Below are 72089 nucleotides of genomic sequence, written 5' to 3'. Positions count from 1 at the left end.
TGTTACTTTTAAATGACAATACAATATAAAAACCGGCTATAGATTGCCAACAACTGAAGGTAGATCACTATACTAGGGACCATGGGGACTTACAGTACATTTGCTTTCTGCATGGACCCTAGCTGGATTTACACCATCACTTCAGCCGTTAGCAATTTAGCAAATCTAGCCATACATTAAAAGAACAGGTTTTCTACGATTAAAGAAGTGGAACGTTTTAATTTACTTCGAATGTTTTGGGACTTACATACCCTCTCATGAGGACAATAATTTTACAGTACTTTAACCCCCCTCGAGGATTCAGCCACTAACAATCTTAGTTACTAATTCAAACTTCCAATCTTAAAATATTTATGTATTTACAAATCATTTAACAAATCAAATCCTTTTAAAAATGCAATAATTAAATGAGAACTGATGTTAATAAAAAGATCCTTCATAGTTCGTGATTTAAAATATTTATCCCTTGTGATGGAATACTCAACACAGTCAAGCAAGACATGCTTGACCGTTGTTCTTTCATCACAGGGGATACAAAATGGAGGATCCTCATCTTTCAATAGGTATTCCTGAGTATATCTTGTGTGGCCAATACGACATCGTGGTATGATGACCTCTTTAAATCTGGACCGACAACCCAAGTAAGTGTAACCGATAGTTGGTTTTATTTCATGTAATTTATTGATACCTACTTGGGTGTCCCACTTCTTCTGCATCAGATCACGGATGTAGGTTCGAATGCAAGCTTTGTAATCAGAGTAAGGAATAAGAAGTGGTGTCACAGATTTGTTGAGTGCTGCCTTAGCAGCAACATCAGCCAGTGTATTCCCAGAAATGCCAACGTGGCTTGGTAACCAACATAAGACGATGTCGCATTGGCCAGTTGCAAGATCATTATATAATTCTATAATTTCTAATAAAAGTGGATGTTTACAAGAAATATTTTTTATCGCCTGAAGGCAAGAAAGAGAGTCAGAAAATATTATATATTGTTTATATTTAGGGTGTCTCTTTATATATTTAAGAGCTGTTAGTATTGCGTTTGCTTCTGCTGTGAAAATGGAACTGTCATTGGGTAATCTGGAAGATATTGTTTTGGGCCCAATGACAGTGGCACAAGCAACCGCGCCACCATCCTTGGACCCATCTGTAAATATGGATTTATATGTAGTATATGTACTTTTTAATTGATTATATTCTTGTTTATATAATAAGTCATTAGTTACTGATTTTTTTAAAATTTAATGAGTGTAAGGTCGACTTGTGACCTAACCAATTGCCAAGCAGGAGAAGATTGAGTGAGTGAGTTAAGATTTTAAGTCACATCGGCAATATTTCAGCCATATCGTGACTAAAGCAAGTTATAAATATATCAACAATTTAAGTGAAATTATAAAATTCTGCCGACGAAGGACAGTAAAATAACTAGATTATCACAGATATAGATATAAAACTAGTAACTAAATCTAAAACATTTGAACTATACAAGACGATACAATATAAAAAACAGGCTATTGATCGCCAACAACTGAAGGTAGATCCATACTAGGGACCATGGGGACTTACAGTACTAAGCAGGAGAAGAAAGAAGACGGGAAGGAGATATATTTTCCAGCTCAGTGCCGGCAGCAGTAATGAATGGCCTAATCCTGAGCCCACGAGGCGGAACAAGAGAAGATTTTTTGTTCTACAAATCCTCATAAAGAGGTTTAAAGACACAGTGAAATGCAGGATGAGACTCGTTAGAATATACTTTTGTAATATATTGTAAAGATAATTTTATACGGCGTTGTGTAAGAGGAGGCTCGTCTGCCTCGACGTAAAGACTGTCAACAGGAGAAGTTCTAAAGGACCCAAGACAAAGTCTCAGACCTTGATGGTGGACTGAATCTAAGAGTTTGAGGTTGATTTTACAGGCTCCACCTTATACGATGGAGCCATAATCAAGCTTTGAGTGGACAAGTGATCTGTAAAGGTGTAGGACCGTAGCTTTATCCCCTCCCCATTTTGAATTAGACACGACTTTCAATAAATCGAGTGCCTTCAGGCATTTAGTTTTTAGAGATTTGATATGCGGAAGAAAAGTTAAATGGGAGTCGAAAATGAGACCTAAGAACTTGGCCTCTTTTACAACCTTGATGGGAGTGCCATTTAAAAACGGTTCTGGGTCTTTATGTGGTTTATATTTACGTCAGAAATGTATGCAATTAGTTTTTGATTTAGAAAATTTAAAGCCGTTTTCAAGACACCATTTATGTATTTTATTTAAAGGTCACATGCAACGTAAAACACAACTTTGCAGATTCTGATACCTTTCGGTATGGACTTACCGAAACAAATCGTCAAAAATGCAAATTCAAGTTATAAAGTTAAAAAATAACCCGATGAAAAAAAACGCGCGAAATCGGTGTTCAAACGTTTCACTAATTTTCCCCCGACCTTTCTGGGGAAAACGGGTTTCAACAGCTGGGCTGCGCTCATAGCACGTGCGCAGTAAAATAGGTTCGTGCAGCTTGGAAGCGGGTTGTCGGGTGAATACTCGGTGAAGGCTTTGGTGTGAGCTATTTTTCTAATGTTTTGTTGATATCTCGCAGGCGCGAGCTTTTTATATGTTATGACAGTAAATTAACTGTTTATATAATTTCTTTTGTCTATTTCACCACACGTTCTTCTTACCGAGTCACTTTCTCAGTTCGATACTTAAAAGCAATGTCATTATTTAGCGTTGTACAGAATTTTTAACTGTGATATAGATGTGTCGTTGTCACAGACAAAACTCAATGTCTTGTTTCATTGACACCCGTGTGTCTGCCTGCCTGTCTGACAATATTCAGTACACAGCTGCTATCACTGACCACATGCAATTTGAACTTAACACCAATCAGGCTATACACCATAAACAAAATGCATTTATTTATGGCCCGAGTTCGGTCTCTGTCACATTATGTAATTACACAGACAGCAGGTGTGATACTTGAACACATGACATGTTATGATGTCTGTTGATTGCAAAATGTTATACACAAAAGGAATGAGCATGTATTTACAAAACCCAACATCTCTATATATACACACACAATGAGCCGTGAAGGCATCTGCATATGAACCAGCCGTTACACTGGAGTGCACACCCACCCGCTCTGACTGGGTTCGGTATCCCGGCTGCTTCGTTTCTTGGAAAGTAAACCGAAGTTCACAATTTTGCACTTTTGATTTACGATTGTACGCTTATAATTTTGTTTATATGTTTTTTCATTACCAGCAATGTATATTATATGTCATGAATAAGTGATAATTGTGTTTTAATTATGTTTGATTTTTTGGTTGCATGTGACCTTTAAACACAACTGTAGTTGCCGTTCTATAGTATGCATATTCTAACCGCGACAAGAAATGTTAAAATCATCCACAAAAAGTGATCCATCAATTGAATCATTTAAAACCTTGGATAAGCTGTTGATCTTAATGCTAAATAAAGTGACAGACAAAATACTTCCTTGGGGGACACCCTGATCCTGATTATAATGGTCAGAGGGGGGTTGAACCCACTCGGACTTGAAATTGCCTGTCTGTTAAAAACTGTGATATAAAAAGAGGTAAACGACCCCTTAAACCAAAATCATGTAAATCCTTTAAAATGCCATGCTTCCAGGTGGTATCGTATGCTTTCTCAAGATCAAAGAATATCGATACTGCATGTTGTTTATTTACTATTGCATTTTTGACAAAGGATTCTAAACGTACCAAATGATCAATGGTACTTCGATCTTTCCTGAAACCACATTGAATATTTGTTATGAGATTATTGGTTTCAAGATACCATGTTAATCGATTATTTTCCATACCCTGGACATGGGCGTTCGAGAATTTATTTTGGATACATAATCTTGCCAAGATCGGCGTTTATTCTGTTTAAAGGTACGCTGCGCTTTAGCATTTAACATTTTAAATTTATTTAGATTATGCACCATAGGATGGCGAAGGAAATAATGTTCTGCTTTTTTCCTTGCCTTCCTAGCTTGTTTGCACTCATTGTTGAACCATCGTTGTCAGATATGTGGATTTGCAGATGACTATGGTATACATTCATCAGCTATGGTATTCAGTTCATCAGAAAAACAGTTGATAGCATCAGGAACGTCAATAAAAAGTTCAGGTTTCAGTTTTGTAGCACACAGTGTTTCATATAAAGCTCAGTTAGCCTTCTTAAAATTCCGCCTTGATGATGGAGGTTCATCAGATGGAGTTACAGGTTTTAGTAAAGTAGGAAAATGGTCACTTCCACAGAGGTCATCGTGGACTGACCATTCAAATTCATATAGTAGTTCTGAATTTGTGACTGACAAGTCGAGAGCAGAATAGGTTCCTGTACCAGGGTGTAAATATGTGTTGGAACCATCATTATAAATACATAAATCATTATCTGATCAAAACTCCTCCAGTAATTTACCTTTAGCGTTTGTATTTGCACTACCCCAGAGTGGATTGTGTCCATTTAAATCTCCCATAATAATACAGGGCTGAAAGTTGGTCATATAGATCTTGAAGATCAGTTTTGTGAAACGTTGAAGACGGAGATATATAAAGAGAGCATAATGTAAACGCAACGTGCAAAGTTAGTCGCACTGCGATTAGTAGTGAGTGCCTGAAGATTAGTAGTGAGTGCAACAGGGCTATGGATAACGTTCTGTTTGACTAGGATGGAAGATCCTCCAGTGGCCCTGTCACCCAGAGGTGAAAAACAATGGTATGCATTGAAAGAACGCAGGGTAAAAGCACCTGTCTGTTCTAAATAGGTCTCCTGCAGACAGAACGCTGATGGTGTTAAATCCTGGACTAAAAGTTGTAATTCACTGAAAAAGTCGTCAGTCCTCTACAATTCCACTGTATAATATGATTGTGATAAACTGTCTTTTGGGGGGGATTTATTGGGGATCTTCCCCGTACGTTTCTGTTGGGCGATAAGCTGTGCACCCTAGAACGGACAGTTTTGGACACATCCATGTCCTGAAGGGAACCATATTTGTAGTATAAGTTGATTTAATTTGTGACCATTTTGGGGCTCTGCCACTGAGTTTGTTGAAATAATCTGGCTTCTTACCTTTGCTTTTAAGGGGCTGTGTAGACTTTGATGTCGACTGAGACGATGCGTCAAGATCAGAGGATGTTTCACATTGGCTTTGAGACGTACTAAGAACTGATTTTGTTGTTTTGATCGATATTGCAGGTGAGAATATCAGAGGAGATACGGATTTAACCCAGGTCAGGTTTGTCTGACAGCATGCAGATGACTTTGTTATTCTAGTGGTTGCTTCTGACGGTGTTCTGGTGATAGAAGCATAGCTCTCCTTATGCTCTGAGCTTTGAACTAGTTTTTTGGCATCGGCAAAACTAATGTTTTGGGTAAATCTTATTCTATTTATCTCCATTTGATGTTTCCAAACAGGACAGTTTTTAGAGTAAGATGGATGATCCCCTTCACAGTTGATACATTTTTTGACATTACTGTCACAATTTTCTGTTGTATGTGTCTTTTCACCACAGTGAGCACATACAACAGACAATGTGCAAGTATTTACGCCATGACCGAACTTTTGACATTTGAAGCACCTTAGAGGGTTCGGAATGTACGTGTCAACATTGATGTTACAATATCCTGCCTTTAGAGATTTTGGAGCATTTGGTGACGAAAATGAAAACAGGTAGGTATTTGTTTTATAACAGTATCGTTTTTCCTGGTTGTGAAACGTTTGACAGAGTACGCCTTGATCTTTCATCTCAGAGACGATGTCAGGTTCCGACATATCTGCAAACAATAGATCATGGTCTCTGATGATTCCCTTGCTTGTGTTTAATGTTTTATGAGCCGTGACGGTGACCAGAACGCTGACAAACGATTCTGTACTCATAAGGTTGGTGGCTTGTTGCCTTTTCCCACACTCAACCAACAAAGCACCGGAACGTAAACGTTTGATATTCTTGACATCACCAGCAATGCCCTGGATACCCTTAGATATGGCAAAAGGATTCAACTTCAATGGAGTCTTGTCAACAGTTTCAATAACAAGAAACTTGCTTTAGTCACGAAATGGCTGAAATATTGCCGATGTGACTAAAAATCTTAACTCACTCACTCACTCACTCAATAACAAAAAATCGTGGCCAGTATTCAATGGACGTGGACAGTCTTTGATCAGTATCAACTGGATCAGTGTCTAGTGGACGTTTGGTTTTTTTTATGGGGGTTTCGTAAGCCATGGTTAATTGTTCAAGGTTCGTCATCCGAGCTCCCCACCCACCACGGAGTATCACAATGACAATGCTAAAAAACAAGCGAAAATTCCGACTTGCAGCACCAAGGATACCCGGATGATATACTCCAGCAGAAACATTAAAAGGTTAATGATTCCACCAGATTGGCCCATGAGCCACTGCCTTCTGGACATAAGACTTAAAAATACCATGGAATAATTCTCAGAAAATTTGAAGTCAGGGGCGAAGTGGTGTGTTTGGCAAAGGAACACTGTTCCTGGAACCAGTGCCCTCAACCACCAGACTCCCTTCCTCCACCGACACAGGGGCGCAACCAACGGCAAACGGGTTGGTGGACCAAATATACCCCCGGGTCCTCAACGGGGGGTCGAAGAGCGCTTAGCGTTACCCAGGACCGACCACGAGTAGGTGGCTCTGCACGGGTGCGTCATGTGTTAAGAGATATATATCTCTTGCATAAGTAACATAATCACCAAAGTATGATGGATAAAGCGCTCAACTGCCTTCCTATACATTTCATCGTCCGGGTTTTTAATCGCTGTATACATGTTCGTTTAAAGTGTGGCTAATTTGCTAATAAGTCCTCATGGTCCCCAGTATACCTTCAGTTGGTAAAGATCTAAAGTTTGATGGTGCCTCGGTCCTTAGTATTTCATATCTTAAATTTGTTTCAACTATGGACAATCCCGTGGGTGCGGAAATACGTTTCAGCCTTCATCCTAGCTTTTCTAGCTTGTCGACTGTCCTCAGTTTATCATGGATTACGAATATGTCCTTGGAGAGAAATCCGGAACATATTAATCGGCAATTCTAAGTAAAATTCCTCTTAAACAATTTGAAGTTCGTCAGAGGTATGGAAACTATAATTCAGGTGTTCAAACAAAGATCTATGACCTTTGTAAAATTATATCCCGATGAAGGTGGGGCAGGATGAACTGGTGGAAGTAAATAAAGTTGTAAACTCATCACTTTAACGAAGATCATAATGAACTGAACAGTCAAGTTCTTTGAGAGGCAAGATTTACTTCATGACGAGCGTGCTCCTGAACAGTTCTGATGTTGTTGGTATTTTCACATCACTGTTACAATATTCTGTGACGTGGGAAGTTGGACTACAGTTTGCTAAAGAAATTTTATTTTCCTTGGAACTTACCCCAATGATCCCAATGGGCAAGTGATGTGCATGTCAACACGCATGTTACAATGTGCAACTTTAAGTGATATGTATGGGTTTGAGTGACTTTGGGTGATATTACTCGCGACGTTTCATTACCTTGCCGCGCCGTAAATCCTTTTACCCAAAATATGAAACCCCGTTAAAAGTACGTTTTATACACAGCATAATATCACTTGTGCATGCGAAGTTCTTGTAAATCCCAATACTAAGAAATGTGGAGACAATGAGGCGCTGTATAAATGCATAATCAACAATTGGGATCAAACACCATACGCCGGTTTCATTTAAGTCACCTGAAAATGTACATCCGAATACCACCCAAACAGTAACAACATACATCCTACGTATATGTAATTTATGTGCCAAATTTAATCGCAAGTTACGGGTACTTGTAACCAGTGATTTGAATCTAAAGGCTATATATTTCCATGAATATAAATGATTTAAACACAACTCAAAACATGCCATTTAAACATATTTCAACTTGATCATAACTCATAACCCCATTCAGCTATTAAAGGTCAACAAGATGCTTCTATGTAGGTCAATGTGTACATTTATTACCAACGAGGGAGAAAATATCGGGTTCATAATTTCCATACGATGCCCTCGGGCAAAATATCACTGTGTAATGGTGACGTGACGTCATGAACAATGCTATGACGTTACGTTTCTTACATGATATTGCGTTCTACATGCAGCGAGGGCGTGTAGCCAGCCTGCTTGAAAGTAGACTTGGGTTTATTTTCCTCAATTTGACGACTTCGGTAATAAGTAGAATACTATATTCGTGCCCACATCATACTATGTTTACGACACTCGTGCCTAAATATCAGTGTATCCCTTGCTCTCGCGAAGAAATGCCAACATTTAGGCACTCGTGTCGTAAACGTAGAATGACATGTACCCTCATATAATATCCTCCATATATTCAGCGAGTATTTAAAATTTTCTCAATATATTCTTAATTCTACCAATGAACAGAAGCAAGAAAGAAGGGTTTCCGCTATAATAGCTTGTGATTGATATTAACATGTTATTCATCATGAATACCTGTTGTAAAACTGATGTTATTTGTATGTTAATAAACTGATAGTTGTAAACAAGTCATTACACACTGATATTTCAGACGTCTTGTTCTTTTTCATGGGAAGTGACAAAACCCATTTTGGGTCCCTCTGCATTGAAATCACGACCTCAGATCATTTAAAAAATAGCTTTTTTATGCAAAGCTATCTTGTCTCTAAACAAATAACATGTGTTCAGCCAAATCTGTCTGTGGGCCAAAAGCCAACCTTTACATACCTTGTCCTTTAAGAGCCCGGGCTCGTGACCACAAACAACAAATAAAGTGTCCTGAAACCCGATGCATCCCACTGAGTGAACATCTAGATGTATGTGCGAAAGGAAACGATGTTTCAATTATATCAAGTTCAAATTTCGGACAAAGTAAAACGAATGTTAAAAGAACACTGCTTCAGAGATAAGTTCAAACCAATGTTAAACCATTGCAAGCTTTGACTTTGTCGCTCTAGAATGTTGTCCCTATTGTGACGTCACACTATATATGTAATGATGTAATATAACTGCTACAATCTCCCAGAAGATTAAAGAAGGAAACATGTTGGAGAAAAAGGCACTCTGTTTTTATTTATCTATCTGATATTTATGACTGAACACCTGTACTATTTTGGACATTTTGTGTGCGCGCGCGCACACACACACACACACACACACAAATGTCAAGCTTATCACAATATAATGATGAATCATAATTAAAGCACATAATACAATAACCACTCGTGCCACATCATTGATTTCACTATTACAATTTTGGAATAAGATTTAAAAGTTTTACGCTGTATGAGATTTTGAAACGGCGGTCAGAAGGCAGAAAATCATAAGTTTTTCATTTGAAAAGTGCGATGGATCCGATTGAATGGCTAGAGCTTTCTCTTTAACTCTTGATTCATACTGAAAAGGAAGAGGTTCGAAATTGAAGCAGCAAATTTTGCTGGATATGTTTAGAATATTTTGTCAAGTTTGTATTCCTGTGTAAGAGGCAGATTGCCATACCATGCATGGAAGCAGAAAGTTAAAATACTATTGATGAATGTTTGGTAGAATTTCAAGATAGTAGAGTCTACTTTAAATTTTCGCAGAAAGAAAAGCCTCTGTTGTGTTTCCCTATGTACACGTTGTGAATTTGATTTCTATGGACGTTTATTATCAATGATAGTGCCCAGGTACTTATACTCTTCTGCTGTTTCTACTTCATGTCCGTCAATACAAATAGGTTCCAATGTGTCCTTTTTGCTTCGGAAGTCAGGGGGCAGGACACAGCCTTGATGAGCATCGGTACTCACAAAATTCATGTCAGAAAGCGTTGAACTGACCCGAACACGGTGAGGTCGGTTAATCAAGAAGGCCTCAACCACTTGATGATGCTACTATTTACTTCCATGTTGAATAATTTCCTTATTATCAAATGTGGATGGATTGTATTGAAAGCAGAGCGGAAGTCGGCAAATAGGGTTCTAATATACGATTTTGAATTCTAAAAGGCTGGGGCGCAAATTTCCAAATTACCTCCCACTGGCAACTCCACGTTATCTGCTCATGAGTAAAGACGTTATCTGCTCATGAGTGACAGGATTGTAACGACTATGGGTGCCTGGTGGGAGTCTGGGGATGTTAAAGGTTAAGCTTGGAATTTACTATTAGAACTAACATGTGCCTGATAGTAAATGTCCAACAACCCTACCCTTCATTTCATATAGACAAAACTGACAGCCTCATTTGATAATCTATATGATAATTTACTCATTCATAAAAATTAACTTTTTCTCAAAAGTCATTTCTAGAACAAACAAATAATATTTACAACAAAACACAATCATATTACTTCAGTTATACTCTATGTAAACAATTTATGTCCTTATAGCAATATGATATTTACAATTCGTTTTGCTGTAAAATAATTTTCTAAATTAAATACATAATATTTATAACATATTTTAATTATGGTATATTACCTTCATAACATAATAATACATTCCACTTGAAAACAGCATCTGGAATAGGAGACAGCACAGAATATAGCAATGATAACATATACATAACGTTCTTACAAAATCAGTTCCAGGTATGTCCCATATATGGCTTATTTGCAGGATTGGGGAGCCATGTCCGAACTAACATTATGATGCACGTTGGTGTATGGTTCCAGACTACACCAAGTAATGTCTGTTGAAGTCTCTCTGTAATGCCTGTCTCTTTCTTTCTTGATATCGAGCATCCCTCCTTACACCTCGGTGAAGAAGCATGGTCCAAAATCGCTTATAATGTCCCTTTCTAAGTTCAGAATTTCTTGCGTTTTCTTGAAGGATATCTTCTTCCCATCACATGTGCCTGTTCACTCGGTCTGTTATGCATGGTTTGCACAAACAGTGGGGACACTCATCTGCATCAGGTCTCTGTTGTATGAGAAACTCGGGGTCACCATCAGGTTCATTCATACCCGGAACTGTGGTCACTGTTGCCTCGGAATGGGGAACTTATATTATATCCTAGCTATGATGATGAAATAGATTATATATAGTTTCTCTCTGAAGAGGCGTAACCATCAATGTGAGAGAGACTCTTTCTTCTTCAACTTCCATGATCGCTGTTTCTCGAGGTTATACTATTTTTCACAGCTTTCTCAAGACTGTATCTAAGAAGTAACACTGTAGAGATAATTAGTAGTGACAGTAAAGATAAACCATTCAGCAAATTAGAGGGTCAGCAATGAAAAATGAATTATCTGATGGCAAGATATAATTGTTTCGGGTCAAAATAGTCTCCCAAGACATCTGTTCCATACATTGCGCCTGTAATTGTAGGAGACAGGTTTGTAAATCCTCTTCCTGCGACATCTCTGTACACCAGGATTCCTTGAACGCCACTCAGAAGTATAGCTTCTATTCACATTTTCATTCCAGTGGCAAACAGCTAGTTGAGATTTCATATTGTAAATACTGCCAGAAAATGAGATTTCTTTGTCTTGAAAAAATTTCATAACATTATTGAAACTTTCAACACAGAGTGTATCTTTAGCCAAACTGAAGCTGTCTGCATATTTGAATATAATGGAATTTGCGATAACACCTTTCAACAATGACACAGCTTTCTCGCTTGTGAGCACTATAGGTGAAGGTTCATAGTTTGGATCTTGCACTATACATGATGGTTCATAGTTCGGTTCTTCCTTGCACCTAGACGATGGGCTGCAATCAGAATGATTGTTCTTATAATGTTCGATCACATTTATGAGGGAAGATCTCAGATTCTTGCTGTCACCGTTACAATTCCGAATTGTATGATGGAAGTGTTGAGCAACAGGTTGCACTTTGTCTGACAGCTGTTCATGCCAGGTACTGCCATGCCTGGCCCCGTGGATACATCAGAAAGGGATTTGGCTACTGATTTTACGCCATGCCATATGTCATTTTGGTTAATTGTTCCACTGTCCCGAATGGGTTTATTTACAGACAGGTTTCTGTCGTGGGTGTGCACATTAACATGGACATTTCTCTCATGGATGTAATTGTAAATCTCCACGGTTCCAATCATTTCGTGCCACTGTGAAACAGGATCATTCTCAGAATGATTATCATTCTGTTTGGTTATACATATGTATGTTGGCATGTTATCACCTTATGTGTGTAGTCACCAATCGCCACCACTCTAATATCCTTGGCATTTTTCCTTCAACCATGACGAGCGTCTGTCATGATGTTGATGCCTTCCAAATCTTCATAACCAGCAACATCTCTAACAATGAAGTTTCACACCAGTCAGTATATACAGCCTGAACACAAGCCTTATAGGTGGTAAGTTGTTCTCTATATTTCCGTGACAGATTACCAATCCCTGTAGCTGAACATAACCTTTGGTACTGAACTGGTAACATACCACAGCTGTAAAATGTATGTCCAACCTTCTCATTCACAAGAAATGTGTTGTCTGGTACGTAGGGTGATGGCGTCAGACGATACTGGTGTGACTTGCGGCAACGAACCTTCATCTTCATTACATGGCCACCATAACTGACTTATTGGAAGCACTCGTCCATGCTTCTCTTCTACATCCAGACACATTTTCATGGATGATTTAGATATAATGACAAAATTGTCAACAGAGTCATCTGGTCTGGCTGTCAGACCATGATGCTGGAGATGATAGCACCCGGTCCAGAACCTCAGCATTATTAGCAGGCTTGTTTGTCTCTGCTCTCAGGTGTGCTTTCACTTGTTTCAGCTTTTGGAGGATACCTTCCTTGACTTCTTTATCACCAGGTATTTCGATTGTAAAACGACCACATCGCTTACTTGGATCCATCTTGTGAGGAAATCAGTATGGTCAGCCAGAGCATGAAAGATGTCAAGTTTATTCCGATAGTAGGAGTCAATGAAGTGTGATCTGAGCCACAAGTCATGATACTAAAACTAAGCAAGATTCACTTGAGGCTTTAGGGGTTTGGGTTTGGAGAAGTCCAGACTGTTATATAATTACTGCGTTATAGAGAAACCTATGTTGTTACAAAGAATTTAAGACATCAGAAGTTTAGTAATTTAGAAGATAATTAAATTTGCCTCCATGGTGTGTTGGTAATAATAAGGAGATCAAGCCAATATCACCCCTTTTTGGGAATCAAGTGTTCCACTCTGTGTCAAGAGTCAAATCTGTACAACCCGCACAGCGGGGGGTGGGGGGTCAGGAGTGTGGAGGAGGGCATCAGTTTCACTGACTGCCTGGGAAGAATATGAAATATGAAACCATGAATGAAGCTTTAACTTCCACTCAGAGGCCTGTTTCTAGGGAGACGCACCTCCTCTGGCCTCATGACTGATACAGTTGCAAATTCAAATCTGGATTTCAATAAGGATTATATATTTTTAAAAATGCAGGTTTTGTACACTGCCTGCATCAACATTTTTTTGCAGTGACTCTATCACAACATACTTCGATACACTATGGCTTAATTTTAAAATGAACCGGTAAGTCATTTTTTTTATATTTCATGGAATGTACTTGAATACTGCACAGCTTTGCATTGAAAGACAGCTTTGGCAAGGCAAGGAGCCCAAACCCCATCTGTGTATGGGTTTGAACCCGGCCTTTAAGATGAATACAGATCTTATGCAAAAGTGATATGAGTGCATCTTCCACAGGCTCCCGGCCCTGTAAGCAAATTGTAAAGAATCCAATAGATGACCAGTATTTTGCTTAATTGAGTTCAAGATAATTCGTTCAAAGGATTTCATGATTATTGGAGTAAGAGCCACTTGGCGGCAGTCATCACGTTTTGACGGTTTTGACTTTTTGGGAACGGGGATTATATGTGAGGTTTTCCAGATTGTTAGTATATGATGGGCGTCGATAGACATCTGAAACGGTTATGGCCGGGAAAGCGAAAGTTGGACCAAATCTCATCAATTTAGGTATCGCTTTCGCGGGAAGTGTCAAGCTACAGTAAACACTGAACTTAGCGTTCCTGGTACTCTCAATGCACAAGAAAAAAAGTAATGTGAATCGTCGTGTGACACCGAAGTCATGGTAGAAATTTAATAAATAAATAACAATAAATGTTTTAGCCACAGACTGTAACCGATAAGTCATATTGATGGATTATGTATAGGTGGATCAGGTCAGCGACGTAATCAGTGTATTCCAGTGGATCAAACACTGTATCTGCTGCACATAGGCGCTCAATGTTCTTGTTTGTAGTGAAGATGATGATGTTGTCGTCGATGCGATGGAGGAAAGGGTTCTCCTGCTTCGGTCAAGGCCCACTGTCCCTCAAGCTGAATCTCACGTCGGGTGGCTGGGAGTCTAGGAATGGTCGTGTGCCGCTGTCTGTAGAGACTGGTCTTGAGTGATGCGAAGGAAGGTATTTCCTTCAGCAGGTCGTCTGGAACAACGTTGTGGTGGCGTCACAGTCGGGATATCCCATCTCCATAGATATGTTGGAATCGGCGTTTTCTCCGTCTTTGCACGGTGGATTAGCGTCGATTTGAATTTCAAGGCCTCCGATTCCATCTTGAATTGCACTGGTTGGTGGGTGTGGTGCCACTGTAATTAAATACAATAGTCAAATAAGTCAAACAACAAACACATTTAAGTCAAACTATTTTAAGTTAAATCGGATATACATTTAATATTATAATAATTCATGATAATATTTTCTTACCTGCACGACCGCTTGAAGGATGCCATTCTGGGTAATCACTGACGCTTTCCATCCGGCGACTACACAGCTTCAATACTTCTTTTTTCGGAGGGTTTTCCTACACTGATACTTAAACTTGTCATAGATCAAGTGCTGAAACTTGAAACAATTGAAATTTCATCTCAGTTAAGAGGCTCAGATCGAGTATTGGGGTCGCGCGCTAATCTGAAGTACGGTAATCTGATGTTTTCATAGCAGTGATTCGCTTGCGCGGAACTTCCAGCACAATTTTGGTTTTCGCTTTCCGGGAATAGGGAATATTGAAATTTCGCTTTCCCAGGCCGACACCCACCTGAAACATCACTCTATATATCCCGCACATCTTTTTCCAACAATCTCGTAGTGCAATGCCAGGTATTCCATCGGGGCCGATTAGGTTTCCGAAAGTTAATCTTCCTGAATGTTAGCATCACATCAATATCGGTGATTACTAAATTATCATCTTCGTAGGCTTTGAATGAAGGCATTACTTTTCTGAAAGAAGTCATGTACCTCCAATTTTGAGTCGAAGTGACTGATATCTTTTGCAAATAAGACATCGTTTGGAGTGTTCAGAACTTTACATTTACTGTCGTTGCCAGTCAAGGATTTAATTCAACTCCACGCTGTTTTCAAATTTTACTTCCAAATTCCTTTTCTATTTTCTTTTTGTAATCAAGTTTATATTTGTAACCACATGTTTGACACCTCGTTGTATCTCTCGAATTATGTCTCCTGCGCAGAAAGCACACTTCTTGTCACTGAGAAGTCTTTTCAATTCAGGGCTAATCCAAGGTTTGTTGTTAGGGAAAGTTTTATGGTTATTGAAGGAACAATACAATTGTTTGCGATATTTGTACGTATTAAAATGCATGGAATATTCTTTCAATTTCAAGGAATCGAATTCGACTCGATCAGATTCAACCATTCAGAATAAAGAACACAGTGACTTTCGGTTTACAATATAACATAATATGCAAGAGAAGAACAGAGTTTTGTCGCAATACAATTGATATTATCCACATTTCATTGAAAGGTACAGACAACCTTGCCAAATGAATGAAACAACGAGCGCTGAAGACATCACTCTGATGCAAGACAAGAGTGCAGGTAACACCATGTCAAACTGGAAAAGAAAGGTAATATATTTTCAACGTCTTTATAACTGTTTGGTTATTTCTAGATGCGTCGTGTTAACCTGTGCCCGTTTATGAGTATTGTAGTGGGTAGATTCGGTGGTGTGAATGTCTTCACTTCTTCCCTACTTCCTTCAATAATATTCTAAGAAAAAGCATTAACGTCCTAAAGTAAGACTCCAAAGCCATTCAATGGCTTCATCATTCGTCAATGTGACCTTCTGGGATGGAAGAGCGCCGGATCAATTTGAACATGACTTTTTATCGGTATTTTCAGCTCCGAAATGGCATGAAAACCAACATGCTCTTGATAGCCACCATCATGTCAGTTTGTCTTGGAGTGATTCTGGGAATGTTGACTCGTCGGCTGAAACCCACCCCTGAGACAGTCAGTCTTATTGGTGTCCCGGGGGAAGTGCTTATGCGCATGTTCAAGCTATTATTGCTGCCTCTCGTTACCTCCAGCATGGTCTCAGGTCAGTACTACCTTTAGGCAATTCAGTGAGAGGTATATTACACGTCCCATATTAATTCTGAAAACCCCAAAGTCCAGGAACTTTCCGCACTGTGTTCACTTTCTGACAAAGGATTTGACAAAATTTAGCATGCAGTTATGATGAATATATGATGAATTTATTTTTTACAAATTTAAAAACATGTTTTCGGAAACTGAAAGTTTTAACTCGCTCGCCCAAAATACTTTTTGTCGTGTTTCGGAGGTTTCAAAGAAATGAGAGTGTGCTCATAAATGTCTTGACACAAAAATTAAGCCATTCTGGATTAATTCGACTACTTTGGAGCGTTAATAAAGAAATGTTGCCCTTGGGCGAATACACTTGGCTACAATAAAAAAATGGCTCATTGTCTATATAGTGTAGAGTAGACCAATGCTCTGTACAGTTGGAGCAGGGTTTTCTGATTGCTTCCTTATTTTGAAACCCTTCAGCAAATCGAGCGCATTGGGGCATTTATACTATAACATATTTATGAGGACCCAAAAAAAAAATAAAACGTAGAATTTCGCTTATTCTGTAGCATTAATAGAAGTGTTATCAAAAAGTAATTCTTTGACTTTATAGGCCAGTAGAATTGTCGAAGAACCCGGACATTTGCGATAACAAGCAAGTTTTATGTTCAAAAGGCTCCAACAGTAATGCGTATTCACCATAAAACACCCAAGCCAAATCACCCTTGGGGAAATTGTCATTTTGAGGCAAAAAGCATCAATAATGAGAGAAAATTGTAAAAAATTTTCTATGAAATATGTATATATTTAATTCATCATTAAGATGATTGTATTTGGTTACTCCATTAGCATGCTGTATTATAAGATTGAACCAGATAATGAAACTACCTATTAAGGTTTATTTCTGTGAGAAAAGGCTAAAAAATGAAAGAAAATCGTTGAAGATTTCTTGAGGAGCTATTCCCTTATACACCGCATATTTATTTCATAATTTTACTATTGAAGTATTATTTTAAAGTTTTCATACAATTTACCAAATATTTTTCTTTAACTGGGAATTTTCTTTTGGATTAAAATTACTGAGAAAACTGACAAAATCCAAGATGGCTGCCATACTAAATTCAAAACAGCATATCTATTGATGTTTTTTCAGAACAAAAAATGTCTGCATCAAAGTAGAAAACATTTTGTCTTTTGATATCTTCGTCTCATCTAACGTCCTTCAAGAGTTCTTCTGGGGCTGGAGCTATGTCGGTGATGACAGCTACCACTTCTCCATCCACTGTCCTGAATCCATTCTTGTCACTGTCAAGCACAGTATGAAGTTCCGGCCAAGTACTCACTTGATGATGTACCCTCAGTGAATGAAACTAACATGCTCTGCTGGTTGGAGGGATCCTTTCTATTGGTACATATTTTAGTGGAAACAATGTTCAAATATGTCAGTTCATCCAGTGATCGTTCTTGAACTCCATCATTGAAAAGACCTGTCATGTATGTGTCTCCTGCTTGTGCAATAATCTCTTTCAATGATGCTGTTTGATTACCAACAATGCCAACCTTCCCCCTGAAGTTCTGATGAGGATGACCTTTCTATGAGATGTTTCACTTTCCCAAACCCAAACAGAAAAGATGTGGTATCACATCCTGACATGGCATGGAGGGAAGGCAGAAGGCGGCATAATGAGAGTCCAAAAGAAAGTTGTGCTGTTTCACTAAGATGGTATTTGCTCTGGTCTTCATGTGCATGTTGGAGTTCTGATCAACATGGTGCATTAGCAACACTAGTACATCTGTATCGTCTTATATGACAAACACTGGATCATGAGTAGGGGCAAGCTTTAATGCCTCTCTTACAATAACAACATCTGCATCACCTTCATAACCAGCATGTACAACTTGAATACAAACATCTGCCGAGTAACTGGAGATCAGATTGATAATTTGTTGTTTGTTGTTTTTGTTAGCAAGGAAACTATGTGAATCTGATGGCACTGGTGTTATATTTCAATAACTACATCAGCAGTGGTGGCTCTCATGATTCTACTACCTTTTTGCTCTGGACTCTTTGTACTGTGTTTCTGGTAACTGTCCAAGACAACTAGAAGTGGGTGTCAATCTCTTGATTTCTGTTCAATGAGGTGAGTGTAGGCCAGACAAACATCATGTAAGTTTCCAACTTTTGGCCGCTTCAGTTGTGCAGGGCTGCACATCCATCTCTGACTGAAACTCCAGGACCAGGAGCAGTCTCATTACAGACTATTGCTGGTAAGTCTAGGTTTATGACATGCCTGGCAAGTTGAGATTTCTGAGATGTTTGCATGCTACCATCATCGTTAAACAGTGAAGGGGATACAGATGCAAGTTCATATTTAAAGACAGATGCTGAAGGTGGCCCTGACAGAAAGGCAATAGCAAGGAGGGGTTGGTACAGTTCAGCAGAAGAAATGTCAAATTTTTCTCCATCTTTTACAGTGATTGCTTTTTTCATCACTGCAAATGTGACAACTTGATTGCTCTTCTTCATTGAAACATCACCAAATTTCTTCCCAGTGAGGGACTCTTGAATATCTGTTCCGATGGTGATCAGATTTTCAATGTTAACACGATCATCGGCTATGAGACCAGTAGCAATGTCACGCAGATGTGAAACTTCTTCACTCTGGAATGGATTGTGACTCCTTAGGTACTTGAGAATAGTATTCATGTCCTCATAGTCCTGTTTGAGTCTTCCTGCATTCAGTTCTCTGTGCCCCATTGAAGATGAACTTGCTGAAGTCATGGTCAAGAGTGTCAGAGCTTCACTGTACTGGGCCATCACATGAGCTAACAGTAGCCTCTTTGTCCTTGCTGTATCTCTATGTGTGATATTTATAAGCCCTCCTTGTGTCTTTCCAGATCTCATGAGTGTCTGCTCAATAATCATGTGACTCCATGTACCATTCCAGAATTGCTCGTTTCAGCGAACGGTGAAAAACCCATCATTAAGAAACTTTTGAAGACAGAGGCATTGATTTTTCAAATCCTGAAGATAAGCCCACAATACTTGGCATAATTGTTGTGGCCAGTGGCAGCAAACCATGGCAGCATATCGTTGGAAGCCTTTAAATGCAGATGCCAGTTTCCAGTCCTTTCAGCTCTTATGAACATACAGATTACTGAGACAAAGTCCATGAAAAGCAGCCAAAGCTTTGCTGTTCTTGATTTGCATAGCCTCTTTGCCAGTTCAATTTGTTTCATCATTTCTGACAAACAGATTTCATCTTCTTCGTCTGTTGTCGTGTTCTTTTGTGTTATGAAGTCTTACTAGGTCCTTCCATCCTAGAACACAGCTCCTCTGGAACATCTTCACACATGCTTGTTTCATCATTTGTTTCATCCACAGGTAGAAATAGTAAGATGTGCAATGCAGCACTTGTCAGCAAGCGTGTTCGTGTAAGTCTTGCCATCAAACATCTTGGGGAGTGAGTTCCTAGCATACACATTTGCCCATACTTCATCCACCCCACTGCCTTCCATAGCTTTGCAAGTCAGCCCCCAAAAATGACACAATTTGGTGAAAACCACCAAGCCGCAGTTGGAAATGTCTGAACTCGAGAGGGTAGTCTGCCTTGATCTTGTATGCCTTAGCATAGAGTGCTTGATCAAATTTGAGCAGGCCACAGCACTGTCCCACTTTCTGTCTCTGTCTGTCAACAAACAACATGGTACTATAAACTGCTTCATTTGTCTGAGGAGGGTTCCAAGGAATCATTGGATGGTGCACAATGGCAGAACATAATGATTCACCATGAGTCACTTCTGCCAAAAAGCTCTGCCAGCTTTGTTGTACTTGCAAACGTGCATTTGAAAGCATCCACAGGGTGTCCTGTTTCATGTATTTCTCAAAGAAAGACACACATATAGGTTCAATTTTCTCAAATACAACTTTCGACATCATGTTTTCCTTAGATGGTAGGTATGGCCTGAAAATGTCCCCAAAATCACCAGCACTAGCATTATCGATTTAATTACCAATCTATGCTCTGAAGGTGGGGTTTGGCATGCAATAACGCCCATGACATGTGTTGATCCTTGTTCTGTGATCTGCAATCCATTGACAAAATCCGCCACCTGTGTCATTGGAGGAGATTCCAGCCGGAAGGTCATCTATTATGTCACTGGAAACAGCTGACTTTTCAAAATCCATAACATGGTCATAGGATACGGAGAGTCCAAGAGCAGATGGGACATCCAGTAGGATCTTTGACCTTGTAATCTGATAAGCAAAAAGACCAGTAGAAAGAAGTAAGGGCAACAAATAAGGCTTTGGAGCTGAAGCTTGCATAAGCACATGACAAAGTGAAACAATTGCAAGGTGTTGTTTTTCTGCGGCCGAATTTGAGTTTGGTTTTCCCATCATACTTTTTACAAAATTGAACAGGACTGTAGGGATGTCTTTTTCAAGTTCAGTTATGTTTATGTCTTGCGGGGATGGATAAAACACATCTGATGATGTAATGTTTTCTATTGAAGTCCTGACATGACGCCCGAAACTTTGCGCCTGCTTGATCTCATCAACCAGGGTATTATCTTCCAAACTATATGAATCCTGTAAGATAGATGATGCATTTTTCACAAATGTCACAACATTAGCTTTGCCATCTGTTTCTGATATTGTCAGATCTCCACCATAATATTCAAGAAGTCGACGCTTGAGATGTTTGACACTGTAAGGCTGAACATCATCAGGATGATACAAACTCATTTTCTCCTGCAGATCATATATTGTGAACTGACTTTGAGGATTCATTGACAACCAGTCACATAAAAGCTGGAATGCATTGCATTTACTGTGTCATTACTTTTAGTACTGTACTCTCCTCCACCTCTGCCTGTGAGAAACCGCTGCATACAGTGTCTGTGATACTTGGCTTCAACAGCCGGGAGATCACCTGCACAAACGATTCTTGCCTTAATTTGCAATGCATGTTCATCAAGTATCTTTTCGCAGGTTTGAATTATTGCTTTTTGAAGTTTGCTCTTTTTCTCAACAAAGCTTACTATCTCAATACAGATTATCGCAGAACATCTATCAGGGTGGCGTTTCAATCCATCATAGTCAATTTGCTCAGCACAAATTAAGCAGTGGGTTTTATAGTCAAAGTTAGAGTGCAGAGTCCTCAAAACACGTGAGGTTGAATGAGTCACATTTTTACAAACAGCATATTTGATGTTTTTTGAAGCAGTATACCCTTTCCAACATTTCTCATGCACAAAATATAATTTGTCCTGCAATAACCTTTCATGTAAATCATCTTCCCAGAAGCAGCAATTAGAGATGAAAAAAATTGTGGGAGGTTGACATTCCCTTTCTCCTGGTTACAGATCACACAAGATGTGTCTTTGCTTTCTGAAAAACAAGAATAAAGAATGAAATGTTTTGATGATACATCAGTTATATTTTTTTATTTTTAATAAAAAACATTCTGATTTATTTAGTATGAGATACTTCAGAAAATTAAATGAAGATAACAAAGCAAAAGAAAACTTCACTATTGAATGTCTACATATTGTTAAAAAAAATAAATGCATTTGTGACAGGTCTCACCCTATTTAAATTGTACGATTATTAACTTAAAAATTTTACTGCCTAAAAATAACTGCTAAAAATCAGTGATTTCTGTGGCATTAAATATTTTTGGCAGGAGTTTAAAAATATTCATTACAGATATTTGCTATGTTTACTTTACATTAGTTCAGAACAAAATATGATTTTTATAAAAGTCCCATTTTATATACATATGAAAGAGATAAATTACAACAACAACAAAATAACAAGGCTAATTTACATCTAAAATGTTTATTTAAATTGTTTGATAAAGTTATGTATATTTCTGAAGATTTCAGCATAGGGTCTTTGACACATGTAATTTGCCTGTGGGAAAGTAGTATATGACACTACCTCTAGCATACGATGTAGTGAAAATATTTTTGATAATAAAATCAAAATAAAAGAAAAATAATGTATTATTAAGTGAGCAGATCATATTATTATGTTTCTCACTTTCAAATAGCATCAACAAGATTATGCTTAGTTAAACAGTTCCTACTAGATTGAAAACATTGTCATCACATGTACGTATGTAGTCTAATCGTGCCCCAAGAACCACGTTGTTCTAACTCCAGAAACACACTTTTCGAGTTATAGGCATTTGAAAGTTTGAACCTTACTATATTTAATGATTGTCTATGTATTCAGATAATATTTCGCATGGATATACTTACATGATTGTAGAAGCCATATATTCTTTCATATGTTTAAGAAAACGCATATATTTTCCGAAAAATCACTTTTTTTGTTTGGAGTTAGAACAAATATGTTAAAAGTTTTCAAAAAGTTGTAGTTCCATCTTGTTCTAAGCGCCATTTAGTGTATGGTTGGGTTTAAATTTGTATTTCATAGTGATCGTCAAATGTAATTACTCAATGAAAGGACTCTCTGAGATTAGAAACAAATCTTTTTATTAGAAACATCTTTTTGCAACAAAAACAAACCAAAATCACAAGCATTACAACGCTTTGGATCTGAGAAAATGATTCAAGGAACACCATTGCAAAAATTGCTTTCCTACAAAATCACATCATAAACGCAAACTTTGAAAGATACAATGACTTTTTCCGTATTAGTGTCTGAAGAGGAGCACCAGCTGTAACAATAGACAGTGCTTTTATACCCAACTAAAAGAAAATACCCCCCTCTGCAAAACATTCAGCATTAACAGTTCAATGCACACCACACGTGCACTGCAGTGGATAATTTGAATAGCTTCTTGTTTATAATCATAACAAACATAACTGAAATAATGGACATACCATCCTGTTGCTTTAATTTTTATATCAGCCTAATTCAGCAATAAACTTAATATGTCTTAAAAGGACACTCCATTAGGATCTCACGAGCAGAAACTGGTACAAAATCAAAGTTCAAGATAGAAGTCCCGCCATGAACCTTTTGTCAGCTGGAGACATGAACTTCATCATTGCTTTTACATCATCAGTCTTTTCTTTGGTGAGTTCTGGTTTCTTTGTGATAGTTTTAGTTTTAGGCCACTCAATGGATAAAGGACTCTGCACAGACAAACGAACTGCATTGTTTCTTGGACGGATGCTGACTGTACTCCATGGTTCTGTGAATGAAGACTTGAATTCCAGGCTGTAGAGGTCATCCTTCCTGAGCATTATTGACTTCACTTTGGTGAAGGGCACTTGTTTCATATTCGTGAGTTTAGCTGATTCCATGTATTTCTTAAACTGGTTCTCCCTCATTTGAATGATGTGCATCGGTGCCTTACTCCAAGCTCTTTTCATGGCTTTTATGACTCCTACTGGACTGAAGAATTCATGATTGCTCATCTGCTTCTCAGTGCGACTGTGGATACTATCCACTTCCTGAATAGAAGAATGACCTGGTTCACAATATTTATGTTCTATTGACTCAACAGAATGACGAAGCATAAAGTCCTTCAAAGCAAAAACCATACCAGAATTTTTGTTCTGTGCAACACAAGAATCCGACCACAGCACGAGACGTTTTGGGCAATGCTCATCATAAATCTTTTCCAAAATTGCAATCAAGGAACTTGCCAGTTCATTGGCACCCCTCCCAGCTTGCTTCTCGTTCCATATTGCACAATAAGCAGATGAATCAAGAGAACAATGTGCTGTCAGAGTATATACACCGATTTTACGTATGTAGAAGAAACTAGAGATGTTTGCTCTGGGACAGGATATCACATTCTCAAGATCAAAGCAAACCACGGCTTCTGTGCTCTGTCGATCCCTGTCTCGCTCTGCTTTTGTTGCTACCTTTGATGCCAGGTGACGTTCATGTCTTGAAGAGAGTTCCTCATCGAGCTTGTTGAACTCCTCTTTGATCCTGTACTCTTCACATCTATCGCATCTATCCTTTTTGGATGTATGGAATGCCAAATTAAACTCACTGTTGAAAATGGTGCGGTAAATGTTTTCTTTGACAGGTAGCCGATTGTTTTGTTCACATTGTTCAAGGTAAAGTCTGTACATTTTGGTTATAGAAAGTCCTTGTTCCAGATACTCCCTTTGTGTTTTGGCCCTGCAGTAGTGGGATTCGACCCTAGGAAAAGAGTCAATGAGTGACCGGACAAACGTTTTCTGTTCAAATGGCACTCGGTCTTTAGTTGACTTCCCTCTCATGTCAGTCTGTTTTGGAGTGGTGGTAGTCAGATCATGTTTGACTTCAAAATAGTATGAAACCCTTCTCTGTGAAATGTTGAGTGTGGACAGATAGTATTCCTTGCAGACACGGATTCTACTTTCATTGATGTTGAAGAAATATCCAAAAGAAAAGGTTCTTCTGCTTTGGCCTATAGTTCGCTGTCTTTTCTTTTCCATCCTGTCTACAGTTTTATTGTAGAAGTGATTTTTCTCATCATCTGATAAGGACCAAAATGAATTGAATACTTGTTGTCTTTCAACAGTAGAAATTTTTCTTCCACATTTAAATTTACAAGTCCCAATACAGTCCTTGTTTTGATCTTTCGTTCTGGAACATTTTTCCCCTGGCACTTGTGTAGCTGTGATCGTTTGTTTTTCTTTGATTTTCCGTCCATTCACCTGGGTGACGTTTTCTTTTCCTACTTCTACAAGAACTGTCCTCATCTTCTGTGATCTGTTCCTGAGAGTCCTGAGAGTCCTGTGAGTCAAGCGTGGACTCATCCATCTCAGCTTTGTTCACATTTTGGGTAAGGGTGACAATATCAGCAGCAGCACCAGAAGATACTTCCACTACAGACGAGACGTCAAAATGATCTTGCTCCAGTCGGATAACTGGTTCCACTTCATGAATTTCCTGCGAATCTGTTGAACCATCAGGAACAGTTGAGGTGACCATCATCAGCACATCGGTTAAGTTGTAAGTATCAGCCATGATTAGACTTTCTTAATACATAACACGAAAGGTGCAGTCAACAAATCGATCAATAATGAGATGTGTAAAGTCAACCAATTGGACGGTGTTTTCAAGAGTCAAGTCAAAGAACACCAGGTTTGGATGGGCAACCTCAAGGAAGTCGAAGCAACTTGTAAGATCAAAAGTAATACCAAAAGCTTCCAGACAACAGCTGTTGTTAGTGTACTCAAAAATATCTTTCAGCTTTTTGGGGGACACCTTTGTAAAATTGAAATTGACCAACAGAAGACTCCGGCAGTATTTGATGATTTCAAAGTCTTCATCAACTAACAATGAACAGTGCTCCAAGTTCAAGGTTTCGAAGTTGGATACACTGACTAGGAAGGCAAGAGTAGATATTTTCACATAGGATAGGTCCAACTTGGTAAGATGTTCCGCCCTCACTAGTCCTGTTGTCAAGGAGTAGTCTACCACAGAGACACTTTCGTGGAATGAAATATGGCAAAGATTCAAAATACTTTGATTTCTTAAGAATTCGATGAAATTCCACAACAGAAAGTTCTTGAAAAGACAGATCTATATGTTTCCAAAGCTGCCGAACTGAATGTACTAGCAAATGTAACGATTTTGATGTTCTGGCTACATTTTGCAAAAGATCTTGAATAGGTACAAGGAGAAATTTTTTTACAAGAACTTCATTAGGAAGATCACTTAATCTGAAAAATAAGAACACAAACTTAGTTTTGCAATAGAGTATGATATTGTTCTATGTCACAGTAATAACCAATAAAAGTTCCATAGAAATTAAGAACCAAAATGTACTATCTCCCAACTAAGATTAAAAAGCATTTACTTTGCAGGAAAATATATTTGGCAAAGTGACACTGCAATAAAAGACACAAGTTAAGGCTTGACTGCTAATATACATTACCAAAAGGGATGTGTGATGATGGTATTTGATAAAATTATTCAAAATGTACTCACCTTTTACATGTGACTTCCGTCTACGTGCGATTTCCAGAGTGTTCTAACTCCTCATCACGTGACCAAAGGAAGCTATATGATTGGTCATGGATTTAGAATAGTTTGGAACTGAGATTAAGTTTCAAATTTGGACATAGGATAATGATGAATGGCAAAAACACGTGTTTCTCGTAATGGTATTACTGTATAACTTCACAAGGACATAGAACAAATAGTCCAAAAAGAGAATATGAACCTAACTCATTTTGGACCAAAACTGGAGATAGAACAACGTGGTTCTGAGGGCACGTAATGCACATAGGACAACCCTTGCATTTTATCTAAAGACAAAATTTTCTTTATATAATATAATAAATGTGTCCACACAGTTTATAGTTACCTGTAATGCAGCTTTCAGTTGAAGACGTTTCCTTAGAAATCACATTAGCATTAAATGCCCTTGAGTGGTGAGGTAGCACCTAGGGGCTGACATCTTTGTTGTGACTGAAACGGTACTAGTTGCCTGACAACTACATACAGGTTAAACAGACACACGGAGCTCAAGTAACAACTTTTTAATGACAAATTTAACATATTTCCCCAAGGTTGATTTTGGTTGGGTCTTTATTACAGACACACAGGATCATGATAATCATTTTTTGTGAACAAATTGGCTTGTTATCGCAAATGTCTAGGTTAACTAAAAAAACAGGGATTTTCTACAGGCCTATTATGTGGTCTTTCGTTTTCTCAAAATAAAGAAAAGTTGCTTTACATTTTGAAGAAATAATCCATATTCCCAAGACTATTTCATGATTGGTTTTGAATGCAGCCACAGCTGCCCTCCTATAGCATACATGGTTTGGCTTCAACAAGCAGCATAAAATCATGCACAATAAGCGATCCATAAGTTGCATCATATACTCATTTTGTTGGAACTGTCAATCGTAAGCTAAAGAATTTGACAGCCAAAAACTCCCTCGTGATTTTAATCATCAGGGTTGAACCCACAGCGACCTGAAATTGCCTGTCGTTTTCAGGACGATGTTGCAGAGGCAGTCTACATCGGGTATACTGAGGGTCGGAGTGGGCTGATCCAGACTCAAAGATCTATACTGACTAAAAGAATTAGTGCCATGTCTCTTTTACCAATACACACAAAATACAGAGGTCCATATATCCCGATTGGACTAGGAGTCACCGCCTTCGGACAATAGAATGTTTGCAAATTACATTTGTGTTTTAATAGAACTGCCATGAACAATACTTCTAAACGTTAGGTTGTCCATACTCAGGGACTGGCGTGACCATTTGATTGATAGAATCGGTCCCCATTCTACCAAACGTGTGTGAAATAAGTCGCGTGTTGGACAAAAGAATGACTTTTCCTGGGGCCTTTGCCGTCAACCACCCGAATCCCTTATGAGAACCCATCCATCACGGAACCTACGGCACACAGGTTGCCTAATATTCCCTCTAACATTCATCCTCCTGTTATAAGGGGCAGACAACTCTGAATAGTGACAATTATAATGGTATGCTAAAAGCATGTTTTTAATACAACCTCAATTTGTCAGACGCATTGTATAATGTTTGTAATCTGACCTCTCTTGCACAGGTGTGGCAAATTTGAACCAGTCACGTGGTAAGTTAGGGATCATGGCGCTGACTTATTATATCTGCACAACTGTCATCGCCACTGTCCTCGGAATAGGACTTGCTCTCATTGTACGACCAGGGCAGGTTATGAAAGCTAATTCAAGTTCCAAAGCGATCCATAACGAACCGTTACCCGAAACGACGGACGCCATATTGGACCTCTTGAGGTGAGATTTCCTTCAATGCTTTGACATAATCTAACATTATATACTGAACATCATTGAAAACCTGAATTAGTTTGGATTTCCAAGAGCAAAAATGAGCAATCGGTGTAAATTTTACATACTTTTGTAGTATAAATGATTGGTAAAGAAGAGAAACAAGAACCAATCCAGCAAAACAGTGACGTTTTAATTCAGCTGACCATGAAAGAAAGATGGAGTCAAATTGCCAAGTCAGTAACGTGTATGGTCACCGCTAGCAGCAACACAAGCTGTGCAACGTCTCCTCATTGAACTGATAAGTATCTGAATAATGTTTTGAGGCAATGCATTCCACTCTTGTTGCAAGGCATTCTCAAGTTCCCCAAGGTTGTTGATCTGTGGGCGACGTGAGAGGCGTTGGCCGATGTAATCCTACAAGTGTTCAATGGGAGACAAACCTGGTGACAATGCAGGCCATGGAAGTAGAGGAATGTTGTTGTTTGCCAGAAACTGTGTTGCAACACGTGCAGTGTGCGCTCGAGCATTGTCCTGCTGGAATGTGTGCAGATCTTGATGTTGGTTAAAGTAGGGAACGACGTTGTCCTGAAGAATGGTGTCACGGTAGTGAAGGGCGTTCACTCTGCCACGACAAACTACCAGAGCGGTTTTGTGATGATAACTGATCCCTCACCACACCATAATGCTGACTCCACCCCACCGATCTGTTTGCGCAACACAATCCTGATGGCAACGTGTTCTCCTCGTCGACGCCATACCCGTGGACGCCCGTCAGCATTTCGCAAGTGAAAACGTGACTCGTCGGAGAACACAACACCATGCCAACGTCGTAACAACCACAAACGATGCTGCTTGGCCCATCGTCGGCGATCACGGCGATGCCTATCAGTCAGGATGGGTCCAACATAAGGGCGTCGACACCGTAATCCTGCCGCACGGAGACGGCGTCGGACGGTGGAAGCACTGATCAAACCACGTCTGACTTGGACAGCGTTGGCGGTTCTGGCAGCCGGCAACGTACGATCCCAAATATGGCGCCGAACAATGTCTCGATCTTGGCGAGGGGTGGTAGCACGTCGCTGGCCAGGACGTTGGCGGTGCCCGGTGGTTCCTGTTTGTTGGTACATGTTGGCAAGTCTTATGATGGTGGAATGATGGCAACCAAATCGTCTGGAAATAATTCTGCTTTATGTTCCAACCTGCAACATGCCCAACGCCCGTTCTCGTTCTTCTGGTGACAATCTTGACATTGCAAAATGAACTTTACTTGCGGAGCTACAGCTGAAATGAGAACGGTTTGTTGCCGACGGTCATTTATACCCCTAATCAGCATGTTTTACGCATGCAATTTGTGCTTTTCGTGTGTGTTGTGCATGAATTTTGTTGTTGTCATGTGATGTGTTCCATGATGTGTTCGGGCAATCCGTCCTTTACTGTACAGCATTATTTATTGTCTTTTGTGTTATTAACAACAGTTCCAACGTTCATTTTCACTCTCAAAACAATCCTATTACCATATTTCAAAATTTACTAGTTGTGCGTTTTCAATGATGTCTAGTATATAAACAACCGATCAACCATTATAATACAACTACTCCTCTGTATCGTTTAAGCTTTCCTCTCGCCCTGTTGAGTACAAGTGAGTGAGTCACTTTAGCATACATCGCATCGGGAATATTACAGCCATAAAGTGACCATAAAATACTTATAAACACATTTAGAATATGTGAAACATGTTAGTGAAGGACGGATGAAGAAATGTATTACTCCGCTGTAGTTAATATAAATAGAGAATACTACACGAGGTGTCATTACATACAAATTATACAAGTGTCCTTCCTATTTACGACGAGTTTCGTATAATTCGTATGTAATGAGACCGAGTGTGATACTTTATTTATTACCCACGTCTTACCTGCATACAGTTAACAAAATAGCGTATTTATTGTTATTTTTTAGACGCTCAAACCGAAACCGGTTTCTTAAGAGGTCTTGTTGAGGGTTAACCTTTGCACTTATTTTGACCTTCCTGAATATGCGCAATTGAAAACAGTTCTTATATGTTTAACTTAATAAGGAAGACAAAATATGTGGAAACGCTTTAAAATGTTAATAATAGCAAACGCAAACTTCAAAAGATTCAAATATACTTTTCCTTCGCAGAAACGGATAACCGTAAACTCATTTAATGTTTTGATTGTATATTTTGACAACATATCTCCATCTTTACCTGAGCAAAGACATTCCTTCCCAAACTCAGAATGGAACCTAGGAAATGGTCTCAAATACGCAACCTGATTTCGGAGATGGTACGGTGTTCTCCATGCAACTCATTCTGCTCGTGCTGTTCACAAGGACCAACCCTATAACATGCACACCCAACACTGGTTGTAACATTCACATTACAACGTCAGCAGGATGCCGCGACTCACGGCAGCTGTGAGGATACAGGCGCTAGGAAGACTTGAAGCTGGCCACACTGCTCAAGCCGTTTCCAATCACTTCCAGGTCAACGTTCGGATCATCTACAGGCTGCAGCAACGTTTCCGGGTCACCAACACCACAAATGATCGACCCCGTACTGGCAGACCAAGGGTCAGCGACAGCATGTACAGAATTCCTTCATGTAGGCATCCCAAACAGCACGCCAGACAGTGGGAACACACGGAAGACCAATCAGTACCGATACAGTACGCCGACGTCTTAACAGCGGGAACCTCCATTGCCGTAGACCTTACCGTGGACCTATCCTCACTCCTCGTCATCGGCGTGAACGTCTACAGTTTTCCCTACAACACCAACACTGGCGATGCAGGCAATGGGGAACTGTTCTGTTCACAGATGAGAGTCGGTACTGCATATCAATTGCAGATGACAGAACAAGCATATGGCGACGACGTGGTCAGCGTTACTCAGACCAATGTGTTATGGAAAGAGACTCACGGGGAGGTGCAAGCATTATGGTATGGGATGGAATAGGCCTGAACAAGAGAGTGGGTCCTGTGGTGTTACAGAACCTTGGTCTAGGGAGAGGAGGCGGCATCACAGCTGTGAGCTACATCGACCAAGCTCTCAGACCCCACGTCATACCACATTTCGCAAGTCACCGGAACAACATTTTCCAGCATGATAACGCCATGGCCCATAGTGCCAGAGCTACACGGGACTTCCTACAGCAGAACGGTGTCAACATTATGCTGTAGCCAGCCCGTAGTCCTGATTTAAACCCCATTGAACATCTTTGGGATGAAATTCAGAGGAGACTGAATAATGTCACACCAAGGCAGAACACAGCCGATTTATTGCGCCAGGCCTTTCTCAGAGTGTGGTTCCAGGTGCCAGTTCCAGGTGCTGTGCTGCAGTTATTGCCGGTCGTGGTGCACACACTACATACTGAAGTCAAGAGTATGAATGGACTGCAAACGCTAACGTAATGCCTTGAAATTGTGCTGATTTATTCATTGATGTGTCAAGATATTGTACACAAAAAAATGTTTTCGATCCGCTTATTATGTCAATTTCTGTAATGATTTGATTACAGTGTTTGTCCAATTTTGAATTCGTTCTGACGATGTTTTGCTGCTGAGTACGTTTCTCATAATGAAATAAAATTTGCAACTCATGTTACAACACCCCGCACGCCATACCGCCAACCGTCACTTGACGTGTTAGTTTAAATTCGAGTCCGCTCGGACACGGGATGAGAAGTGGAATGTTCAGGCTTTCTCTTGACCTGACAGTTGTTGCTACAAAAGTTAATGTTACGTGTTCCACCATAGATTGTGGCAGAGAATATTGAGTTTAAAAAAAGCAGAACGAGCAGAAGTTGGTGTCAGTAATGGCGTAATAGATCTGCTAGCAGTGACTGCATTGGATTGAGACGGCATGGTTTGCGGAAGGGCAAGGTCACCATCATAGGAAATGATGTTACTCAGCTGACGGTGCTGTACAGTTGTGATTCACGCTCTGTATGTTTTTGCGTCCCGAAATCTGCATTTTATCAGTCCCAGCAACACCACTGGATCGAAGAGACTGAATCATCGTCTTTCTAGCTGAATGGTTTGTCAAACGCTTCCCGGTAATGCCAACTGAACTAGCCATTCTCCTCATTATAGATTCAAATTTATTTTTGCCAACGGGACCGCGTTTAAACCAAGGATGGTTATCTTTTGGAACTGACTTTGAATTTGTGGCCAACAAGAAATGTGTCAGGAGAGCAGACGGAGACTAGCGCACAACCTGAACATATTGTTCCACCACAATGTGTTTAATATCGCCTCTGGATTACTAGGACCTAATTCTCCGGAATCGTAGAGTGTTTGGATTTCCTCTTGTGACAGACTCTCAGCCCTATAAAGTAAGTTGCCGAGCCCCACACTCTTCAGGATCTTTTGTTTAGTTGATAGAACCTCGCGTAGTTTGGAGAATTCCCTGTCATTCAGTAACGACTTTTCGTACCCCTAGCTTTCAAATATCTGTCCAAACTCGACAGTCTTTATGTAAGTGAGCTGGGCTCATAATCCTCGCCATTATATTTCTTTATTTCAATGAAAAACGTGCACAAAATGTCGCACCGTTCTGGCGGGGCTATTGTTTCAACTGGTCTTGTGTCGTCATTTCACTTCATGAACTTCATGGGATTGTTTATGTCATAGTCAGTCTTTCGCCAAGAGAAAACGTTTGAAGATTAAAACCTGTCCCAGGAAAGGTGGTCGAGTCGCAGCACAAAAGAGATGGACATATAAAGGTGGCACAGTCAACGTTGTAAAAGAGTATAAGTATCTAGGCGTCTTATTTACACAAACATTGAGCATAAATAAATCTGTACAACAACAAGCAACCAGAACGAAGAAGGCATTCTGTCGACTACAATCAGTCTTGCATAAACTTGATGTTATAACACCCCATATACTATTTTAACTATTAGACGCCCAATTACTACCTATTTTACTAAATGGCTCCGAAATAGGGGGATCTCAAAGCTTTCAATCTATAGAAAAGGTACACCAGTTTGCATGCAAGAAATTCTTAAATGTTGGACTTTAAACTCCTAACAGCATGGTGTACGGAGAGTGTGGGCACTACCCACTGTACATCGAGTCTTTCACTAGATGCTTACCCTACTGGCTTAAACTGATTCACATGTCAGCTCATCGCCTACCGAAGAAAGCGTATAACATGATTTACCACCTAAACGAAATCGGCAAAAATACTTTGGCTTCTTCAATAAAAACACTTTTTTATTCACCTATGGATTCGGCTTTGTGTGGACTTCTCAAACAGTGGGCGATTGTAACTCCTTTTTGAAGATGTTTCGTACTGGTGCTATAGACATGTTTAAAAAGGATTGGCATTCAGGTCTGGAGGAAAGCTCAAGACACTACACATATCGCACTGATAAATCCAACTTTGAAACTGAGACGTATCTTCAAGACGTCAAATCTAAATCTCTTAAAACTGTCTCATTCGATTTCAACTAGGTCTCAGTGAACTGGAGGTCAATAAAGGAAGACACTATAACATCGAAAAAACAACCAGACTCTGTAAAATATGTATCAACGGAGTCGAAGACGAATACCATTTTATGTATCTCTGCCCAATGTATGATGACCTCAGAATTAAATATTTACCTACATCTAATTTCATATCCACACATACTTTTAAGAAACCGTTAACTTGTAAAAATCCAACTACCCAATTTCACATTGCCTTATATATACACCCTGCTTTGACATTACGCCAAATTTCGTTTTGTTAACTGAATTATATTTTTGTTCAACCTATGTATATTCCAATATTGATATATACATGCAACTCTATTGTATATCGGCCTATGGCCTTTTGTGCAATAAAGCAATGATTGATTGATTGATTGATTGATTGACTCACCCTCGAACTGTTGCATCGATTTTGACGGAGTCATTAACACGAACGGGAATCGCCATTTTTTCCCCAGACATCGCCAACAACAAAACACAGCAGACGAACTTTTATTTATTTGCTAAAGCTGTAAATTAGTTAGAATTTGTGATTGACACGTATACTCATGTTCTTGTAGTTTTAATATTTAACTTTTTATGTGTTTTTGGAATATTTTCAAGTAATCACGATCATGTGAGATGTCTCGTAACTGACGCAGTAAAAGTTGTAGAATGAATGAATTCACGTGTTCGTATGAATGAGAAAGTAGCTCAGTCACAACGTGACCTAACTGAGAGGTCATCGGTTATCCAATCAGATCGTTAGAATCTCAGGTCAAGTCATTACGACACAGGTCAACGCGATACGGTTTACTGTTTATTTCTTTAATAGGCCAACGGCCAGCATGACGAATACTTCATACATACTTTCAAAAGCGCATTGCCAACATTTGCCTCCCCCCTCCCAACCTAACCCACTTGCAAAGACCTTTCGTGACAGAAGATAGCACTAGGAAGGAAATAAACATTCATGGATAATTCAGATTATAGTTTTGCTCTACCTGAAATATATGATAAACAAATTTGGCTAAGTTGAAAGTTAATACTTCAACTTTAGTTTGTAGAAGACTTATAAACTGCATCATGTTTGGAGACTTGTATACGTCCAGAGGTAGGTAGCGACGTCTAAATGTCAAGTACTTAGGCCAAACCATGATAACATGATATTCATCCTCTATGTCATTTTTGCAAAAAGGACATAATCGGTTTTCTAAAGTTAGTTTTGGTCGAGCCCATCTTCCTTTCTCAATCATAAGTGAATGAGAAGATAATCGTAGTCGTGTCAAGGCTACCCTATAGTTTATAATATCAATATGAGATAAATACTCTTCCATGGTAAGTGATGATTTGATAAGCAAATATATTCTTGTTTCACTAAGTGAGCTTAGATTATATTTCCACATTCGAGAATGTATATCAATAACCCTTTGTCTAAAAGCACTGATAAATGCTGTACAATTTAGAGTCAATTTCTGTTGTAACCAGATAAAACCATATCCATAATGAAACAACAAATCTCTAATGAGAGTAACCCATGTCGTATATGTTGGATTTTGCCGGTGATGATGTTAATCCAATATTTCACAATGCGTACCAATCTAATAGTAATCAATGGCAGTACGCCCATTTCACCATAGACAAAAGCTGATGGTGCTGATCTTTTAACACGCAGAACCTGCTTAATAAACTTTAAGTGGACTCTTTCAATAGCTGGCGCTTCCATAAATCCCCAAACTTTACAGCCATAGCATAAAATTGGCAGTACTAAGCTTTTAAATAATTGATACTGCTGCGCAGGGGACATATATGGATTGGACAACAATATTCGTTGTAACGAAAATAAGGATTTCATAGCCTGCTCCGATAGAGTCTTTTGTGCCTGGGAAAAACTACCTGTTGCCGAGAAGACAAAACCCAAATATTTGAAACTATTAACATTTTCTAGTACCTGATCACCATAATACCAGAATTCTCTCTTTGACAATCTACCCCCTTTTCTAAACCTAACAACCTTAGTTTTATCTGCATTAACAGTGATGGCCTACTTGTCGCAATATCTCTGTAAGAAACCAAGACCACGCTGCAAGCCCTCGACGGATTCACTGAACAAGACCATATCATCAGCAAATAATAACACACATCTATGTATATATTTTTAATTAATGATAGAAATTTGGAACTAATACCCAAAGAATAGAGTTGAAACCAAAGGGCTTGCCTATCAACATAGTCAAATGCTTTTCGAAAATCCACAAAAGCACAATATAATTTCACCCCTTTACTCAAGGCTAATTTATCAGTCCGTGAAGAATAAACATATACTGAGTAAAAAAAGAAACTTCACATTCTTTCTTCAGGGCGCTATAAAGAACAAGATATGGTAAGATGGTTAAATTGTTATTATTTCATTGCTGAGATCTGTGTGATGTACTTGATACACTGACAGTGCCATAATCAGTTCCATTAGGCTACACCGCCGTTCCATAACATGGGTATACAGAATGTCAAGTCACAAGAATAAAAATGCGAAATTTCTCAGTTCAATATCGTGTATGGCCGCCCCGCTTCATTCACCACTGCCAAACACCGTCTCCTCATCGACTGCCTGATGCTTGTGAACACGTGGTTGGGGATTCTGCGCCATTGCTCTTGCAAGGCAGCGCCAAGTTCCTGCAAATTCTGAGGTTGGTTCCTAAGACCACGAAGCCTTCTCCCAAGTGCATCCCAAACGTGCTCTATTGGATTAAGGTCAGGGGACCTCGATGGCCAGTCCATGACGTTGATTCCAGCGTTTTGAAGGAAATTTCGTGTCAACATCGCGGTATGCGGCCGAGCATTATCATGCTGGAACTGTAGACCTGGGCCCGCCATGAAAGGAACGAGTTCAGGGGTGAGCACCTGGTCGCGGTAAGCAGCAGCTGTGAGGTTTCCACGGATGACCAGAAGTCGGGAACGGTTGTTCCCACAGAAAGCACCCCACACCATGCAACTTCGCCCCCGAATCTGTCGACTTCCTGTACACAACATTGGGCATACCGTTCACGACGTCGCAATATCTCTGTAAGAAACCAAGACCACGCTGCAAGCCCTCGACGGATTCACTGAACAAGACCATATCATCAGCAAATAATAACATAAATAGCTTGATGTAAAACACTGTCATACCAATATCATTGCAAGCAGAGAGATCGGACACAATATCATTTATAAACAATGAAAATAATATAGGCGATAAATTTTCCCCTTGCCTTACACCTATATTTGATGAAAAGAACTCTGAATACCTAAATCCGGGAAGTTTAACACAGGAGGACACATCTATGTATATATTTTTAATTAATGATAGAAATTTGGAACTAATCCCCAAAGAATAGAGTTTAAACCAAAGGGCTTGTCTATCAACATAGTCAAATGCTTTTCGAAAATCCACAAAAGCACAATATAATTTCACCCCTTTACTCAAGGCTAATTTATCAGTCCGTGAAGAATAAACATATACTGAGTAAAAAAAGAAACTTCACATTCTTTCTTCAGGGCGCTATAAAGAACAAGATATGGTAAGATGGTTAAATTGTTATTATTTCATTGCTGAGATCTGTGTGATGTACTTGATACACTGACAGTGCCATAATCAGTTCCATTAGGCTACACCGCCGTTCCATAACATGGGTATACAGAATGTCAAGTCACAAGAATAAAAATGCAAATTTCTCAGTTCAATATCGTGTATGGCCGCCCCGCGCATTCACCACTGCCAAACACCGTCTCCTCATCGACTGCCTGATGCTTGTGAACACGTGGTTGGGGATTCTGTGCCATTGCTCTTGCAAGGCAGCGCCAAGTTCCTGCAAATTCTGAGGTTGGTTCCTAAGACCACGAAGCCTTCTCCCAAGTGCATCCCAAACGTGCTCTATTGGATTAAGGTCAGGGGACCTCGATGGCCAGTCCATGACGTTGATTCCAGCGTTTTGAAGGAAATTTCGTGTCAACATCGCGGTATGCGGCCGAGCATTATCATGCTGGAACTGTAGACCTGGGCCATGAGCCGCCATGAAAGGAACGAGTTCAGGGGTGAGCACCTGGTCGCGGTAAGCAGCAGCTGTGAGGTTCCCACGGATGACCAGAAGTCGGGAACGGTTGTTCCCACAGAAAGCACCCCACACCATGCAACTTCCGACCCCGAATCTGTCGACTTCCTGTACACAACATTGGGCATACCGTTCACGACGTCGTCTCCAGACTCTCTGCCTGCCGTCCGCGAATCTGAGGGTAAACCTGGATTCATCGCTAAAGACAACTCGATTCCAGTCTCTCTGGGTCCATCGGAGGTGACGTTGGGCCCACAGCAGACGTTGACGTTGATGAAACGGCGTCAATATTGGCCCCTGATATGGACGTCGAGAATGGAGATTGGCAGCCCGCAACCGATTTCGAATGGTCTGTGAGGACAGTCGACCTCTGAACATCTCAGCCCTGGTTCGTGTAGCCGGCAGAAATCTGTCACGTAGTTGACGGTCTTCATCTGCTCGTGACGTCACACGTGGACGACCCGACCTTGGGCGATCAGAAGTGGTGCCAGTTTGTTGTAGACGACCTCGCAAGTCATACACAGTACGACGGCTGCATCCCATTGCTTTTGGGACGTCAATAACTGATCTTCCCGCTTGCAACATGCCAACGGCACGTTCACTTTGCACATTTGACAATCGTGGCATTTCAAGTACTGTTAGAACTGTGGTTAAAAAGATTTTTTTTAATTCTTGAGGCCAATGCAAACACGTGCATATGAAGAAAACTTCGATGCGAAGACCACGTGATCGACTGCACGTGCAAAACCTGATTTGGCACTAACGTCATTTGCACGACGAATGGATGGGTTTCAGTGGGTTTTGCTAACGTTTTTCTAGAGTCGAAAGATAGGGATCCCATTTCGGATACATAGATGTATCATTAGAGAAAAATTATTCATTAATTTTCAAATTACATTTTGTGAAGTTTCATTTTTGACTCAGTATACAATCAGCCGTACTATAACCCTTTCCAAAACCAAACTGTTCTTCTACCAAGAGGGAGTAGTTATCACACCACTGTTTGACTCTGTTATTTAGAACACTCGTAAACAACTTGCTGACACAAGAGAGAAGTGTAATCCCTCGATAATTATCTGCAACTAATTTACTTCCTTTTTTATGAATGGGGACAATAACGCCCTTTCTCCATTCAGAGGGGTATTTACCAGATTACAAAATAGCATTAAATAACAAAGTAATTACTGGAGATAAGGTACCTTCTCCGGCCTTAAGGAATTCATTAATAATGCCATCGTAACCTGCTGATTTATTACACTTCAACTTACTAATTGCCACATGTACTTCAACCGCAGTAATGTCACGGTCTAACTCGTCAACCCAGTGCTGAACCATAACGTTGTCAGATTTCCTAGTTACCTCGACCACCTCATCAGTTAACTTTGGAACAATATCAGGATTCAACAACTTTTCAAAATACTCAACAAAATTACACACACCATGTGTACTATCAATCGACACTCGTGTGACGTACGGGATTAGTATGCAACTCCCCACACCTTGACCACGTTGGTAATATAGATGCTTTTGTGAATGGTCTGTAGGGACATAGGATCTGTGGGTGAGGAGCATGTCTAATTTTGTCTTCAATTGTCTGTACAATATTCATTTGTGAAGTAGGTGATTTTTGACACATTCCTGATTTGTTGTTTGTTGTCTGGTGATTGTTTAACGTAACCAATAGTTGAGAAAGAAGGTGAAAATTATAAAAGGGTGACCCGGGACCAGAGTGGTCCACGAAGTTTCTTTATGAGTTCGTTTAGTATGAGAGTACGAGGCAAAATATGCGGAAATATTGATCGACAAATGTTTCCGGAATGTGTCTGTGATGATATAGCATTCTGAAAACAAACATTATTGGATGGAACGGGGCACTATGCATTCAGCTGCGTCAATACGTACCGATTCTTGTTAACGCGATATCTCATGCACTGTTGTACCCAATATCTTCACATTTGGTGAAAGCCAACATTTGGTGATTACGCAGACACCAGTCATTAAAAGGTTGCATTGTCTTTGAAGATTTAGCCATAATTTAAAGTCACCTGTTTTGAATGTAATACATGGATAAGACATTGAAAAAACTCGAAATTTTAGCCTCCAGACTGTAGAATATATTGCCATTTCTTGTAAATTTCATGTCAGGAATTAACATAACGGGTATCAGGGTAGGGTAGGGTAATAGGGGGTGGGATACCAGGGTAGAAAGTTTAGACTGGTTCCAGCCCTAATACACAGTGACAGTGGATGTGTGCATCTGCATCTATACATTCAAATCTAACATATTCCTGAAATATCTTCAGAGTTAGGACATTTTCTGAGAAGTGACCATGAATAAAAACTTTATCACACAAAAAATAATCTTCTATGTTACCAAAAGATAAAAAGAAGTAAATATGTTATGTTGCAGTTTTCTTTAGCGGCGGTGGACATTGCCATGTTAGTGGCAAATACTTGTTTTTTATTTGTAATTTAAAAACAAAGAAGTCATAACCTTAAGGGCAGTTGTTCTGAAATAGCAGGGATATCTTTCCCTTCAAACAATTGCCTCTTTAACGACACAGCTGATCTGGTAACTTTAAACCACCCGATAATATGTTAAATACTATTTAATCCAGAAAGCGCGTGAAGTTACTGTAATAAGAGGGCCGCAGTGCCCAGGTGACAATTTGTCACAACCGGAAGCCCGTTTAGAATTTATTCTAATTGGACAAGCAACCCATGCTTGTCGCAAGAGTAACGGGAATGGTATAATCTATTGCGCTCCTTCAAAGAGGAAGGTTATAAACATTCAGTATGACTGAGAAGTAATCGTTTGCAGTCAGATCATAGGTACAGATGTAAAACGGAAATGGAATTGGCACCAGTGATGTTCATTTTGCTTTCTATTCGGTGTTTTTTTATTGTACATTGAGCTTGACGAACAAAACATGATTACCGCTGTATTGACACATCGCATCAATCGGGGTTTGGGGGGCTACAGACCTGTAATCACAGCTAGGATTTAATGTAAAGATATATCACCAAACATATATATACATATTTAAAACAATAGGGGTCCACCCACCATTTGCCACAGATTCTCCATCATACTTGGGACCTTTGGGGGGTACAGCACATCTGCTACCTACATGGTTCCCCAGCAGGATTGCCAGGTGTAAGCATATGTATGATGTCACAAATAAATAGGTTTGTTTTTTATTAGAAACATCATTCCCGAAAACGTCATGCAAGCCTCATTCCAGCACTCGAAGACAACATTCACCAAATACATGGCTGAGCCTCTGAACACAACAGAAACATCGGCATCACTTACTAATCACAGTCCCACTTACTTCGAGCATGGTGGGCACATTTGGCAGAGATCCGTGACCTACTTTGATGGAATGAATGTCATAGGTAAGCAAGAGACCGTATCTAACATCCTCAAAACGAAAGACATATGTCTTGCTAATGAAGGTCAACTATAGGAACTCCTTCAGATATTGACTTTCTGACAATATGGAAAGAACGATGTTTAACTGAAGTAGTGTATGCATACACCGTATCTTCACTATTTGGTTATATTAGTTTGCGAATATTGGCTAAAAGTAAATAAAATGTCATATGCGTGAGTGTGAGTGAGTTTAGTTTTACGCCACATACATCACGGCAGAGGACACCAGAAATGGGCTTCACACATCACTCCCTGTAGATATGAATAATCTCGTCATTATCTTAAAATAACAACTTCACATAACATGGTTCTTTTCATAATCATACCACTGTAACGTCGAGACATTCCTCTGGGAATTCTAGGATGTGTATTATGTGTATCTGTAGGAATCCTGCTGTTCTTCGCGGTGTTTGGTGTGATGCTGAACAACATGGGCGAATCTGGCCGTCTGATGGTGGACCTCTTCAACATTCTGAATCAAATAACCATGAACATGACAAAACTGGTTATGTGGTGATTATGACACTTTACCAACATTTCAAAAACAACTATAATTGTTTTTAATAGAATATTTAGATCATGGACCGTGGGCCTACCGTCCTCATTAATAAAGACCTATCTACCTTTAAAGCAAGCATTTACAATGAATTGCCTTAAAGCAATGTGAAATCATAGGGCATCTACGTATATTATAAGGAATACAAAAGGAACCCACACTGAACCTTGTGAGCAAGGTCAAAGTGAAACAATCAGACCAGAGAAAACTCTGACCATCGAAAGTAAATGAAGCATTTTTATGAAAGCAATATAAACATAGCTGAGTCATCCATATAGGAAATTGTTGCCTTAATATGCTACATGTGCTCTGCATTGGCATGCGTGTGTAAACATGCCATTTCCTGTGCTTTGTTATGAGTGTGTAAACACTACATATCCTCAGTCTTGTCATGCGTGTGTAAACACTACATGTCCTCTGTCTTATCATGAGTGTGTAAACACTACATGCCCTCTGTCTTGTCATGCGTGTGTAAACACTACATGTCCTCTGTCTTGTGTCATGCGTGTGTAAACACTACATGTCCTCTGTCTTGTCATGCGTGTGTAAACACTACCTGTGCTCTGCCTTGTCATGCGTGTGTAAACACTACCTGTGCTGTCTTGTCATGCGTGTGTAAACACTACATGTGCTGTGTCGTGTTATGTGTGTGTAAACACTACATGTGTACTGTCTTGTCATGCGTGTGTAAACACTACATGTGCTGTGTCTTGTCATGCGTGTGTAGACACTACCTGTGCTGTGCCTTGTCCTGCGTGTGTAAACACTACCTGTGCTGTGTATTGTCATGCGTGTGTAAACACTACATGTCCTCTGTCTTGTCATGCGTGTGTAAACACTACATGTCCTCTGTCTTGTCATGCGTGTGTAAACATTACCTGTGCTGTGTCTTGTCATGCGTGTGTAGACACTACCTGTGCTGTGTCATGTCATGCGTGTGTAAACACTACCTGTGCTGTGTATTGTCATGCGTGTGTAAACACTACATGTCCTCTGTCTTGTCATGCGTGTGTAAACACTACATGTCCTCTGTCTTGTCATGCGTGTGTAAACACTACATGTGATATGTCTTGTCATGCGTGTGTAAACACTACATGTGCTGTCTTGTCATGCGTGTGTAAACACTACATGTCCTCTGTCTTGTCATGCGTGTGTAAACACTACCTGTGCTGTGTCTTGTCATGCGTGTGTAAACATTACCTGTGCTGTCTTGCCATGCGTGTGTAAACACTACTTGTGCTCTGTCTTGTCATGCGTGTGTTAACACTACATGTCCTCTGTCTTGTCATGCGTGTGTAAACACTATATGTGCTGTGTCTTGTCATGCGTGTGTAAACATTACCTGTGCTGTGTCTTGTCATGCGTGTGTAAACACTACCTGTGCTGTGTCTTGTCATATGTGAGTAAACACTACACCTGTGCTTGTCATGTCTTGTCGTATGCGTGTGTAAACACTACCTGTGCTGTAGCACAGTCTACCTGTGCTGTGTCTTGTGTATGTGAGTAAACACTACAATTAGCACAGTCTTGTCATGCGTGTGCAAACACTTCCTGTGCTGTTCTTTGTCATACGTGTGTAAACAATACCTGTGCTGTGTCTTGGCATGCGTGTGTAAACACTATATGTGATGTGTCTTGTCATGCGTGTGTAAACACTACATGTCCTCTGTCTTGTCATGCGTGTGTAAACGCTACCTGTGCTGTGTCTTGTCATGCGTGTGTAAACACTATATGTCCTCTGTCTTGTCATGCGTGTGTAAACACTAACTGTGCTGTGTCTTGTCATGCATGTGTAAACACTACATGTCGTCTGCCTTGTCATGCGTGTGTAAACACTACCTGTGCTGTCTTGTCATGCGTGTGTAAACACTACATGTCGTCTGTCTTGTCATTCGTGTGTAAACACTACATGTGTACTGTCTTGTCCTGCGTGTGTAAACACTACCTGTGCTGTGTCTTGTCATGCGTGTGTAAACACTACATGTGCTGTGTCTTGTCATGCGTGTGTAAACATTACATGTCGTTTGTCTTGTCATGCGTGTGTAAACACTATATGTGCTGTGTCTTGTCATGCGTGTGTAAACACTACCTCTGCTGTGTCTTGTCGTATGTGTGTAAACACTACAATTAGCACTGTCTTGTCATGTGTGTGTAAACACTACCTGTGCTGTTCCTTGTCATACGTGTGTAAATACTACCTGTGCTGTGTCTTGTCATGCGTGCGTAAACACTATATGTGCTGTGTCTTGTCCTGCGTGTGTAAACACTACCTGTGCTGTGTCTTGGCATGCGTGTGTAAACACTACCTGTGCTGTGTCTTGTCATGCGTGTGTAAACACTATATGTCCTCTGTCTTGTCATGCGTGTGTAAACACTAACTGTGCTGTGTCTTGTCATGCATGTGTAAACACTACATGTCGTCTGCCTTGTCATGCGTGTGTAAACACTACCTGTGCTGTCTTGTCGTGCGTGTGTAAACACTATGTCGTCTGTCTTGTCATTCTGTTATGGAAACACTACATGTGTACTGTCTTGTCATGCTTTGTGTAAACACTACCTGTGCTGTGTCTTGTCATGCGTGTGTAAATCACTATATGTGCTGTGTATTGTCATGCGTGTGTAAACATTACATGTCGTTTGTCTTGTCATGCGTGTGTAAACACTATATGTGCTGTGTCTTGTCATGCGTGTGTAAACACTACCTCTGCTGTGTCTTGTCGTATGTGTGTAAACACTACAATTAGCACTGTCTTGTCATGTGTGTGTAAACACTACCTGTGCTGTTCCTTGTCATACGTGTGTAAATACTACCTGTGCTGTGTCTTGTCATGCGTGCGTAAACACTATATGTGCTGTGTCTTGTCCTGCGTGTGTAAACACTACCTGTGCTGTGTCTTGGCATGCGTGTGTAAACACTATATGTGATGTGTCTTGTCATGCGTGTGTAAACACTTCATGTCGTTTGTCTTGTCAAGCGTGTGTAAACACTACCTGTGCTGTTCCTTGTCATGCGTGTGTAAACACTATATGTGATGTGTCTTGTCATGCGTGTGTAAACACTACATGTCCTCTGTCTTGTCATGCGTGTGTAAACGCTACCTGTGCTGTGTCTTGTCATGCGTGTGTAAACTTCCCATGTGCTCTGCCTTGTCATTCGTTCAGGTACAATCCTATAGGTATACTGTTCATCGTCATGAACAAGATTCTTGAGGTACGGGACCTGGAAACAGCAGCTCAACAACTAGCGATGTACATGGTCACCGGTCTCATTGGTCTGGCCATCCATGCTCTGGTCGTGCTGCCGTCGATCTACTTCATACTGACCAGGCAAAATCCTTTCCGCGTGTCCCTTGGTCTGATAGAGTCTCTTCTGACTGGTCTGGGTACAAGTTCCAGGTGCAAACATTGTTGTTTGTTGGGCGAATTCTTGTCATTTTTGTGGTCTCAGACAGATCAAACGTCGATTATATTTCTATTTGTTTTAAATGAAGTACGCTATGACTGAGTTTCAGAAGGAGGTGTATTGGCAGCATATCCATCCCTTCATCGGTGGCTTTTAAAGTTATTCAGGGCATGCATGCACACGGAGGATTAGCATTGGAAGATGTTGACGCCCTATGATTCTATTCTTCTCCACAGCCTATCTAACACAGTGTTTTAAGGCGTTCGTGGGTTATTCAGCGCAAACATATCATAAGACATGTGTAATCATTGTCTGATGGCCTAGCCCACTGATACAGTATTCTCAGAAATTATTGAGAAACTTGTTTCTTCAAATAAATAATACATGCATATAAACCATAGAAGTTTGGTTAAATGAATATGTTGAGATATGATGCTCTTACACTCTAAGTGTCGTTTCAGTACTTTGTGGGACCTTGCTCAAGCAATGCCCGACTGAATGCACCTACGTACACTATCGATCTAAGTTTGTAGGAAATCGTGTGACAGCGTATCCCAATATTCGACAACTTCATTCCTCATAGCTTAAGCATTTCTAAGTCCTTTTGGTTTATTCTGTCCTTCATTAGTCCCCACACATTCTCAGTAGGGTTAAGATCTGGGGTGTAGGTGGGCCAGTCTAAAACTGTTTTGTGTAATCCGCAGTGTGCTTTGGGTCGTGGAAAATATCTTCATACAGTGTTCGGGCCATTGGAAGTAGGTGACCATTTAAGATGTCAACACCTCGTTCCTTCATCGAATGTCCAGTGAAAATACAAAACGGCGTCACTGCGCGTGATGATATCCCAGCCACATATGAAATTTCGGGCTATGTTTTGGGCGTTGGTAGATAGGTTTCACGGTATCATTTGTCCAAATTTCCACACAGTTCGGAAAGAAGGCCAGACAAAACTTTCATCAGAAAAAGAAAACATTATCCAAATCTTGATTTTCGTGAGCCCAACACCAGGTCAAACGTATTTCGTTTTGTGCATCTTTCGTCAATGGTGAGAGAATTCCGCGCTTTTTCACCAAATTAAGTCTTTGTAATTCTTGTTTATGGGTTTCAGTACATACATGATGACTTCCTGTATTAATGATCTCATTCTGATATTCTCAGCGCTTTTCTATTTTCTCCTACTCAAAATCTGACCAAGTCGCCGGCGATCAGGGTTTCTAAATTTCCTGGGCCTCCCTGCCCGTGTCTTGTGCTCAACCCCAACTCCTGTGTACTGTAGACTGAGGAATGCCATGTCTACCATTTAAGATGTCAACATGTCGTTCCTTCGTCAAATGTCCAGTGAAAATACACATCGGCGTCACTCCAAGTGATGGAATCCCTGCGTTGGTAGATAGGCTTCACGGTATATTTTGTCCAAATTTTCACACAGTTCGGAAAAAGGCAGACAGAACACTAATCAGCAAATAAAACATTATATCAATCTTGATTTACAGTTTAAACGTCTTTCTTTTTGTGCATCTTTAATCAATGGTGAGGGAATTCCGCGCTTTTTCACCCAGTTAAGTCTTTGTAAATCTTGTCTAATGGTTTCATTACATACCTGAGGACTTCCTCTGTCAATCATGTCATTTCTGATATTCTCAACGTTTTTAATTTGTTTCCGTACCCACAGTCTGACTAAGTCGCCGGCGATCCGTAGTATTGAACATTCGTGGCCTCCCTCTTGTTCTCAATCCCAAATCCTGACTGAATATTCTTCAAAGTTATGTATACTGTAGACAGAGGCATGTCATGTCTACCAGGTAACTCTTTTGAATTATTCACACCCCTTTCAAAATCATCTAGAATCAGCTTTCTTTTCTCTTCTGCAGTCAAATCCGCCATGTCAACAAAGGAAGCCATCTGCTACACCAGGGGAGATAACTCTTGATGTAGTAAGGTTCATTCTGAAGCCTGCAAGAGTTGCCTCCCGTATTGAGTGCCTTACTACATAATGTACCACTTATTTTAAATTATATTATCAGTATTAGGAAACAAAGATTTTCTCAATAACTTTTGGGAAAACTGTACGCCGAATGTTGTTATTGGGTCGATCTGCAGTTTCTCCTTGAGAAATGGTGTTATGTGTTTGTTTCATGCACGTACTGATGACATAACTGTCCTGCGATATTGAATCGGGGACATGAGGTCCAGCGACATGCTAGTCCTGACTCAGTGCCATGATATTCTGTTTTAGCGCAGCAGCCCTTCCTGTTACCTTACGCCTCTGTGAAGAGAAGATGAAATTCAACAAAACCATCTGTCGCTTTGTGTTGCCTATAGGCGCAACAATCAATATGGATGGTTTGGCTATAATTCAGGCTCTGACACCGATCTTCCTGGCCCAGATGAACCACAGGATACTCACATTTGCAGATTTAGTCGCTATCAGGTAAAACCAAACCCTGATGGTCGACATCCAATATCATATAATATCAAACATTAACGAGATTTCAAGCTAAGGTTCTTCCTAATACCCGTGGATCACACTGATATTAAATTACAGTGAACTGTTGTATATCTATCAAAGTCTTTTGATACTATATTTGTATAGTAGCTTTGTCATAATGAAAGTGTTTCACATAAATCATCAGTTGCGATTACAATTGGAATGGTCAGGAATAAAAATATTTACCCTTTATAATTATCGTCCAGTTCTGCAGTTGGCGTTCAACCTTTATTTCTACCATTAGCATGTACTCTTCTAAAAGAAGGTGATTGACGGAAATACAGAAAACGTCCCACATTGTAAAACAGGTTTTACAATATTAATTCCCCTATACGGAACACGTTACAACCTGTAAGGAAGTATGACAGTATAACCACCAAATATCTGTATATGGGGCGGGGTAAAATGGGAAGCATTCGTCCATTCAGCATGGCGATTTTAGGGATTTTGTCTCAATTTTCCTGCGGCTCCTGACCAATTTCAGCAAACACCGTTTAACGTTAATGCACGTTCCCCTCTATTATTCTCCAGACATGTTCACAGAATAAAACGTCGGGGCTAATTGTTTCATGAGACGAGCTTTGACGTAATACGCTCCAAAATAACGTCAACCAACACCAGCATTGGCCATGATTTGACATTGTGTTAACTATTTGATTTGCTGCTAATGTAACGATCTCTAAGGGCCGGCAATAAGCATGCATGGTCAGGATATGCTTGCAGGCGATGACCCGTAAATCCTATCATGATTTTATGCTCTCGTCGGTGATCTGGGAGGTCCTGAGTGGGTTCAATCATCACCAATTTTGGTTCGCTGTTCCTGTTTCATAATCTACCAATCACTTTGGCATATTGATCGGATCGGGTTTAGTGATGGCTCATCATCCATTGTGGCCATTGACGATGTTATGTATTTCTTCAAAACCTAAACCTTATATTTCTCTCGACCATATCTCCCCAGCCTGTCTGCAACTCTGTCAAGTATCGGTGCTGCAGGAGTCCCTGGGACGGGTTTCATCACCATGTTGGTTGTGGTTGCTGCCGTGGGTTTGCCGGTCGAAGATGCTTACATCGTACTGGCTGTGGATTGGTTCATGTGAGTACGACAATGGTTACCTTTCAAGTATGATGTGTAACCTATTTAAAGCATATATCATATCATATATATATAATTTCTATTTCCGTAGGATGCGCATGGTGACAATGGTGAATATCTACAATGACAGTTTGGCTGCAGGAATACTCACGAGATACTTCACTCCGTCTTCCAACTCAGTTGAACTGTCAAACTTGAATTGAATTTGTTTGAATGTTTCTTGCGAAACGTCGCTCTCAGCACTATTACAATATTTTTTAACGGTTTGAAGATTGTCGAGTATGGGTCAGGCAGTCTTGTAATTAGATTGAACCAAGACAGGCTTGGATTGGGACGGAACCGATTATATAATGGTCGTCGTGAAGCATTTCCACCTTAGAAATATCGTACCAAACACCCTCTTTCTGATTCTATCCTTGATGTCAAGAGACACGATTACTTCATTGGTATTTAATATCTCTAAAGAGCAGATATCCAGAGTCCCGGCGTAATGACATTCCTGCTCGGCGTCTTCTACGAAATATGTATTCAACATCTGCTGCCAGATCGATTGGTCTTGTGATCTTCCCCTATTAATAACGGACTTCAGAACACAACAAATGTTCATTAAAGTATGACAATGCAGATCTTGATCTCCGCTAAAGAGTGACATGTCTACAGTGAACTGAGTCTCTGTTGCGCAGCAGCTCACACAACCTCTGGAATTTTACATCAGTTCTACACACACTTCATAATATGCAATGTGGTATCTGTTCCGATTTATTTTTGTGTATTATTTGACATGTTCCCAAGAATAAATATGGGGATTGTTTGAACTGTTGTTGTTGTTTGGCAATACAGCAGAGATCAAATGTATCACAGCTCTGAATTTGGAAATACTGATCTATAAAATTCCTCTTCTGTCATCTCCGTCAGCGAATTTTCAGACATATATGTTAATGTTGTACAAAAAATAATTACACACTGGGATGTGCAATACCCTCCCGACACTGACTTCGAAACAGGTATCAGCGTAGAAGTTCGCTAGGTTAGACAAATTAGATATGAAAACTGATATACGGCAATGTTAACGTTATATATTCGAGTAATCTGATGTGTATCGGTAAGTTTATCATGATTTTAACATTGATACCGACGATTTTAACGCACCAAGTGCATGTACATGTAATAGCTACAAACAAAGGGTATATGATTTTACATGCCGGATCACATTTGTACCTATTCATAAAAGGAAACAAATTTATCATTTGGGGTCTAGAAGCTGCTGCCGCCGTTGTATGGATGGAATATTGCTAAAAGCGGCCTAAAAATCTAAACTCATTCACTCACTAGAAGCTGATGATGAATATTTCATCACAAAGGCTCAGAAAGGTGGCTGAATCCTCTTTGTAATTGGCTTTCGACGTTTTGTAGTCATGTCTACCATCAACATGCCAACATAAAGATTGGATCTTTGACGAAAGGAGTGAGTGAGTGAGTTAAGATTTAAAGTCACATCGGCAATATTTCAGCCATATCGTGACTACTTCTAAATTCATAATACATACATATAATATATAAAACCCTGTCAGCAAAGGACAGTCAAACCACTAGATTATCACAGATTGAGTTAAACTAGCTAGCATATATCTTTAAAAGTACAAAACTATTTTTGGACAATACAATGTAAAAATGGGCTATAGATCGCCAACCACTGAAGGTAGATCTTGACGAAAGGAAGGGTCGTGGCGGATGGTGATGAATACTTTGCAGTGAGTGAGTGAGTGAGTGAGTGAGTGAGTGAGTGAGTGAGTGAGTGAGGAGTGAGTGAGTGAGGAGAGAGAGAGAGAGAGAGAGAGGTGAGTGAGTGAGGATTCAGTGAGTGAGTGAGTGAGTGAGTGAGTGAGTGAGTGAGTGAGTGAGTGAGTGAGTGAGTGAGTGAGTGAGTGAGTGGGTGGGTGGGTGGTTGGTGGCTGAGTGAGTGAGTGAGTGAGTTAGGGTTTACAGTCACATCGTCAATATTTCAGCCATATCGTGATTAAAACAGATCCTACTTAAATAATTTATAATGGTCTATTATCAAAGCTGTCGTCAACGGACAAAGAGAGCATCACAGTTAGAGATATACAACTAAACATCTCCAACCAAATCTGTCAGTGATGATGTCAGTAGCTTCATTTTAGTATTTACATGATTAATAATATAATGTATTATATATAATAATATAATAATATTATATGGCTGAGATATTGCCGATGTGACGTTAAATCTTAACTCACTCACTCACTCACGGCTTACTGCTGACTTGACTTGAAGCTTTCGACATCCTACTCAATTTCCCTGCAGTTATTGGGCGGCATTGTTTAGAAGCAAAACCAACAGTGGTTATCCACATTGGAACGGTTAACGGAACCGATAGTATTGCTGGTGATGTACTTGATCATATCGTAGTTCGTATACCCACAGTCAACGTCTTACCTTTGTCCAAGAAAACACATCCACAGACAATGCCTATGATGAGGCATTCAAACGTCTTTCAAATGAAATTCAAAAGGTGGAAGCCGCGGTGGCTGAGCGGTTTAGGCGTCTGACTTTGTGTGCTGGCGATTAGGTGCCTGACTCTGAAGGTGTGGGTTCGAATCCCGGATGGGACTCAACCCAAAAAAGTACTAGAATCTGTACTTAACTATGAAAGTGTAATCCCAAATATAACATATGTTACGTTGGACTACATCTTGATGAGAAAGCCGAACAAGTGCGTCAGGAATGCTTAGTATCACAGATGGTTCACCATGACGTACAAACAGTGACAGACATGCCTTGGCCACCATCACCGCACGACATTTCAGAGGAGTCACTAAGCAGCGTGGTTCCCGTGATTCTATTTCAATCTTTTGGCATGGATTATTGTTGGAATCGTAGATGATAAAAACGAAACATTGAATATGGAACATCGGTCAGTAGAGGGGCAAATTCTTGCAATTGCACAAGACATAGTGTATTGCAGCCGTAAAGGTAGAGTACGTACTCCAAAGCATGTAACATTGGCTGCTTCAGTGCATCATCTATGCATCACACGAAGTATGGAACTAGTGTCTAAATTAAACTGCTTCGGACATTGTATTTCAAAATCAAAGCTCCCAAGAAGTTGAAAGCGCTCTAGCAGAAATGCGCCCACAAAACCAAAAGGCTGCAGTGGTGCCGACAAACATATCTTCAAATGTTCCAGTATGCTTAGTGTGGGTATAACAATGACTTCCAGGAAGAGACTCCCTCTGGCAAGAACACAACTCATTGCACCACTGGAATTGTTATACAGCCTAGAGTATCAACTTGTGCTCTCCTACAAAAAGAGGCAGACACTGCTCCAACTCGCAGAAGATCAGTGCAGCCAATTGTCGACCAGTTGACTGAAGAGCAACAAACGTGATGGACCTGAACGAATTCAGGGGCAGTAGAACTGTTAGCTTACAGAACTGCAGAAGAACGAGAACGTGCATACAGCACAGACATGGAATGGTTCATGTCACGGCTTACTTCTTCACGATATGGCTGAGATATTGCCGATGTGACGTTAGATCTTAACTCACACACTCACTCACGTCTTACTGCTGACTTGACTTGAAGCTTTCGACATCCTACTCAATTTCCCCGCAGTTATTGGGCGGCATTGTTTAGAAGCAAAACCAAAAGTGGTTTATCCACATTGGACAGGCTGGAGGATTGATGGAGACATTATAGTGCACTGGATGGACACCCAAGCAGCTGAGCTTGACTGTGTTAGCTGTAAATGACAGAATTGCGACAGTATTCGTTGCACGTGCAGGGTCAATCAACTATGGTGCACCGGTGCCTGTCACTGCAATATCAACGAATGTCAGAATCGGACAAACACAACTACAGATATGGATGAACACAACTTATTATCTGAAGATGACTCGGATTTTGACTGGGTATCATCTTGCACTAAACTGTTTTGCATACAACTTTTGCTGTCATTAGTGAGTGAGGTTAGTTTTACGCCGCACGCAGCAATATTCCAGCTATATGGCGGCGGTCTGTAAATAATAGAGTCTGGACCTGACAATCCAGTGTTCATCAACATGAGCATCTATCTGTGCAATTGGAACCGATGACATGTGTCAACCAAGTTAGCGAGCCTGACCACCCGATCCCGTTAGTCGCCTCTTACGACAAGCATGGGTTACTGAAGATCAATATTCTAACCGGACCTTTACGGATATTCACAGATAGAAATCAGCTGCAGACACCATATTCTTATATAACATAATAGTCCTTGAACATACGAAAATGTTGATATGCATATGGTATAACTTGCAAACACACATATTTGATCGCATAAAACAAAAATACGAATCATGAGCAAATTGCAGTAAAAAACAGAAGACATTTGTGAAGAATAAAGCTTTTTGGCAGATATTTAACTTTAAACATCTCTGTAAATGATATCATCATGTTACAATGTTAATTTGGCCGGTTTCTGCTAATTTCTGAGTAGACTTTTAGCAAATTGATTTACATATGACACATCATATGTTTTTTCGTCAATTGGTGATTTTTACTGTATCTTCGATAATAAAACTTGATTTTCTTAACAGAACGGACACTTTTATTTTTGGTTAATGTTTTAAAATCATATACTTACACACTAAATATTATAAAAATGTCAAGATACCTATGTTGGAGCAGGGGTGCAACGGAAGTCATATTTTCTGGAACAGCCCTAGGACTACATCATGAATCAATGTCCTTCATTATCGAAAAGAAGCATAAGACTTAAGTATTTCTATATTTGATTACTCTTCAGGAACCCATAGTTGTCGAAGGGCCAGGCTCGCTGACTTGGTTGATACATGTCATACTATCCCAGCTGCGTCGATCGATGCTCATGCTGGTCATCACTGGATTGTCTGGTCCAGACTCGATCATTTACATATCGCTTTCATATAGCTTGCATATTGCTGAGTGCAGCGTGAAACAACAAGGAAACCAAACCATTTACAAAGGTATAAGCCGTTGTCTAACTAATTATATTATCTTACATAAGTGAGACTGCAGTACAAAATATCACAAGTTACAAACATGTTAGTTTCATATCGCATGTGATGCATTAATTGTGAAGGAATCACGAGTGAGTGAGTGAGTTAAAATTTTACGTTACGTCGGTTATATCATTACTAAATCAAGTTATAGATTATTATAATTAAAAGTAAATTATAAGCACCTGTCAACGGAGGACACTAACACAAATAGCTTATCACAGATATAAATTTCCAAATAGTAATTCAGTTAAAAAAGTTCAACTATAGCAGACGAAACAATATAAAACTAGGCTGTAGATCACCAACAACTGAAATTTACTAGGGATCATGTTATCCCATACAGTGATTATATAAACCTGCCATTGGATGTTACATACAGGAACGAATGCAAAAGAAGTGGGACACCCAAGTAGGTGTCAACTATCTGTTACACCTACTTTGGCTTGCCAGTTTAGATTTGAGGAGGTCAATATGCGACGATGTCGTATTGGCCATGCAAAAATAAACTCACGAATATGTTACAATTTGCAGATTCTGCAGATACAGTTTGACTGTATTGACTTTTCCAAGGGAAAACTAATTCAAATCATCATCAATGAAGGATCATTGTAAGTGAAGTCGCCATTAAATTATTGTTTGTCTTTTTAAATCATAAATTGAATTTATTGATAAAATATGGCATTGTGGTTATTAGTGATTTTATTTTGGTACACTGATGAAATAACTAAGTTTAATGGCTTCTGTACCTTGAAAGGTGGTTGAAATAACGTGAGACCCGTGAAACTCACTCACTGATATAACGTGATGAAATTGTCTGTCTGAGATGATTAGTACGTCCCATTTCATTCAGAGCATTTCTAAGTTTTTTCATTCTTTCAACTGTCCTTTTATTGTTAAAGTTGTTTTTATCAATAAACATAGTGATGATATGGCTGAAATACTGCCTACGTGACTGTGTGACTCACTGACAATAATATCGTTTTTTGGTACTAAGCAGATTTGGCACCCGTGAAGAGCAACCTCCTCGTGGTGGGTGCTGGGTAACGCTGGCAGCTTCTAATTGTCGTCTGTCTCCACGCAGACGTGTGTCCTTCTGGCAAATGATACACTTCAATATATCTGATTGAGAAACACTGGCTCGTGTCAATGGTGTTATTGTCACACCAGGCACACAACTTTCAGTGTGATGTTTCATTTTGTTTCTGTTTAATAGAAATTATTGAATTGTATAATGAGCTTGCTTCTGGCCAATGGGACATCGTCTTTTGTTGGTTGCCCAGCCACGTTGGCATTTCTGGGAATACAATGGCCGATCTTGCTGCTAAGGCAGCACTCAATAAATCTGTGACACCACTTCTTATTCCATACTTTGATTACAAAGCTAGCATTAGAACTTACATCCGTGATCTGATGCAGAAGAAGTGGGACAACCAAGTAGGTATTAACAAATTACATGAAATAAAACATTATATTGGTTACACTCACTTGGGTTGTCAGTCCAGATTTGAGGAGGTCATTATGTACCTTGAAAGGGGGTTGAAATAACGTGAGACCCGTGAAACTCACTCACTGATATAACGTGATAAAATTGTCTGTCTGAGATGATAAGTACGTCCCATTTCATTCAGAGCATTTCTAAGTTTTTTTATGCTTTCAACTGTCCTTTTATTGTTAAAGTTGTTTTTATCAGTAAACATAGTGACTTCGTCCCTTACTTCACCTAGACGGGTGGTTGAATGGGCCCGGTTCAACCAATCGGCTGGTCATGCCAAGCACTGAGTGTTATTGTATTTCACAAAATACTTCAACTTTTTAACTTGTCTTGGCCAAATTATCTATCACTTGAATTTCAAGTGCATCTTCATTAATTTTGTAATTTGCCTAGAGTCATATACCCAGAAGGCGGTGTCTCATTAATTCTTTTATTCTTCTGCTGGAGTATATCATCCGGGTATCCCTGGTGCTGCAAGTCGGAGATCCACTTGTTATTAGCACCGTCTTTATGACACTCCGTGGCGGATGGGGAGCTCAGATGATGAACCATTATATTAACAACCATGGAGTACCAAACCCCTAAAAAAAAAAAACGTCCACTAGACAACGACGATGAACGACCTTCAAAATCTATCGATTACTGGCCACGTTTCCTGGTGCTGGAAAGTCCTGATAAAACGCCCCTGAAATTAAACCCATTTGCTGTATCAAAGGGTTACATGGCATTGCGGGAGACGTCAAAAACATTAAACGTTTACGTTCAGGTGCATTGCTAATTGAATGTAGCAAAAGGCAACAAGCATCAAAGACAGTGACTTTAATAAGTGCACAAACTGTTCAGGCAGCCATTCTTTTTTTTCAAAAGACTGCAAAATGTGGAAAAACCAAAGGACATTAACAGAATTAACATTAGCTTTGCTGATGCAAAAAAACTGGTTGCATCTACATTGCCAAATGATACATCTGCATCGGTCACTAAGACACCCTCTGAAATCAGGCCACAGGTAAATACATCGCCAGTATGCACATCGTCGGTAACCTGCCGAACAGATTTGACTGGTCAAAACGAACAAGCCAGAAATTGTCACACCCGTGCGTTCTACACATACTTCGGAATCATGTATGCCTACACAAACTGTGGAACCACTTCCTTGCACGCCCCAACCCCACTCAGAAGCAACTTATGATCGTGATACATCTTCTCAGGCGTCTCAAATGTCTCAGTCTACCAGTAACGTTCAACCAATCGTCAAAATCAAAGGCAAACCGAAGCAAGATTCTTTAAAAAAACAAAGTGACAGAGCCCTAAAAGGTTCCGATGATAAAGTCAAATTATATAACAAATACGGATCACTTGAGGACATGGACGTGTCCGGAAACGTCCATTCACCGGCACTGAGCTTGTCGCCCTCGAAAACGGTGCGGGGTAGATCCCCAATTAATCCGCCTAAAAGATAGGTCTATCTAACAATATCGTGCAGTGGAGTTGTAGAGGACTCCGGACACATTTTAATGAAATACAGCTATTAATCCAGGATTTAACACCATCAGCGTTCTGTCTGCAAGAGACGTATCTGAAACAGACAAATAATTTTAACTTACGTCAGTTTGAAACGTATCATTATTTTTCCCCTCCAGGTGTTAGGGCCACTGGAGGATCTACCATCCTTATACGACAGGATGTTATTCACCGCCCTGTTACACTTAACACTAATCTCCAAGCTGTTGCAGTGCGACTTACTCTGGGTGTAGCATTTACGTTATGCTCTCTGTATATTCCGCCTTCATCGAACATCCAGCTGACTGATCTTCAATCACTCTATGATCAACTCGGAAAGCCATGTGTTATCATGGGTGACCTAAACGGTCACAACCCACTCTGGGGCAGTACTAACACTAATACTAAAGGCAAAATAATTGAAGATTTCATTTCCAATAATGACCTGTGCATATTTAATGATGGTTCAAGCACCTATCTGCATCCTGCAACTGGCACTTATTCTTCTCTGGATTTGTCTCTTGCAGATTCTAACTTCCTGAATGAATTTGATTGGTCTGTTCATAATGACCTTTGTGGAAGTGACCACCTCCCAACTATCCTTTCAGAAATAACTCCATCTGATTCTCCATCGTATACAAGATGGAACTTTTCGAAGGCTAACAGGTCTTTATATCAAAACATATGTAAATCGAAACTGTGACCTGAATGTTTCAGTGATATAACTGATCCCATTCCAACTTTTTCTGACGTTTGAAAGCAAATAGCTGATGAGTGTATACCAAAGTCCTCTACGACTCCACATGTACGGAAACCATGGTTTAATACAGATTGTAGACAAGCCAGAAAAGCGAGGAAAAAGGCAGAGCGTTATTTCCGCCATCATCCAACTGTCCAGAACTTAAATAAATTTAAAATACTCAATGCAAAGGTGCGTCGTACCTTTAAAGAAAACAAACGACATTCTTGGAGAAATTAAGTGTCCAAAATTAATTCACGCACGCCAATGTCTAAGGTGTGGAACATGGTTCAAAGAATTAAAGGCAAAGGTTCAAAATCTGCTGTTCACCATTTTAAATATGGTGATAATTTAATTACTCACAAGTCTAAAATTGCAAATAAAATTGGCAAAACTCTAGCCAAAAAGTCATCATCGGCAAATGATGTCCCCGAGTCTCAGAGATATCAGAGACAACAGGAAAAGACAAAACTTTATTTCGAATCAAAATAACGGTGAAGATTATAACGAAGTGTTTTCATTACATGCGCTACATACTGCTCTTGAGCAAGCTCATGACACTGCAGCGGGTGATGATAATATACATTACCAGCTACTGAAACACATACCTGAACCATGTCTGATGACACTTTTAGATATATTTGACCAAATATGGACGTCTGGAGAATTTCCTCTTTCATGGCGTAATGCCATTGTAGTCCCAATTCCAAAACCTGGCAGGGATCATACAGATCCATCTAATTACAGACCGATATATCTAACTAGTTGTGTCTGTAAAACCATGGGGAAATTAGAGCATGTCTAAAATTCAATGAAACATCCAAAAACGATTGTCAAAGTCACGAGAATATTGCAGAATGGTAGTGATGTCAGTAGATGATGTAGTCACGTGACCCCTAGCACGAGAAAAAGGTATAACATGTAATCTTTGAAAATCACGAACATGCACGTGCACCAGTCGGGTATAAATGGGATGGATACACGCTGGCATATCACGGTAACTGAAAGCACATGCAAAATGCCGAAGCTGACACAAATTCAGCGAGGCGAGCCATTGGAATGCGCGATATGGGGCTACCTAAGCTCATCTTGCCAGAACGTTCGGCTGTACCCCAGCAACAATCTCAGGCTGTTCACACGTTACCGGAATACTGAGTAGCACTCAAGACATGCCGAGAAGTGGACGGCCACGAGGTCACTACACCCATAGAAGACTGCTACATCCGGACTATCCATCTCCGGAACAGGTTCGTGACGGCAACGTCGACGGCGGCTACGGCACTCGGGCATCGTATCAGTCGTCACTTTGAGTGACCCGAAGATTGAGATTAGCTGGAGTATAAGGGCTTTACCGGCCTTTCCGCGGAATGGTCCTGACCCTCAGACATCGCCAAAACAGACAGCGGTGGGCAAGAGGCAAGTATACAGGTGGCAATTCCGAGATTGGCGACGTGTTCTCTTTTCCGATGAAAGCCGTTTCACCCTTTACAAGTGTGATGGCAAAGAACGGGTATATCGTCGACGAGGGGAACGTTTAGCAAGGCCATGCATCAGAGAGAAGTTCATCCATTCGGCGGGGGGTGGAGTCATGGTTTGGGGCGGTATCTGTGGAGACCAGAAGACCCGTCTGGTTTGTAGTGCAGGGCAATCTCAATTCACGGGGGTACATCGGACGAGATCCTACAGCCAGTTGTAGTACCCTTCCTACAGAATCAGCCCCGGGGTGTACTCCTACAACATGACAACGCGAGACCTCACGCACTGCCAGAGAGACTCGCTACTTTCTGCAACAGAACAATGTTGACGTCCTGCCCTGGCCAGCGTGCTCACCGGATATGAACCCGATCGAGCACCTCTGGGATCATCTGGACAGGAAGATCAGAGGTCGGCAAACAAGTTCCACCAGAACAGGCAACAGCTAGAGCAAGCACTCAGAGAGGAATGGAACCGCATTCCCAATGACGTCATTCGAGGTTTGACGACGTCAATGAGGAGACGATGTGAGGGCATGCATTGACGCAGCAGGGGTCACACACGATACTGATGTGCACAAGATCCTGTATTCAAGGAATGCCCTGCTACTGACTCAAAAACTCAGATTGTGATAATCGATTTATCCAAAATTCCACCCTTGCGTGTTTACTTGACAGCGGCTCACAAACTCCTTGAATGAAATTGTTGATTTTTGTGATTTACAGCTCAAGTGTTTTGTTATTATGATGCATTAAATATTTTTGGGAAATTTCGGTGTATGTCTTTGTTACAGGACGTTCAACACGTCATATACTAACTTTTGCCCGTCAGTTTAGTTAGATATATCGGTCTGTAAATTAGATGGATCTGTATGATCCCTGCCAGGTTTTGGAATTGGGACTACAATGGCATTACGCCATGAAAGAGGAAATTCTCCAGACGTCCATATTTGGTCAAATATATCTAAAAGTGTCATCAGACATGGTTCAGGTATGTGTTTCAGTAGCTGGTAATGTATATTATCATCACCCGCTGCAATGTCATGAGCTTGCTCAAGAGCAGTATGTAGCGCATGTAATGAAAACACTTCGTTATAATCTTCACCGTTATTTTGATTCGAAATAAAGTTTTGTCTTTTCCTGTTGTCTCTGATATCTCTGAGACTCGGGGACATCATTTGCCGATGATGACTTTTTTGGCTAGAGTTTTGCCAATTTTATTTGCAATTTTAGACTTGTGAGTAATTAAATTATCACCATATTTAAAAATGGTGAACAGCCGATTTTGAACCTTTGCCTTTAATTCTTTGAACCATGTTCCACACCTTTGTGACATTGGCGTGCGTGAATTAATTTTGGACACTTAATTTCTCCAAGAATGTCGTTTGTTTTCTTTAAAGGTACGACGCACCCTCTGCATTGAGTATTTTAAATTCTATTTAAGTTCTGGACAGTTGGATGATGGCGGAAATAACGCTCTGCCTTTTTCCTCGCTTTTCTGGCTTGTCTACAATCTGTATTAAACCATGGTTTCCGTACATGTGGAGTCGTAGAGGACTTTGGTATACGCTTTCATCAGCTATTTGCTTTCAAACGTCAGAAAAAGTTGGAATGGGATCAGTTATATCACTGAAACATTCAGGTCACAGTTTCGATTTACATATGTTTTGATATAAAGACCTGTTAGCCTTTCGAAAAGTTCCATCTTGTATACGATGGAGAATCAGATGGAGTTATTTCTGAAAGGATAGTTGGGAAGTGGTCACTTCCACAAATGTCATTATGAACAGACCAATCCAAATTCATTCAGGAAGTTAGAATCTGCAAGAGACAAATCCAGAAAAGAATAAGTGCCAGTTGCAGGATGCAGATAGGTGCTTGAACCATCATTAAATATGCACAGGTCATTATTGGAAATAGAATCTTCAATTATTTTGCCTTTAGTATTAGTGTTAGTACTGCCCCAGAGTGGGTTTGTGACTGCTTAGGTCACCCATGATAACACATGGCTTTCCGAGTTGATCATAGAGTGATTGAAGATCAGTCAGCTGGATGTTCGATGAAGGCGGAATATACAGAGAGCATAACGTAAATGCTACACCCAGAGTAAGTCGCACTGCAACAGCTTGGAGATTAGTGTTAAGTGTAACAGGGCGGTGAATAACATCCTGTCGTATAAGGATGGTAGATCCTCCAGTGGCCCTAACACCTGGAGGGGAAAAATAATGATACGTTTCAAACTGACGTAAGTTAAAATTATTTGTCTGTTTCAGATACGTCTCTTGCAGACAGAACGCTGATGGTGTTAAATCCTGTATTTCATTAAAATGTGTCCGGAGTCCTCTACAACTCCACTGCACGATATTGTTAGATAGACCTATCTTTTAGGCGGATTAATTGGGGATCTACCCCGCACCGTTTTCGAGGCCGACAAGCTCAGTGCCGGTGAATGGACGTTTCCGGACACGTCCATGTCCTCAAGTGATCCGTATTTGTTATATAATTTGACTTTATCATCGGAACCTTTTAGGGCTCTGTCACTTTGTTTTTAAAGAATCTTGCTTCGGTTTGCCTTTGATTTTGCCTTTGATTTTGACGATTGGTTGAACGTTACTGGTAGACTGAGACATTTGAGACGCCTGAGAAGATGTATCACGATCATAAGTTGCTTCTTGAGTGGGTTAGCGTGCAAGGAAGTGGTTCCACAGTTTATGTAGGCATACATGATTCCGAAGTATGTGTAGAACGCACGGGTGTGACAATTTCTTGGCTTGTTCGTTTTGACCAGTCAAAAATCTGTTCGGCAGGTTACCGACGATGTGCATACTGGCGATGTATTTACCTGTTGCCTGATTTCAGAGGGTGTCTTAGTGACCGATGCAGATGTATCATTTGGCAATGTAGATGCAACCAGTTTTTGCAATAATAGATTAACTTGGTATCTTGAAACCAATAACCTTATAACAAATATTCAATGTGGTTTCAGGAAAAGCATAGTACCATTGATCATTTGGTACGTTTAGAATCCTTAGTTAAAAATGCTATAGTAAATAAAACACCATGCTGTATCAATTTTCTTTGATCTTGATAAAGCTTTGATATGACCTGGATATGGCATTGTGATGGATTTACATGATGTTTGTTTGAGAGGCGTTTGCCTCTTTTATATCACAGTTTTTAACAGACAGGCAATTTCAAGTCCGAGTGGGTTCAACCCTGTCTGATCATTACAATCAGGATCAGGGTGTCCCTCACGGCAGTATTTTGTTTGTCACACTGTTTAGCATCAAGATCAATATTTTTTCAAAGGTTTTAAATGATTCAATTGATGGGTCATTATTTGTGGATGATTTTAATATTTCTTGTCGTGGTAAAATATCCATACTATTGAATGGCAACTGCATTTATGTTTAAACAAAATAAATAAATGGTGTCTTGAAAACGGCTACTTTGTCTACTCTTTGTAGAAAATACAAACCGCATACAGACCCTGAACTATTTTAAATGGCACCCCTATCAAAGTTGTCAAGGAGGCCAAATTCTTGGGTCTTATTTTCGATTCCCATTTTAACATTCCTGCCACATATTAAATCCCTTAAAGCTAAATGCCTGAAGGCACTCGATTTGTTAACGGTTGTCTCCAATTCAAAGTGTGGGAGGGGATCAAACTACCCTCCTTCACTTATATAGATTATTGGTGCAATCTAAACTTGATTATGGCTCGATCGTATATGGCGGAGCTTGCAAAAGCAACCTTAAACTACTTGATTTTATCCACCACCAAGGACTAAGACTTTGTCTTGGATCATTAAGAACTTCTCCAGTTGATAGTCTCTACCTCGAGGCAGATGAGCCTTCTCTTACCCAACGCCGTATAAAATTATCTTTTCAATATATTACACAAACTATATTCTAACGAATCTAACCCTGCATTTAACTGTGTCTTCAATCGTCTTAATGAGGATATGTATAAAAAAAAGTCTTCTCTTGTTCCGCCTCTTGGACACAGAATTAAACCATTCATTGAGGCTGCCGGAATTGAGCTGGAGAATATATATCCTTCTCGTTTCTTTCTTCTCCTCCTTGGCAATTGGTGAGGCCAGACGTTGACTTAACATTAACCACAATTAAAAAATCCGAAACTAATGATTTACAGTATAAACAAGAGTTTAGTCAATTAAGAAATAAATATAATACATATAAATCCTTATTTACAGATGGATCCAAGGATGGTGGCGCGGTGGCTTGTGCCACTGTCATTGGATCCAGAACAATGTCGTCTCCACTACCAATAATAGCTCTATTTTCACAGCAGAAGCTAACTCTATATTACCAGCTCTTAAATATATAAATAAACACCGTAAATATAAACATTACATCGTGTTTTCTGATTCTCTTTCGTGTCTTCAGACTATTAAAAATATTTCTTGTAAACATCCACTTTTAATAGAAATCATTGAATTGTATAATTAGCTTGCTACTGGCCAATGCGACATCGTCTTTTGTTGGTTGCCCAGCCACGTTGGCATTTCTGGGAATACAATGGCCGATCTTGCTGCTAAAGCAGCACTCAATTAATCTGTGACACCACTTCTTATTCCATACTCTGATTACAAAGCTAGCACTAGAACTTACATCCGTGATCTGATGCAGAAGAAGTGGGACACCCAAGTAGGTATTAACAAATTACATGAAATACAACATTATATTGGTTACACTCACTTGGGTTGTCAGTCCAGATTTGAGGAGGTCATTATGCGACGATGTCGCATTGGCCATACGCGTTATACTCACAAATACCTATTAAAAGGTGAAGATCCTCCGTTTTGTATCCCTTGTGACGAGAGAACCACGGTCAGGCATGTCCTGCTTGACTGTGTTGGATCCTCCATCATAAGGGATAAATATTTCAATGTAAAAACATTGAAGGATCTTTTTACAAATGTTAATTATCATTTAATTATTTGTTTTGTAAAAGAAATTGATTTGTTTGATGAATTCTGATTAATGAATTTTGTAAATAGACATATTTTAAAGATAGGTAATTGAGATTAGTAACTTAGATTGTTAGTCGCTGTACCCTCAAAGGGGTAAAGTACTGTAAAATTATTGTCCTCTTGAGAGGGTACGTAAGTCCTAAAACTTTCCAAGTAAAATGTAAATTTACCATATTTTAAACGTAGTATCTTTGTTCTTTTAACTGCCGGCTACATTCCTACAATTGCCAGCGGCTGAAGGGATGGTGTAAATCCAGCTAGGGTCCATGTAGGTAGCAAAGGCACTGTAAGTCCCCATGGTCCCTAGTATGGTGATCTACCTTCAGTTATTGGCGATCTATAGCCTGTATTGTATATTGTATTGTCTTCTTTAATTGGAATATTTTAACTTTGCACTAGTTTTATGTTTATAACTGTGATTCCCTACTCTTTTTACTGTCCATCGTCGACAGGTTTTAATCTTCAATATGTTTCTACTTTTTATTATATGGCTTGTTTTCGTCACGATATGGCTGCAATATTGCCGATGTGACGTTAAATATTAACTCACTCACTCACTAGTATGGTGATCTACCTTCAGTTGTTGACGATAATCTAGTGGTTTTACTGTCTTTGTTAGCAGGGTTTTATATATTATATGTATGTATTATAAATTTAGAACTAGTTTTAGTCACGATATGGCTGAAATATTGCCAATGTGACTTTAAATCTTAACTCACTCACTCACTCACTAACCAGATTTAAGTGTAAATCTGTCATGTTCTGTATATTGTACTGTCCTTTGTTAACAGGTCTTGATATAGCTGAAGATTAAATATGTTGATATATAGCCTTCATATGCACGATATGAGTGATATGCTGTCGATATGACTTTACATTCTCATTCACTCAATCATGCAATGACTGGGAGGTTTGTAACAGTAACTTTTCTATTGATAAGAGACCCTCCTCCCTCGCTATCGCGGCTGCATTCAATCCCTTATTATTCTTAGCGTTAAAATTAATAATGCTCTGTGACAGCAGATATTTCACAATGTCCTCATCTCCTTCTGCACAGGCCACATGAAGGACGTTGTCACCATCACTATTTACTACTAAAGGATCCGCTCCATTCTCTAGTAGCAATTTAATCACATCGGATGTACTGTATCCTGCTGCTAACAGCAATGGTGTCAACCCGTTAGATCCTCTCGAGTTTATGTCCACAATGTGTAGCTTGAGGACATGCTTCACCATCTCCTCATCACCTCTGATACAGGCAAAATGAAGGACGTTCTTACCATCCCTATTTACTACTGAAGGATCCGCTCCACTCTCTCGTAGCAATTCAAACACATTGCATGTATTGTATTCTGCTGCTAACAGCAGTGGTGTCATCCGGTTAGATCCTCTCGAGTTTATGTCCACAATGTGTAGCTTGAGGACATGCTTCACCATCTCCTCATCACCTCTTAAACAGGCCAAATGAAGGACGTTGTCACCATCCCTATTTACTACTGAAGGATCCGCTCCACTCTCTAGTAGCACGTCAAACACACCACGTGCATTGTATTCTATTGCGAGCAGAAGTGGTGTGGAACCGTCAGTATCTCTACAGTTTATGTCCAGAATGTCTAGCCTGAGGACATGCTTCATTATCTCCTCATCCTTTCCCACACAGGCCAAATGAAGGATGTTGTCACCACTCTCGTCAACTGCTGACAGATCAGCTCCTTTTTTCACAAGAATTTCAAATGCTTCTTTTTGCCCATAATATGCTGCAAGCTGCACTGGTGTCATCCCATCGCTATATTTACTATTTATATCCACAATATTTTGTATCAGGATATAATTTACTATCTTACCATTTCCTCCTCGAATGGCAGAATAAAGGATGTTGTCACCACCCTTGTCAACTACTGACAGATCAGCTCCATTTTTCAAAAGAATATCAAATACTTCCCTTTTCCCAAGAGATGCTGCAAGCATCACTGGAGTCATTGCTTCGTCGTCTTTACTATTTATATCCACGATACTTTGATTCAGGACATACTTCACTGTATCCACGTGTCCCCCAGTGCAGGAAAGATGGAGAATATTTTTACTTTCATGATCGACTGCTGAAATATAAGCACCCTTTTCTATTAATAACACAAGCACATCTCTTTTGCCATGGTATGCTGCTAACAACAATGGTGTCGTCTTCTCTCCGTCGTTGCTGTTAACGTCGACAATGTTTTGTGTCAGGATACCATCCACTATCTTCACATTTCCTCCTTGACAGGCCCAATGAAGGATAGTTCTATCAGCATCATCCCTTGCTAAGGTATTAGCTCGTCTCTCTATCAGAAAATGAAACACAACTTGGTTCCCATAACCTGCTGCCAACATCAAAGGTGTAATGCCATTGTTATCTGTACTGTTTGTGTACAGAACTTTACGCGTGAGGACATGTTTCACTATATCTACATTTCCTCCTTGACAAGATGCATGTAGGATATTTTCACCATCATCATCCTCTTTTGATATATCAGCTCCTTTTTTCATAAGGAAACGAAACACTTCCTTCTTCCCAAACAGTGCAGCTGACATCAACGGCGTTGTCCCGTTCCTCCCCCTACTGTCAATGTCAATGATGTTCTGTGAGTGGATGAACTTCACTATCTCCAAGTTTCCATACAGGCAGAAAGCGTAAGATATTGTTATCCTCATCATCATCTAATAGGGACAAATTTGCACCTTTCTCCACAAGTAGTTCCAGTATTGCTCTGTATCCCGCCACTGCCGCTATCATTGCTGGTGTCCTATCAGATAAGCCTCTTGAATTGATGTTTTCAGGATCTTGACACAATATGTATTTAACTTGTCGCGCAAGGCCCCTGCCTGCAGGCGGCAATAAGAGTAGTGTTGGCAAAGGCCTGGTTATGTGCTTGATGATGTACATCTGAAAGAAAGGATAGAAGCATGACACAATTTTCTGTTTTAGAAATGTTAACATGTTAACCCAAGCATCCCAGAGAGGTGCATATTTTCGGAGTTGTCCTGACAAAAAATATACAAAAACCTTTTTACATTATTTCTGAGCCGCTTGAGAAATTGTAGTATGAAAGGTTGCAGTAGCTGTTTGAGAGTTATTCCACTTGAGTCGTTGTCTGGAGCTTTCGCCTTGTGTGAACAAAACATAAAACAAAGTAGCGGTTGGTTAGAGACCTTCTGTCAAGTGTTAAATTTTGGAAACTATCGACCCTAAATGTCTATGGTTTTGCAAGTAAATAATCTCTTCTGTGTAATTTACTTGAACAATACCTTATGTGTGCCAGAATAATTAACATGCATGATTTTACAACATTTGTTATGCGCACCCCAGTAGGGTTCATAGATTCCCTGGTTTATTTTCACAGTTTCCATCGTTGTTATGAGGATGTGTATTTATTTGTTCATTATAATCTCACATTAATTGACTTTAAGTTGTTATGGGTTACGAAAGCTTGAGGCACTGAATGTGGATTTGACCTCGCAGCTTGAACTTAGGCTATGTAAAGAGTAAACTTAGGAGGTGTGGTCAGAGTTACATTCCGTTTTTGCTTCCAGTCGGATTGTGGAAGCTGTAATTTTTAGATGGTCGTAGTGTGACATGGTTTTTGTCGGAATTCACTAGAACTGGATATTAGGTATGTTGGTGAGTGAGCTTAAATTTTAAGTCACATCGGCAGTATTTCAGCCATATCGCGTGACTAAAAGAAGTTACAATGAGTAATGGTAAATTATAAAAACTTGTCAGCGAATGACAGTAAAACAATGAGGCTATCACAGATATAAATATAAAACTAGTATGTCAATCTGCAATATTTTAATTACAGAAGACAAAACAATATGAAAACAGGCTACATATTGTCAACAACTGAAGGTAGATACTATGGACCATGGGGACTAACAGTGCCTTTGCTACCTGCATGGGCCCTAGATTTACACCATCTGTTACGACGTAAATTGTAATACAAACGCAAATTGTAATAAACTTGACGTAAATTGTAAAAAAAAATTGACGTAAACTGTAATACGCAAATTGTAATAAAAATTGACGTAAATTGTAATAATTTTCGTTGCTGTAAAATGTAATGAATATTTACGTAAATTGTAATAACAGTTTTAATCACTCGTAAATACGCATTTCATACATCAAATAAGCTTGTCAGGGCGATAACTCAAGAAAGAAATGATGGATTTTGTTCAAATTTGGTACCAAGGTATGTTGGCGAGATTCACCGACACATGTGAAATGGAGTGACCTTGAGATATTTTTCAAGGTCACAGCAAAAGTCTGAGGGTTTTGCCAATATAAAGATTGATAGCGCGATAACCCAAGTAAAAATTGACAAATCTTAGCCGAATAACGAAAATGATATTCGTCCTGATATATACTGAGTCAAAAAAGAAACTTCACAAAACGTAATTTGCAAAATAATAAATAATTTTTCTCTGATGATACATCTATGTATCCGAAATGGGATCCCTATCTTTCGACTCTAGAAAAACGTAAGCAAAACCCACTCAAAACCCATCCATTCGTCGTGCAAATGACGTTAGTGCCAAATCAGGTTTTGTACGTGCAGTCGATCACGTGATCTTCGCATCGAAGTTTTCTTCATATGCACGTGTTTGCATTGGCCTCAAGAACTGAAAAAAACACTTTTAAACCACAGTTCTAACGGTACTTGAAATGCCACGATTGTCAAATGTGCAACGTGAACGTGCCGTTGGCATGTTGCAAGCGGGAAGATCAGTTATTGACGTGGCAAGAGCAATGGGATGCAGCCGTCGTACTGTGTATGACTTGCGAGGTCGTCTACAACAAACTTGCACCACTTCTGATCGCCCAAGGTCGCTCTCCTCACAGACCATTCGAAATCGGTTGGGGGCTGCCAATCTCCATTCTCGACGTCAATATCGTGGGCCAATATTGACGCCGTTTAATCAACGTCAACGTCTGCGGTGGGCCAAACGTCACCTCCGATGAACCCAGAGAGACTTGAATCGAGTTGTCTTTAGCGATGAATCCAGGTTTACCCTCAGATTCACGGACGGCAGGCAGAGAGTCTGGAGACGACGTCGTGAACGGTATGGCCAATGTTGTGTACAGGACGTCGACAGATTCGGGGGCGGAAGTTGCATGGTGTGGGGTGCTTTCTGTTGGAACAACCGTTCCCGACTTCTGGTCATCCGTGGAAACCTCACAGCTGCTGCTTACCGCGACCAGGTGCTCACCCCTGAACTCGTTCCTTTCACGGCGGCTCATGGCCCAGGTCTACAGTCCCAGCATGATAATGCTCGGCCGATTACCGCGATGTTGACACGAAGTTTCCTTCAAAACGCTGGAATCAACGTCATGGACTGGCCATCGAGGTCCCCTGACCTTAATCCAATAGAGCACGTTTGGGATGCACTTGGGAGAAGACTTCGTGGTCTTAGGAACCAACCTTGAAGGAACTTGGCGCTGCCTTGCAAGAGCAATGGCGCAGAATCCCCAACCACGTGTTCACAAGCATCAGGCAGTTGATGAGGAGACGGTGTTTGGCAGTGGTGAATGCGCGGGGCGGCCATACACGATATTGAACTGAGAAATTTCGCATTTTTATTCTTGTGACTTGACATTCTGTATACCCATGTTTTGGAACGGCGGTGTAGCCTAATGGAACTGATTATGGCACTGTCAGTGTATCGAGTACATCACCCAGATCGCAGCAATGAAATAATAATAATTTAACCATCTTACCATCTCTTGTTCTTTTATAGTGCCCTGAAGAAAGAATGTGAAGTTTCTTTTTTGACTCAGTATATAATCGATCTAAAGTGTCCTCTGTGTCATGTCTTTTCGCAAATATCTTTGAGGCCTTTGATATGTATAAATATAAAGTGGGGTGGGTTGGGGTGGGTATGGGTTTCTATGGGTTTCTAACGGGTATATCAAATCAAATCAAATCAAATTCGACATTTGCATAGCGCTACATATCCAGAGTCCTGCTCATGTGCGCTTAGTCGAATGCTCGTTTGAAGAGGATGGTTTTGAGACAAGATCGGAAACTGTTGATATTTTCCGATTTTCTGACATTTTCAGGTAATCAATTCCAGAGTACAGCACCCGGTCTGCTAACTAATCTGTCTCCGTATGTTGTGGTTCGGACAAATGGAATAGCTTAGCTGACTAGCAATAAAATGCATCACAAATTAAACTTCAGGAAACAAAATATGCAAGAAACATGTTTGCATGTTTGAGATTGGTAGAGGTCGGCTAGAATCAAACTTAGATATTAAACTGCACAAAAAGGCAATTTCAAAGCTACAATCGTTTGTTCAAATGACTCCCCCTTCGGTTTACTGAAAGAAGTCGAGAAAGAAATGATGGATTTTGTTCAAATTTGGTACCAAGGTTTATTGACGAGATTAACCGACACCACCTGAATTGAGTGACCTTGAGGTCATTTTAAAGGTCACAGCGAAGGTGTAACAGTTTTGCACATGCCAAGCTTGGTAGCCGCGAACTTAGGAAAGATTTAATAGATTTTGATCCAATTTTATATCAAGGTGTATTGTCGGGAATCCCCCTACACGAATTGAAACAAAATATGCAAAAAACATGTTGTATGTTGGTAAAAGTCAAACTTAGATATTAAACTGCACAAAAAAGCAATTTGAAACTATATATAATCGCTTGTTCAGGTGACTCACCCTTTCATGTTTACTGAAAGGGCTTGTTTTTGGAGACACTTACCCACCCCCTTTCAGTTGACGTCATCATAAGGATATAACTCATCCTAAAGTTTTCACTTATTCATACACGGTGTCAAGGGTTCAAGCTAAATACTGAATGGTCACATAAGTGTCAGCTCTCAATATGTTGTATGTCTGGACACAATGTTTTTGAACATTTAAAAAAATGAGGGTGTCCTAAAAAACAGTCCCCGTCTAAATGTAAATCAAGCAATCCAAATCTTTGAATGTTGATGATGACGGAAAGTCACCCAATACTATGCTGAACATATTTTATATGATATTATCTGAGGGTATACCATTATCCAAGAGATAGCGCAATAGTGCAGTTGTAAAGCGTCTGCCTATCACGCTGAAGGCCCGGTTTCGAGGATGCACCGAGGTTCGGGTCCCGAGATGGGCACATTTGCGTAGTATCCTTGGACAAGATACTTAGATCTACACTGTCTCAGTTCACCAAGCTGTAAAATGGGTACCCGTGAGTATGTGCTGGCAATGTGAGTGTTTAGTTCATTGCGCCTAACAGGCAGCATGGCTGTACAGTCCGAGAGAGTTGAAAAGTATCGGAAACTACGATAGTGTCCTATGATCGGGGAAAGTAATGTACGTAGCGCTGTGAGCAGGCAATGTGCCTGGATGTGTGCGCCATATAAGCGGACTATTACTATTACTAAATACCAAATGGGAGATCGTTTTCCATTTTCTGCAAATTTGCAAGAAACATAATACCCCAATGTTGTGATGACTTATATCTCGTTAACCACATTACCCACATGAAATTTTGGATATGACTTTGCTAATGATTCCTTCAAAATAAAATGGAAGCTTTTTTTCAAACATTGGACATCGAGAATATAGTTGATTTAAACAGTATTTTATTTCCATTAATGTTTACATTTTTCATAGTACACAACATAAGAAAATGGAAATAGGATTAGCAAACAGGCCATATGGCCTATGTCAATGCTTCTCCGCATATAAGTCATTATTACCTTGACTTAATTCGATGGAGCAGACATTAGGACATTAATGAATGAATCAAAACAAAATAAAAATAAAGAAAAGAAAATAAAGAACAAGATACCAAGTGCATTTTATGTTTATAGGTTGTTACTTGAATTCCGCAAAAGCGGTTAGTTTCAGTTATATAATTCTGTACGGATTTTATTAGGTTTTCATTGTCTAAAGGAGATAAATCGTCATTGCCGTGAAGTATGGTATATATGCTGAGGTGGTTTAGGACAAAGTATTTGTCGGGTCTAAACTGGGCATAGCGGGGACATGACAGAAAAGAATGGATAGCATCTTCTCTGTTGTACACATGAACAAGTGGGATCATCAATCAGAATCTGTCAAATAAGTGTGCTTTTAAATCACTACAACCTAGCCTAATTCTGGATAGGATCACTTGGTATTGTCGCTAGCCATAACTAGCAATGTATATAAAGTTTGAAGAAATCTGAATATCTGTGGAAATCAATTGTTTAAACCTAGATAGGGAATCTACATTTCTGATATTGATATCAAGTTTGCATTC

The 72089-nt window shown here is 39.9% G+C and overlaps 2 protein-coding genes across 2 annotated transcripts; one reads left to right on the top strand and one right to left on the bottom strand.

Annotated features, from left to right (window-relative positions):
* Window positions 1-40811: 40811 nt before the first annotated feature.
* LOC124269784 (excitatory amino acid transporter 2-like) lies at window positions 40812-48567 on the top strand. The gene is made up of 5 exons (XM_046704825.1): window positions 40812-40983; window positions 41407-41533; window positions 44739-44972; window positions 47216-47410; window positions 48429-48567. Exons 1-5 carry the CDS (start codon window positions 40812-40814, stop codon window positions 48565-48567), a joined length of 867 nt encoding a protein of 288 aa, XP_046560781.1.
* A 16126-nt stretch (window positions 48568-64693) lies between these two features.
* On the bottom strand, window positions 64694-66499 carry LOC124269782 (putative ankyrin repeat protein RF_0381). Its single transcript, XM_046704823.1, has one exon. It carries the CDS (start codon window positions 66497-66499, stop codon window positions 64694-64696), a length of 1806 nt encoding a protein of 601 aa, XP_046560779.1.
* Between the last annotated feature and the right edge of the window lie 5590 nt (window positions 66500-72089).

The sequence above is a fragment of the Haliotis rubra genome, unplaced genomic scaffold, assembly GCF_003918875.1.
Source record: "Haliotis rubra isolate DU_JTF1 unplaced genomic scaffold, ASM391887v1 Scf1473, whole genome shotgun sequence".
Taxonomy (NCBI): domain Eukaryota; kingdom Metazoa; phylum Mollusca; class Gastropoda; order Lepetellida; family Haliotidae; genus Haliotis; species Haliotis rubra.
This window is presented reverse-complemented; position numbering and strand designations above follow the sequence as displayed.

What these genes read in the sequence shown, in the direction of transcription:
- LOC124269784 (XM_046704825.1), top strand. Translation starts at nt 40,812, where the DNA reads ATGCAAGCCTCATTCCAGCACTCGAAGACAACATTCACCAAATACATG. An exon ending in ATGACAAAACTGGTTATGTG is followed by an intron (nt 41,534 to 44,738) that starts GTGATTATGACA and finishes TCATTCGTTCAG; the next exon opens with GTACAATCCTATAGGTATAC. An exon ending in GGTCTGGGTACAAGTTCCAG is followed by an intron (nt 44,973 to 47,215) that starts GTGCAAACATTG and finishes ATTCTGTTTTAG; the next exon opens with CGCAGCAGCCCTTCCTGTTA.
- LOC124269782 (XM_046704823.1), bottom strand. Translation starts at nt 66,499, where the DNA reads ATGATGAGGATAACAATATCTTACGCTTTCTGCCTGTATGGAAACTTG.